General features: G+C 46.5%; 2 protein-coding genes across 2 annotated transcripts; one reads left to right on the forward strand and one right to left on the reverse strand.

The window, feature by feature from the left end:
* Nucleotides 1-7,843: 7,843 nt before the first annotated feature.
* On the reverse strand, nucleotides 7,844-32,194 carry LOC144764058 (uncharacterized). The gene is made up of 2 exons (XM_078650210.1): nucleotides 32,090-32,194; nucleotides 7,844-11,386 (listed from the first exon to the last, which is right to left on the reverse strand). The coding sequence occupies exon 2, from the start codon at nucleotides 10,958-10,960 to the stop codon at nucleotides 10,193-10,195; it is 768 nt and encodes a 255-aa protein (XP_078506336.1). The 5' UTR covers nucleotides 10,961-11,386; nucleotides 32,090-32,194; the 3' UTR covers nucleotides 7,844-10,192.
* Nucleotides 32,195-45,549: 13,355 nt separating this feature from the next.
* On the forward strand, nucleotides 45,550-56,951 carry LOC144763059 (uncharacterized). Its single transcript, XM_078648364.1, has 3 exons — nucleotides 45,550-45,570; nucleotides 55,912-56,049; nucleotides 56,211-56,951. Exons 1-3 carry the CDS (start codon nucleotides 45,550-45,552, stop codon nucleotides 56,949-56,951), a joined length of 900 nt encoding a protein of 299 aa, XP_078504490.1.
* Nucleotides 56,952-72,089: the final 15,138 nt, after the last annotated feature.

A 72,089-nucleotide genomic window follows, 5' to 3' on the forward strand; every position in this document is an offset into this window, starting at 1 on the left:
CTCAAAGCACATCGTAGGACACATGCTTGACTCCATCTTCATCTCCAGTGAATCAATCAAGTACCACCATGACACAGAACTCACCTGGACCGACCACTCCATTGTCCACTTCACCATCACAGGGCACAACGCTACAGAAACCAAAGCCAAACCACCCAGCACACCTCAGAGCAACTTGAAAACCATCTCAGACGAGAACTGGAACAGTACTCTCCATGCCAACTGACCGGACACAGCTCCAGACCTTAAACAGGCCATCAAGAGCTTCACAAACTGGATCACTGACTAGGTCACCCCACCCCACCGAACAAGATCAGAGAATCCACAAAGTGTGTCAACTTCTTTACCCCAAAACATTAGACCCCTCAATGAGACTGTTGTTGGCTAGACAGAAGATGGAGTAACAGCAAGGATCCAGTGCACTACACCACCTTCAGGACATCGATGAACCACTACCACCTCCTCCTTAAAGAGGAGAAGAAGAGTGCCGTCACATGCTGCATAGAGCTCAGCTCAAACCACAGCAATGAGCTCTTCGCCATCGTTAGTGAATTCCGCAAACCTGCGTCCACTCAGAATATCATAACTCCCTTCTGGGATCTGTGCGACATGCTTGCTGATTACTTCCATTAGAAGATCGCCATCATCTACAGGGACTTTGAATCTCAGCTCTCCGCAAGTGACAGCCTCGACCTCCTCACACCCACTGACACTAACTCCGACCTCCGGCCACTTCCTGGGACCTCCTCATCGCACAAGACACCACCTCCACAATGAAGTCAATACACTCTGGTGTACCCACTGATTCATGCCCCCACGTTATCTTTAACCTCCGGAGCAAGGCGATAAGCTTAGAGCTCACAAATCCACTGAACAGATCCATCACAATGGCCTCCTTCCCGGGAGATTGGTAACACGCAGAAGTGAAACCCCTCCTGAAAAAAACCTTCAGCAGACCTAGAGCAGCTGAAGATTTCCGGACTGATGCCCCTGCTCTCGTTCCCAGCCAAAGTCTTCGAGAGGTCGATCAAGAGGCAGCTGAACAGACACCTGGAGCACAACAACCTACTGAACTCCTCCCAGTTCGCCTTCCGAGCCAATCAAAGCACAGAGACTGCCCTGATAGCAGCCATAGATGACATCAGAGCCCTCCTGGGCCTCAGTGAGACTGCAGCCCTCATCTTCCTTGACCTCTCAGCTGCTTTCAACATGGTCTCCCACCAAATCCTGATCGACAAGCTCTACCACATCGGAATCCAAGAAAATGCCCTCAAATGGATCACCTCCTACCTCACTAGAAGAACTCAGACTCCCGCCCAACTCCTGAACCCAAGGACATCATCAGCAGCTCGTCACAAGGATCCTCTGTTAAGCCCCCTTCTCCTACACTTACATGACACCCCTAGCCAACATATCAGGTCGCATGGGCTGAAGGTCATCTACACATACTAGACCCACCTCACTACCTCCAGAGACAACTTTCATAGGTGCACGGCCAACATCACTGACTGGATGAAGCACAACTGCCTCAAACTGAACATGGACAAGACAGAAGTCCTCATCTTCAGTAACCACGCATCTCCTTGAAGCAACGCATGGTGGTCAGCAGAACCTGGCTTCTTCCCCTCCCCTACTGACCATCCCTGTGAGTCCAGCATTGTCCTGGACAACAAGCTCTCTATGAAGAAGCAAATCAACATGATCTCCGCCACCTCAAATTCTTTTTTTTTTATTGTTTGATTAATTAAAATCATTACAATACCCCCCCTGGAGTAATTAAAAGTTACTTAACAAAAATCATTACAATCCCATTTTAAAATTCACCTGGTTTAACGCAATACCATGGTTCATGTACTTCCATACAAAATGATTAACAACAAAATTCATTATTAAGAATTCCTACTTTAACGGCGTTCTCCTGACATAAAACCAGTATAGCTCTAGGACTATATTCCAATGTAGTCCTTCCTCGGCTCCTGGCTAGAGCATAGAAAAACGGGCAGTAAAATAGGCGGCATAAGACAGCACCAAAAGGGCTACGATTTAACCTCAGAACGTCAGGATTCACACTGTACGAACCCCTTAGGGAGAACAATGATATTAGTAAGACCCGATTGTTCAATGGTGATTTCCCGACCTGTCCTTTTATTTTGGCCAATGGGAGTTCTGCTTTTACAAAGTTGCATGGGTCCACTTGTTGTACATGTTCTCCATCAGCTTGCTGTAAAAGTCTTCTAACCTCTGCCATGAATTTAGCCCCCCGGCAAGTGAGAATAATGGATGTGCCCTCCAGCCATCATATCACCGCTTGCCTGCTTGAACGGATAATCAGATCCTTGAAGATGTGTTTTAGGTACTGTCTCCTCTAGACGAGAACTGCTGGACAGGCACATAATATGTGAGTTAGAGATTCTTGTTTGAAGCCGCATAATCGACACGTCTCTGATTGAAAGGTCTTTTTCCAAGATGGATACAGGTCCTTTGAGAGTTTAATGAAACCGCTCATTCCCCGGAATTTCTGGTGGTGAAGGCCGAATTCCAATCTGACCTGGGAAGGGGAGGCAGAGCTTGGCAGGTCAAAGACGGCTTTATGATCTGCGCCATCTGTTTCCTCACAATGCGCATGCGCCGCAAGATCTTTGGATGGCTCCCTGCCAGATACCTGCATTCCGCCTCCCTCTTCCTAGCTTAAACTCCTAGAGTCTAAGGCACAAGGAACGGAGTTCGCTCTTACTCCCGCCTGGCTGCAAAGACCTGGAATGAACTCCCCCTGCACCGGCGATCTGCCTCATCACTGAATCTGGAAAGGACTCAAGACCTGGCTGTTCAACTGATCGGTCCCTCCGGACAACAACTCCTCACCCAGCGCCTTGAGAACCTCACTGATGATTTACAGCGCTTAATACCCATTGATTGATTGAGTCTGTAGATTCATAGATTTTTCTCAGTGGGGACTTGCTGATGCGGTTTTAACTCTCCTTTGCCAATAATTGCCTTGCTGAATTCAGTGAGGTCTTCAGGGTTGACTTTTAATGCCGAGTTAGCTCTCCATTGATGAATGCATGGTCACATTCAATACATTTATTGAGTTTCTCTCCTGTCTGAACATTCTGCTGTATTACATTTTGTTTTGTAATCGATCCCTTGTCACATTCTATTCATTAATAGGGTTTCTCCCTAGTGTGGATTTGTATATGCTGCATTAGCGTATTCTTCCTGTGGAAGATTTGATTAAACTTTGTACATACATTGGATTTCCTGCCATGTAGATTTTCAGATGTTGCTTCAGTTTTCCCTTTATTATGAATGTTTTGTGGTATTCAGAACATACAAATGTTTTCACTCCTGTGTGAACTTCCTGATCTTGTATTACATTTTGCTTTGTAATAAATCCCTTGTTACATTCTGTAAATTCATGCGGGTTCTCTCCAGTGTGGACGCGGATATTCCTTTAACTCTCCCTTTATAATAAATACCTTGACACGTGCGGTGCAGTTGAATGGTCACCCTCCATTTGGAATAAATGCTATGTCACATTTCGTACAATTATATGGTTTCTTTCATATGTGAACATTCTGATGTATTTTTAAACATTGCGTTGTAATAACTGCTAAGTCACATTCAGTACAGCCATATCGTTTCTAACCAGTGTGGACATCAGGAGACAATAGAACAAAGTACATAGTTTAGAAGTACATGTTGATATAAACATATATATATATATATATATATATATATATACACATAACCAAATAAGTACACAACGCAGTTAAATATAGAATGAAGCCGTTACTGAGAGAGCCAATCTGCAAGAGGAGCCCAGTTCTTAAATGCCAATAAACGCCTTCTCCTCCCCCCAACAACAGCACCGATGACTCTAATTTGTACCATGCAAGCATCCTAGCTTTCCAATGGATAAAGGTAGGAGTTTCAGGATTTAACCATTGCGATGTTATACACAGTCTAATCATAGCCATTGCAATGAACAAAAACGCTGATGAATGATGTGTTCTTTGAGAACCAGTTGAATATTCATATCCAATTATTATTAGTTCCGCTGAGATCTTAACCGGAGTTAGAAGTGATTGAGAAAAACTTCCTCTTCATTTAAAAAGGAACTTAAATTGGGACATGAGTAGAACATATGTATGGCATCAGCAGAGCCCATTTTACACCTAGGACAAGGGCCCCCGCTAATGTCTAGGAGTCCCCCAACTAGCTATCTTTGCAGGGGTATGATACAAGTTAAACATGGCCATATGACTTTGAGTGCGCAGTGAGCCAGAGACAAGAACAGATCTAGCTAGTTCAAGCGGAAATTCCAGGTCTAATATTGGAACACCAAATTTAGCAGCCCTCTTTGCATTCTGAGCAGATAGGTCATCCGGAAGTTCAGACAAAAGACTTTGGTACAGAGAGCTAATTCTAGACTCCTTCCGAATTAGTTCAATGAAATTGATCTTAACATACAGATAGGGGTTTCTGGAGAGGTTTGTGTCGAAAAAGCTTCTAATCTGTAAATATAAAAAAAAAATAGCTAGATTGTAAGTGAAATTTCCCCTTCAAAAAAGAAAAAGGGGCCAATTGATCGGACTGGACTAAATCACCAATTCCCTTCAACCCTAAAGACCTCCCTTTCATCATCAAACCATCATAAAATATTGGAGGAAGCAAGGCAGAGGCGTCTAATGGGGTATAATAATTAAGTTTTGGAATAGCCAGACCAGAGCGAATTTTCTGCCATACAGAGAATAAGGCCCAGCAGTTCTTAAATTAGTTTTTTTTAAATAACTGATTTGCAGTACACGTGTTATAACCCCCTTAGCAGCATCCCCAAGTGCTATTTCATAAATGGATGGGGACATACAGATTGAAATCTCAACATTATCCCCAAGAAGGGGGAGGCCAAAGTGCTGAATCAAGGAGGCCCAATAATAATATAACAGATAATAATATAACCGGCCGAGCCACCTGGCTCCCGGGGGAGACATGTCTATTTAGCGGGCCTTCTCGGCCTGCGATACCCCCACAGACACCGTTGACATATTCTATCAGCTCTCACTAATGTTGAATTAAGGATTAAGAGTGGGGTGAACCTAAAAAGAACTGTGGGAGAGCAAGCATTTTCAGGATATTGCAACGTCCATATAAATAAAGATGCAGATGGTCCATTCTCTCAAGTTTCCTATGAAGCGAATCAATTACAGGGAGGTAATTTAGGTCTGGAATCTGATCAACATCGGCGGAAATTTGAACCCCATGGTATGAGGCCTCTTTGATTATAGAAACATGCGAGAGGGGCATAGCTGAGGATTGAATTATTTGGGTCTTTGAGATGTTGAGCTTATACCCAGACATAGCACCAAATTGAGCCGCGAGACTCTCTAACGCTGAAAAAGAAGAGCCAACACTGTCAGTTAGTACAACAATATCATCGGCAAACGCCAATGCCTTGTAGTCCACCCCGCGAACCCTGACTGGAGCAATCCCATGGCAATTTTCGATCATACTCAGGAAGGGATCGATGAACAGGGCAAATAGTAGGGGGGAACAGGGACAGCCCTGTCTAGTTCCCCTACTGATAGACAAATAGGCAGATTCTTTCCCTGAGATACGAATTGCGGCGGTTGGAGCCTGATAAAGCACCTGGAGGGCCTGGATGAACTCGGGAGGAATCCCTTCCAACGCATTACCGCCCAAAGATACCCCCAGGAGACCCTGTCGAACACCTTCTCGGCGTCCAACAGGATTACCCCGAGGGGAGAGCTCGTAGCCTGAGCCCAATCAAGAAGGGCAATGACGCGCCAAATGTGATCTGTTGTGTCCCTTCTGGGAATAAAACCATGCTGCCGGATTGAGACCAAGGGGACTATAACTTGAGCTGGTCTAAAAGCTAGAATTCTAGAATTGATCTTACTGTCTGTGTTAAGGAGTGCAATCGGCCGATATGAGGCAGGGTTTAGCTCATCTTTGCCCTTCTTTTTAAACAGCACAATGGTGGCCCGGCGCCAAGAATCAGGAACAACCCCAAGTTGGGCAGCCCTAAAAACCGCTAACATTTCTTGTCTGAACAGTGGTGAGAAGGTCTTATAAAACTCGAGATGGATAAGGTCGGGCCAGAAGCCTTACCGTTAGAAAGAGATTTAATAGCGGTTTCTACCTCATCCCAGCTAATGGGTGCTGAAAGGACTTCATTCTGTTCCATTGTTACCCGCAAGGTGTTGAAGGGGTGAAAGAAGTCATCCAGACCAACTTGGTTTTGAGCCATGCTAGGATCTTCTGTATATAATTTAGTATAGAAGCTCACAAAAACATCAAGGACCCCCGCCGGGGTCTCTTGCAGACTGCCCTGTTGGTCTGTAATTTGGACAATTCGGTTCGCCATAGCCCTCTGCTGCAGTCTCTTTGCAAGAACCTTGCCTGAGTTCTCCCCAAACTCATACATTAGCGTACGAAATTGAAAATATTTGGCTGCTAAATTTTAATACAAAGGTTCTAACAGATTAGACTTAGCTATAGTGACCGCTTTCTGACTATTGGATACATCGTGGCCCAGGCGGATATTATTACACAATTCAAGTTCAGCTTGTTGCAACTCTTCGAGTCTATCTTTAGTGTGTTGCTGTGCTGGTTTCCAACGGTGGGAGGTAAAGTTTTTAGTTTACCCACGTAAAGCCACTTTAAATGTATCCCAGGCGATAGAATCAGAAGAGGTACCCCTATTAATATTAAAGAATTCTGGAATCCAAATAGCCATACGCTCCTGATATTGCTGATCTATAAGGAGCTTGCTCTCGAAAGTCCATGGCCTAATTTGGTTAGTAGGACGGTCCCATGAGAGATCAATAATTATGGGATTATGAGCGGATATGGTCCTGGGGGCAACTTCAATGTGTGCCGAAGAGGCATTTTGATCCGAAAGAAAAGCATAGTCAAGGCGTACAATTTTATTACGTGGGGCAGAATAGAATGTATATCCACCCATATCCTGATGGTGATAGTGCCATAGATCTATAAGACCATGGTCCAACAAAAGAATTTGGAGAGCCTTGAATACCTGAGGCTTTCGGCCCACATAGTTACGACAAGTTAGGAGATTGATTAGAAAGATTAATATTAAAGTCGCCAGTAAATAATATTGGATGGGGCCATCCCACTAATTCCAAATTTAGGCTCCTGAGAACTTGCGGATCATCTAAATTGGAAGCGTATATTGAGCAGACTGATAATGGAGATCTGTTAAGCAAGAGTTCAATAATTGCCCATATTCCAAAATTATCCACCTTCATCCTTTTAATAGATCCAACCCCATTCTTCAGGAGAATAGCTACACCCCTGATTGTAGATGTTTGTCTAGAACAGGCAACCAACTCATATCAGGAAATCTTAACCAGCTACGTTTAGTCCATGGGATATGAGTCTTCTGTAAGCAAATTAGATCAGACCAGTAGAATTTGGAGAATCTTGTAAACCATCCTACACTTCTTGGGATCAGTCCAACCACAGATATTCCATGTGACACAGCGTAGCCTACCCCACCCCATTCAAACAGTAGAAAAACCAACAACCAACAAGACTCGATTTACTAATAGTACTGTACAGAAAAATTACTGGACCTCTGAACAAGAATATACATAGTGTCGACAATATTTGAGTCATTAGCGCGTCAATCATGTTTCCTAAACACAAAAAAGATACTAGAAACAGAAACAGCCTCTTGAGCCCCCGCCACCAAAACACCACCCCCGAACCCCCCTAAACCCTCCCCCGAAACCACCCCCCACCTTCCCAACACCCCTCGCCCCCACCCCCCATGTAGAGCAACAGGACCATGGTCCTTTTGATGGTCAGGTTGGTGAGACCCACTTTCTCCCGGAACCGGAGACCCCCCCCTCCATTAAAGCACTACGGAAGACCTGACCGCCAGATAAACAAAAAAGCCAAAGAGAGAAAATCTAGCAAACTATCTGTCAGGTCATCTAAAGTCACTAATCTTCAAAGTGAGCACACATCCCATCCCGAGTCAATCCGAATTTAGTGCAACAAGTTAAATTAAATAAGGCAGTTCAACCTAGATAGTCCCAAGAAACTCCTTGGCCAATATCTCTGATGTAAAGTATTTAGTCTGACCTTTACAGATCACTTTCAACATAGAAGGAAAGAGTAGAAAGGCTTGAGCACCCTTAGCCTGGAACAAGGGCATCAGCTGACGAAGGTGCCACCACCTCTCAACTGTAGCTGGACAGAAATCAGGCTGCACAAAAAATTGACATCCCTTCGCAGTCCGCTTTTTATCAGGTCTGGCGAGATCAAATATTTTCTCACGTGCGAGAAAATTGTTGAAGCATATCAGGATGGCGCGTGGGAAGGTTTTATTGGTACCAGAAGCTGAGGTTTGCCGCTGCTAAAATGGAAACCGGTGTGCCCGCTATATTGCTAAATTCCAGTCCCATTGTGTAACTTCTGGATACGCCTCCAAAAAGAGCTCGACTATGAACTGCCTAACATCTTCGCTTTCTATATTTTCTTCGATTCCTAAGACTCTTAAGTTGTTTCTTCTTGCTGATTTTCTAAGTCCGTGAGCTTCCATAGGATATCCTTATGTTGTTCCTTAATCTCTGTTGTGAGTTCTTTCTGGGCCACCACTGCATCCTCTAACGCCAAAATCCGCTCCTCAGCTTCCCAAACCCTGGAGGCAATGTCAGTACATGTTTTCACCACTCGGCGCAAGGAGTTCTGCATTCTACGGCACGCCCCCTGTGTACGAATGTTCTCCTGTCTTGTAGCCTCGCTGTGGGTGATGATAGTTTGGTAAATTGTTGAGAGGGTAACTTCCTCAGAGGTTTCTGTTGACGAGCCATAGGGATTGTCAGGTGTAGCTCCACTGTTCGTTACAGCTTGGTCTAATACTATATTCTGTAGGCAGGCGGTATTTATCAATCCCTTGTGGCAGGGGGCTTTTTGAACTGTATTAACAGCGCTCGCAGCATTCACATCCTTAGAAGCCTCACTAAGGCGCTAATCCCCTGATTCACTGTCGTAGTCGGACCATTCAAGTTCAGCATCAAACTCCGGATCCTCCTCCGCTGATGAATGATCCGAAACTGAATAAAATGTATCTGTGGCCTCAGTGCTCTCTGGCCCCCTTGAATCGAGACCAGACTCTGGAGTAATGACTGTACCAATCGCAAACAACAGATTAGAGCTTTGCTCCAGGAGAGAGACCGAATGGGCATCAAATTGAATACATGGCTAAACTACAGTTCCCAGCATACATTGAGAAGGAGGTATGGGTGCAATATTAGACATATCACTTGAATTTTGTATAAGAGTAGCACCTGAGTTGATATCGTGTGGAATTTCTGATGTAGTATTTATCTTTGCCTAGTAATAAATATCTTGTTGCATTATGCACATTCATGGGTTTCTCTCCTACGTGGACTATCTGATGTTGCATAAGATGCTACTTTCTAATAAATGCCTTCTCACATTCAGTGCAGTTGAATGTTCTCTCTCCGGTGGAGATTTTCTAATGTTGCTTCAGCTCTCAATTGATTAAAAAAGATTTTTCACATTCTGTACATTGGTATGGTTTCTCCCCAGTTTGGACCTTTTGATTTTACTTTAGCTGTCGATTTGTTATACATGCTTTGCCACATTCTGTGCATTGATATGGTTTCTACCCAGTGTGGAATTTCTGATGTAACATTAGATGTGCCTTTCTAATGAATGCCTTCTCACATTTATATGGTTTCTCCCCAGTGTGGACTATGTGATGTCGTTTTAGATCTTTATTTGTTATAAATGCTTTATCACATTCTGTACATTTATATGGTCTCTGCCCAGTGTGGATTTTCTGATGTTGTTGTAGGTTTCCATTTGTTATAAATGCTTTGTCACATTCTGTACATTTATATGGTCTCTCCCCAGTGTGGAATTTCTGATGTAACATTAGTTGTTCCTTTCTAATGAATGTCTTCTCACATTCTGCACATGTATATGGTTTCTCCCCAGTGTGGATTTTCTGATGTAACATTAGACGTGCCTTTTTAATGAATGCTTTGTCACACTCTGTACATTGATATGGTTTCCACCCAGTGTGGAATTTCTGATGGTCCAGTAGATATGACTTTCTAGGAAATGCTTTGTCACACTCTGTACATTGAAATGGCATCTCCCCAGTGTGGATTTTCTAATGTTCCATTAGACGTGACTTTCTAATGAATGCTTTGTCACACTCTGTACATTGATATGGTTTCTCCCCAGTGTGGAGTTTCTGATGTAACATTAGACGTGACTTTCTAATGAATGCTTTGTCACACTCTGTACATTGATATGGTTTCTCCCCAGTGTGGCCTTTCTGATGTTCCTTTAGATGTGACTTTCTAATGAATGCTTTGTCACACTCTGTACATTGATGTGGTTTCTTCCCAGTGTGGATTTTCTGATGTCGCTTTAGCTCTCCATTTATTACAAAAGCTTTGTCACATTCTGTACATTTATACGGTTTCTCCCCAGTGTGGAATTTCAGATGTTGCTTTAGCAATCCATTTGTTTTAAACGCCTTATCACATTCTGTACATTTATATGGTTTCTCCCCAGTGTGGATCATGTGATGTAGTTTTAGATCTTTATTTGTTATAAATGATTTGTCACATTCTGTACATTTATATGGTTTCTCCCCAGTGTGGATCATGTGATGTCGCTTTAGCTCTCCATTTGTTATAAATGCTTTGTCACATTCTGTACATTTATATGGTCTCTCCCCAGTGTGGGTTTTCAGATGTTGCTTTAGCTCTCCATTTGTTACAAATGTTTTGTCACATTCTGTACATTTATATGGTTTCTCCCCAGTGTGGATTTTCTGATGTCGCTTTAGCTGTCCAATTGTTATAAATGCTTTGTCACATTCTGTATATTTATATGATTTCTCCTCTACGTGGACATTCTGATGCTGCATTATGGCTTTCACGGCAGAGAAAACTTTTCCACAGTCAGTCGATCAATATGGTTCTTCTCCAGTATAACTTTCTGATGTCGCACTTGCTTTGTCTCCCTAATAAATGCGTTGCCACTTTCTAGATATTCAAACGGTTTCTCTTCTGTGTGTTCTTTCTGATCCAGGTTATCTCTTCCTTCGTAGTGAGAACCTTATCAGACTTGCTTCAGTATGTCAGTGTGTTAGTTTGTCAATGTTTATCAGGTGATCCCTAAGAGCCAAGTACAGACCACATTGGGCAGTTTGGATTTTCTGCTGTAGAAAGACTTTGGCGAGGCATTAGCCTTCAATGGAAGAAATTTTAAGGTGCACTGTTTTTACATCACTTCCTACACAACTGATGATTAATTCCTTCACTTTTTTTGTTCATTACTGCATTTATTTCACCTGTTGGAGAAAAAAAAACACTGGATAAGCTTAAATGGTGGGTCCATCACGAAATTCTATTGGCATTTAATGAGACATTTAATTCACCACATAGACAAGTGTGCTGAAGAAATTCTAGATTACACTTTCAATGTAAAGATGCCATAGGCAGAGCAAGGGCATATGATCCTTTCTTGACGCCCTCCTATCGTGGATTGTGGACTCAAGGAGTAACCAAGACTCCAGTTGAGTCTTTTGTGTAGCACCACAGTTCTTCTGACAGCGGTTCTATGTAGATCCAAAAGAGTCGGATGTGATGGGGCCAGAGACTCAGCACTTACGTCCAAATGGGCCTTATTTGTGAGGGAAACTTCAAAGAGTAGTTTTGAAGTACACCAGTATCGCTTTCAATCCTGGCACTCACTCCAGACTACCAAAGGGAGTAATCATTCCTTTATATGGGGACAGTCTACTACCCTGTGAAGGGTAAGAGTGGGCCCCTTCCTCCCATCTGCCCAGAAAGACCCATTGGGATGCAGATGGATGCTAAATCACACCCAACCCTTGCAGTGTCTGTGGCTCTCTAGAAGGAATACACAAAGGGGTCGGTCACCTAGCCCAGACGTGTACTAGAGACAGGGTATAAGGCACAAAGAGCAGTACAAGCAGAGAAAAGTCCACTTTCTAAAAGTAGCTTTTCTAAAATAGTAATGTTAAATCTGACTTTACCAGTAAGGAAAATGCTACTTACCAGTATGCATCTGTTCTTGGCATGTAGAGCTGCAGAGATGTACACTTAGCATTAGATCGTCACCTGGTGGTGGGCTTGGATGATCGCATGTTGTAGTCATCTTGGAAGAAGTCTTTGTAGTCACGAGATAGGTGACTCCTCCCTTGGACGATAGGGACTGTGGGCATCGGCTCCATCCTTAGATTGTTTTCACCATGATGGGAAATGACGGAGTTAGTAGAAGTAAAGAAAAAAGATGTCCATGCGTGTGCATCTAGGTAAGATAAAACTGGAACAGATACAGGTCCCGGGGAGGCGGGAGGGCGTGTACAACTCTGCAGCTCTACATGCCAAGAACAGATGCATACTGGTAAGTAGCATTTTCTGTTTGAGGCATATGAGCTACAGATTGTACACTTAGCATCGATTGTGCAGCAGTGTCTCCCCTAGCGGCGGTCACCTGTATCTGTTGCAGTAGTTTGAAAGAGAGTTTTAAGGACAGCTTGGCCTACTGCAGCTTTCTGGTTGGCTTGCACATCAACACAGTAGTGTTTAGTGAAGGTGTGTGTTGTAGACCATGTTGCAGCCTTGCATATGTCCTCTAGGGGGATGTTTCCTAAGAAAGCCATAGAGGTTCCTAGTTTGCTTGTTGAGTGCGCTCTAGGAGGAACTGTTAATGTACGTTTTGTGTTTTGATAGCATATTTTTATACATTTTACAATCCACCTGGCAATCCCACCTTTAGAGATGGGGTTGCCTTTATGAGGTGGAGAGAAAGACAAACACAGTTGTTTTGTTTTTCGAAAAGACTTAGTCCTATCTATATAGTAGAGAAGAGCTCTTTTAACATCTAATGTGTGTAGAGCCCTTTCTGCTACAGAGTTTGGGTTTTGGAAAAACACAGGTAATCTACAGATTGGTTTAAATGAAAAGGAGTTCTGACTTTTGGAAGGAATTTTGGATTAGTTCTTAAAACCACTTTGTTACGATGTAGTTTTAAAAATGGTTCTTGTATTGTAAATGCTTGTATTTCACTTACTCTTCTAAGAGAGGTGATAGCAATAAGAAAAGCTGTTTTCCACGTGAGGAATTGCAGTTCACATTTATGTAAAGGCTCGAAAGGGGGTCCCATGAGTCTTGCAAGAACAACGTTTAGGTTCCATACTGGAGAAGGTGGCAACCTGGAAGGGATGATTCTTTTTAATCCTTCCATAATGCTTTAATTGCAGGCACTCTGAAAAGAGACAGATGTCTGTTTTGTAAATATGCTGCAATTGCTGCAAGGTGCAGGCGTATGGATGAATATACTAAGTTACACCTTTGTAAATGTAAAAGGTAACACATAATATTCTGGATGGAGACATCCAGGGGATCAATGTGGTTATTGTTGAATAAATGGTGAATCTCTTCCATTTAGCAGCATAACAAGCTCTGGTAGTAGGTCTCCCGTCCTCTTTAATAATGTTCATACAGTCTGGTGGTAGGTTAAGATAACCAAACTCTAAGACTTCAGGAGCCAGATTGCCAGATTCAGTTGATTTGGGTCTGGATGTCGGATGTCTCCATGGTTCTGCGTTAGCAGGGATGGAGTTAGTCGTAGCTTTTGGTGTGGAACTACAGATAGTTCTAGCAGTGTGGTAAACCATGGTTGGGTGCCCATGTGGGAGCTACTAGGATTAGTTTGAGAGACTGTTGTCTGAGCTTGCGTACTACAAATGGTATTAGTGGTATTGGCAGAAAAGCGTATGCAAATCTTCCTGACCAGTTCATCCATATTGCATTGCCCTTGGACAGCGGGTGTAGAAACCTGGCGGCGAAGGTTAGGCATTTTGCGTTTTCGTGTGTGGCGAACAGATCTATGTCTGGATGACCCTGCTTGTGAAAGAATGGTTGAAGAACCTGCGGATGTAGTTCCCATTCATGAATTTGTTGTGTCTGCCGACTCAACAGATCTGCTATCTGATTGTGAACTCCTGGAAGGTGCTCTGCCAACAGATATATGTTCTGTGGAATGGCCCATCTCCAAATGTTCTGTGCGAGCTGGGACAGTTGTAGCATGTGAACAGCAGCTATATACAATGATATGTGCTGGGAAAATGGTTCGCTTCTGTTTGTCGACGACGTTTCGACCTTAAAAACAATGTGGAGGGGGCGTGGCCAAGATGGAGACGGAGTAAGACGTGGTGGTGACTCAGTGGTGGCGGCTGGGGATTTGGTGTGATTGCAGTGTGTTTGGTTTGATTCTGGCGTTATGGGGGGCACTGTTTGGAGCGGTGGGGGGCGTTGACTAAATGTTGCCTGTTACAATAGGCTCCTGGAATGTTAAAGGCCTTAATTCTCCTCAAAAGCGTCAGAAAGTATGGAAGTATATTCTTGATCATCATTTAGATGTGGTGGGCCTGCAGGAGACTCATTTGGCCCGTAAAGATGAATCTAGACTTAAGCACAGGCAATACCCCCTGATCTACAAATCCTCTGCCACTACTAAGCACCGGGGGGTGGCGCTTTTGTTCCGCTCTAAACTTCAATTTCAACCCATGGGGGTGCGGGGTGACAAGGAGGGGCGGTGGCTGATGGTGAAGGGGATGCTCCTGGGTAAGCTTTGCACGTGGGTGGTTGTCTATGCACCGAATGCGGGCCAGAATGGGTTCCTTGAGGCCTGAGGGTGGTGGGGGACTTTGGGGAGGGAGCGTTGATAGTGATGGGGGATTTTAATTTGGTTTGGGACAAAAGTCTTGATTGCTCACATCAGCAGAGGACGGAGGCGGGTCTCTTCTCCCCTGAACTGCGCGACACTTTGATCAGTCTGGGCCTTGTTGATAGCTGGCGCTCCCTACACCCCCGCACTAGGGATTACAGGTTCTATTCCCATGTCCACCACACATATTCACGTCTCGACCACATTTTTCTACATCAGTCTTTGCAGGGCGACTTGCGGGACAGCAAGATATTTCCGCTTTCGGTGTCTGATCATAGCCTTTTGGCGACGTGCTTGGTCTGGGCCCCGGAGTCATCCCCTCACCGCAAATGGTACTTCCCTATCTCTCTTACGCGGGATGAGGAATCCTGCAAAAATTGGTGAGTTTTTTTAGCTTAACAAAGATGGAGACACCTCGGTCTTCACCCAATGGGACGCCTTTAAGGCGACGACACGGGGCACGTGCATTGCGCTGAACTCCGCCCTGAACAGGCTTCGGCGCGAGGAGAGGGAGGCGCTGGAGGCGGAACTGGCGACACTGGAAACTGCCCATAAGCAGAATCCTTCTTGAAAGACCCTTCGCCCTCTTGCTACGGTGCAGGGGAAACTCAGGGCCCACTATAATATTCGGGCCGAGTATACCCTCTTGTGAGGGTGTCGTCGGAGTTGGTCGTGATGCGGTTTGGTGTTTCTGTGGACGATGGCGATGCCTCCTCCGGTTTGGTTGACGCAGTCCCTCAGGGTGATCTTGTAGCCATCCGGGATGGCTATGGCGATGTAGGGGGCTGAGGAGGCGTTCATCCATGTTTCCGTGAGGAAGGCGACGTCTGGTGATGTTGTGTCGAGGAGGTTCCAGAGTTCCACGGCGTGCCTGTGGACGGAGCGGGTGTTGAGGAGGATGCACTTGAGGTGGTTGTTGCTGGTGCTCGGCTTGGCGGGTGCGGTGCAGGTCCGGAGGCAGGTGAATTGGCAGGCTTATATGAATAAATGTGGTTGGGTGTCGCACACTTTCAACTAATTGCTCAAGTTTTACCGATATGTGTGCTGCTCTGTATTAATGCCTGCCAAGCATTGGTGAATGAACTCTAAATTAAGGCCTAACCCCACGTGGGCTGCTAGGACTACAGTGCGCACTACTAAAATAACGTATAAACATTCAAAGAACTTTTCAAATTAATCCACAGTGTATTCGATACGTTTCATTTAGGTACAGAGGATTCTTCGTAATAGACAGACTGCATAGGTTCGCTTATAGAGAGAGTTTTCATCGTTCTTGATTTTGCACGGATCATTTAGCCACGACGTTCGTCTTTCTATTAAGTTGACAATTGGAACCCCTGACGAAGGGACAAGAACGTCCCGAAATGCATTGGGTGGTGGTTCATGAAACATTCTAAAAACAATGCATATTGTAAATGTTATATGATTTGATCCTATGAACAGTCTTTTGGATTCTACTGATGATTTAAATAAATGAAACGTATCGAATACACTGTGGATTAATTTGAAAAGTTCTTTGAATGTTTATACGTTATTTTAGTAGTGCGCACTGTAGTCCTAGTAGCCCACGTGGGGTTAGGCCTTAATTTAGAATTGGCAGGCTTGGCAGGTGAAGGGTCCGTGTGTGTGCCTCGAGGTGGCTTGGTAGCAGGCGGTGTTTCGGCCGGCGTTGAGTGCGTGGAGGGTGGCGGTGTCATAAGTTTGTCGGGTGCGTTGGCATCGTCGAGGACCAGGGGTCCTGGCGCTGGGCGTGGTCTCTGCGCACAATCAGCACGCCCGCTGCGTGTGACCGCAGCGCGTACGCGCGGGCTCCATTTGAGGCGAAGTGGGAGGGAGGAGCAGCTGGGAGATGGGAGCGGGCGGCCAATGGGGTCACAGAATACAAAGGGGGTGGGGCCGCGAGGGAGCAGCGGCGGGGAGCGGTCACACCGGCGGTACAATATTGACAAAAAACGCAAAAACTACTGTCAGCAGAAAACACTAAATACAATACAATTATGAAATGGCAAAGATGAGGGCAACAGCGGGAGGAAAAAATGAGCAGCAGCAAGGGGGCACCGAGGTCAGGGACGAACCTGTGGCGCTGGGGCCGAGACGCGCCTACAGCTGGTGGCCCGTGCGGCGTGGGGGTGTCCTAGGGTCAGGTCACACTCGCCTACGCCGCGCCGGCTCCATTTGAGGCTAAGGGGGAGGGAGGAGCAGCTGGGAGGCGGGAGCGGGTGGCCAATGGGGTCACAGAATACAAAGGGGGCGGGGTTATTAATGTAAGCAGGGGCAATTGCAGATGTGCCTGGTGGTCTATACACCCAAGTAACCCACTGAGCTATCCCTGTAAAATACAGTCTTGTAATATGCTGGCAGACTCTCTGCAGGAGGCGTGTAAACCCACTGAGCTATCCATATAAAATACAGTCCTCTAATATGCCGGCAGACTCTCTGCAGTAGAAGCATCAACTCACTGAATTATCCCTATAAAATACAGTCCTGTACTATGCTGATAGACTCTTTACAGGAAGCATTAACCCACTGAGCTATCCGTTTAAAATACAGTTCTGTAATATGCTGACAGACTCTCTGCAGGAGGCGCATTAACCCACTGAGCTAGCCATATAAAATACAGTCCTGTAATATGCTGACAGACTCTCTGCAGGAGGCGCATTAACCCACTGAGCTATCCGTATAAAATACAGTTTGATTCTGTAATATGCTGACAAACTCTCTGCAGGAGGCACATTAACCCACTGAACTATCTATATAAAATACAGTCCTGTAATATGCTGACAGACTCTCTGCAGGAGGCGCATTAACCCACTGAGCTCTCCATATAAAATACAGTCCTGTAATATGCTGACAAACTCTCCGCAGGAAGCACATTAACCTACTGAACTATCTATATAAAATACAGTCCTGTAATATGCTGACAGACTCTCTGCAGGAGGCGCATTAACCCACTGAGCTCTCCATATAAAATACAGTCCTGTAATATACTGACAAACTCTCTGCAGGAGGCACATTAACCCACTGAACTAACTATATAAATTACAGTCCTGTAATATGCTGACAGACTCTCTGTGCAGGAGGCGCATTAACCCACTGAGCTCCCCATATAAAATACAGTTCTGTAATATGCTGACAGACTCTCTGCAGGAGGCGCATTAACCCACTGAGCTCTCCATATAAAATACAGTCATGTAATATGCTGACAAACTCTCTGCAGGAGGCACAATAACCTACTGAACTATCTATAAAAATACAGTCCTGTAATATGCTGACAAACTCTCTGCAGGAGGCACATTAACCTACTGAACTATCTATATAAAATACAGTCCTGTAATATGCTGACAGACTCTCTGCAGGAGGCGCATTAACCCACTGAGCTCTCCATATAAAATACAGTCCTGTAATATGCTGACAAACTCTCTCCAGGAGGCACATTAACCCACTGAGCTATCCATATGAAAAACAGTCCTGTAATATGCTGAGAGACTCTCTGCAGCAGGCACATTAACCCACTGAGACATCTGTATAAAATACAGTCCTGTAATATGTAGCACACTCTCTGCAGCAGGCACATTAACCCACTGAGACATCCGTATTAAATACAGTCCTGTAATATGTAGCACACTCTCTGCAGGAGGCGCATTACCAACTGAGCTATCCATATATAATACAGTCTTATAGTATGCTGGAGATTCTCTGCAGGGGGTGCATTAACCCACTGAGCTATCCATATAAAATACAGTCCTGTAATATGCTGGCAGACTCTAGGCAGGAGGCGCATTAACCCACTGAGCTCTCCATATAAAATACAGTCCTGTAATATGCTGGCAGATCCTAGTCAGGAGACGCATTAACACACTGAACTATCCATATAAAATACAGTCCTGTAATATGCTGACAGGCTCTTTGCAGGAGGCACATTAACCCACTGAACTATCCATATAAAATACAGTCTTGTAATATGCTGGCAGACTCTCAGCAGGAGGCACATTAACCAACTAAGCTATCCATATAAAATACAGTCCTGTAATATGCTGACAGACTCTCAGCAGGAGGCACAATAACCCACTGAGCTAGCCATATAAAATACAGTTCTGTAATATGCTGACAGACTCTCTGCAGGAGGCGCATTAACCCACTGAGCTAGCCATATAAATACAGTCCTGTAATATGCTGACAGACTCTCTGCAGGAGGCGCATTAACCCACTGAGCTATCCGTATAAAATACAGTTTGATTCTGTAATATGCTGACAAACTCTCTGCAGGAGGCACATTAACCCACTGAACTATCTATATAAAATACAGTCCTGTAATATGCTGACAGACTCTCTGCAGCAGGCACATTAACCCACTGAGATATCCGTATAAAATACAGTCCTGTAATATGTAGCCGACTGTCTGCAGGAGGTGCAATAACCTACTGAGCTATCAATATAAAATACAGTCCTGTACTATGCTGATAGACTCTTTACAGGAAGCATTAACCCACTGAGCTATCCGTTTAAAATACAGTTCTGTAATATGCTGACAGACTCTCTGCAGGAGGCGCATTAACCCACTGAGCTAGCCATATAAAATACAGTCCTGTAATATGCTGACAGACTCTCTGCAGGAGGCGCATTAACCCACTGAGCTATCCGTATAAAATACAGTTTGATTCTGTAATATGCTGACAAACTCTCTGCAGGAGGCACATTAACCCACTGAACTATCTATATAAAATACAGTCCTGTAATATGCTGACAGACTCTCTGTGCAGGAGGTGCATTAACCCACTGAGCTCTCCATATAAAATACAGTCCTGTAATATGCTGACAAACTCTCTGCAGGAGGCACATTAACCCACTGAGCTATCCATATGAAAAACAGTCCTGTAATATGCTGAGAGACTCTCTGCAGCAGGCACATTAACCCACTAAGACATCTGTATAAAATACAGTCCTGTAATATGTAGCACACTCTCTGCAGCAGGCACATTAACCCACTGAGACATCCGTATAAAATACAGTCCTGTAATATGTAGCACACTCTCTGCAGCAGGCACATTAACCCACTGAGACATCCGTATAAAATACAGTCCTGTAATATGTAGCACACTCTCTGCAGGAGGCGCATTAACCCACTGAGCTATCCATATATAATACAGTCTTATAGTATGCTGGAGATTCTCTGCAGGGGGTGCATTAACCCACTGAGCTATCCATATAAAATACAGTCCTGTAATATGCTGGCAGATCCTAGTCAGGAGACGCATTAATACACTGAACTATCCATATAAAATACAGTCCTGTAATATGCTGGCAGACTCTCTGCAGGAGGCGCATTAACCCACTGAACTATCCATATAAAATACAGTCTTGTAATATGCTGGCAGACTCTCAGCAGGAGGCACATTAACCAACTGAGCTATCCATTTAAAATACAGTCCTGTAATATGCTGACAGACTCTCTGCAGGAGGCGCATTAACCCACTGAGCTATCCGTATAAAATACAGTTTGATTCTGTAATATGCTGACAAACTCTCTGCAGGAGGCACATTAACCCACTGAACTATCTATATAAAATACAGTCCTGTAATATGCTGACAGACTCTCTGCAGCAGGCACATTAACCCACTGAGATATCCGTATAAAATACAGTCCTGTAATATGTAGCCGACTGTCTGCAGGAGGTGCAATAACCTACTGAGCTATCAATATAAAATACAGTCCTGTACTATGCTGATAGACTCGTTACAGGAAGCATTAACCCACTGAGCTGTAATATGCTGACAGGCTCTTTGCAGCAGGCACATTAACCCACTGAGATATCCGTATAAAATACAGTCCTGTAATATGTAGCCGACTGTCTGCAGGAGGTGCAATAACCCACTGCGCTATCCATATAAAATACAGTTCTGTAATATGCTGACAGACTCTCTGCAGGAGGCGCATTAACCCACTGAGCTAGCCATATATAATACAGTCCTGTAATATGCTGACAGACTCTCTGCAGGAGGCGCATTAACCCACTGAGCTATCCGTATAAAATACAGTTTGATTCTGTAATATGCTGACAAACTCTCTGCAGGAGGCACATTAACCCACTGAACTATCTATATAAAATACAGTCCTGTAAGATATAGCCGACTGTCTGCAGGAGGTGCAATAACCTACTGAGCTATCAATATAAAATACAGTCCTGTACTATGCTGATAGACTCTTTACAGGAAGCATTAACCCACTGAGCTATCCGTTTAAAATACAGTTCTGTAATATGCTGACAGACTCTCTGCAGGAGGCGCATTAACCCACTGAGCTAGCCATATAAAATACAGTCCTGTAATATGCTGACAGACTCTCTGCAGGAGGCGCATTAACCCACTGAGCTATCCGTATAAAATACAGTTTGATTCTGTAATATGCTGACAAACTCTCTGCAGGAGGCACATTAACCCACTGAACTATCTATATAAAATACAGTCCTGTAATATGCTGACAGACTCTCTGTGCAGGAGGTGCATTAACCCACTGAGCTCTCCATAAAAAATACAGTTCTGTAATATGTAGACAGACTCTCTGCAGGAGGCGCATTAACCCACTGAGCTCTCCATATAAAATACAGTCCTGTAATATGCTGACAAACTCTCTGCAGGAGGCACATTAACCTACTGAACTATCTACATAAAATACAGTCCTGTAATATGCTGACAGACTCTCTGCAGGAGGCGCATTAACCCACTGAGCTCTCCATATAAAATACAGTCCTGTAATATGCTGACAAACTCTCTGCAGGAGGCACATTAACCCACTGAACTATCTATATAAATTACAGTCCTGTAATATGCTGACAGACTCTCTGTGCAGGAGGCGCATTAACCCACTGAGCTCCCCATATAAAATACAGTTCTGTAATATGCTGACAGACTCTCTGCAGGAGGCGCATTAACCCACTGAGCTCTCCATATAAAATACAGTCATGTAATATGCTGACAAACTCTCTGCAGGAGGCACAATAACCTACTGAACTATCTATAAAAATACAGTCCTGTAATATGCTGACAAACTCTCTGCAGGAGGCACATTAACCTACTGAACTATCTATATAAAATACAGTCCTGTAATATGCTGACAGACTCTCTGCAGGAGGCGCATTAACCCACTGAGCTCTCCATATAAAATACAGTCCTGTAATATGCTGACAAACTCTCTGCAGGAGGCACATTAACCCACTGAGCTATCCATATGAAAAACAGTCCTGTAATATGCTGAGAGACTCTCTGCAGCAGGCACATTAACCCACTGAGACATCTGTATAAAATACAGTCCTTTAATATGTAGCACACTCTCTGCAGTAGGCACATTAACCCACTGAGACATCCGTATAAAATACAGTCCTGTAATATGCAGCACACTCTCTGCAGGAGGCGCATTAACCCACTGAGCTATCCATATATAATACAGTCTTATAGTATGCTGGAGATTCTCTGCAGGGGGTGCATTAACCCACTGAGCTATCCATATAAAATACAGTCCTGTAATATGCTGGCAGACTCTAGGCAGGAGGCGCGTTAACCCACTGAACTATCCATGTAAAATACAGTCTTGTAATATGCTGGCAGACTCTCTGCAGGAGGCGCATTAACCCACTGAGCTCTCCATATAAAATACAGTCCTGTAATATGCTGGCAGATCCTAGTCAGGAGACGCATTAATACACAGAACTATCCATATAAAATACAGTCCTGTAATATGCTGACAGGCTCTTGCAGGAGGCACATTAACCCACTGAACTATCCATATAAAATACAATCTTGTAATATGCTGGCAGACTCTCTGCAGGAGGCGCATTAACCCACTGAGCTCTCCATATAAAATACAGTCCTGTAATATGCTGGCAGATCCTAGTCAGGAGACGCATTAATACACAGAACTATCCATATAAAATACAGTCCTGTAATATGCTGACATGCTCTTGCAGGAGGCGCATTAACTCACTGAACTATCTATATAAAATACAGTCCTGTAATATGCTGACAGACTCTCTGCAGCAGGCACATTAACCCACTGAGATATCCGTATAAAATACAGTCCTGTAATATGTAGCCGACTGTCTGCAGGAGGTGCAATAACCTACTGAGCTATCAATATAAAATACAGTCCTGTACTATGCTGATAGACTCTTTACAGGAAGCATTAACCCACTGAGCTATCCGTTTAAAATACAGTTCTGTAATATGCTGACAGACTCTCTACAGGAGGCGCATTAACCCACTGAGCTAGCCATATAAAATACAGTCCTGTAATATGCTGACAGACTCTCTGCAGGAGGCACATTAACCCACTGAGACATCTGTATAAAATACAGTCCTGTAATATGCTGACAGACTCTCTGTGCAGGAGGTGCATTAACCCACTGAGCTCTCCATAAAAAATACAGTTCTGTAATATGTTGACAGACTCTCTGCAGGAGGCGCATTAACCCACTGAGCTCTCCATATAAAATACAGTCCTGTAATATGCTGACAAACTCTCTGCAGGAGGCACATTAACCTACTGAACTATCTATATAAAATACAGTCCTGTAATATGCTGACAGACTCTCTGCAGGAGGCGCATTAACCCACTGAGCTATCCATATGAAAAACAGTCCTGTAATATGCTGAGAGACTCTCTGCAGGAGGTGCATTAACCCACTGGGGTATCCATATAAAATACAGTCCTGTAATATGCTGACAAACTCTCTGCAGGAGGCACATTAACCTACTGAACTATCTATATAAAATACAGTCCTGTAATATGCTGATAGACTCTCTGCAGGAGGCGCATTAACCCACTGAGCTCTCTATATAAAATACAGTCCTGTAATATGCTGACAAACTCTCTGCAGGAGGCACATTAACCCACTGAACTATCTATATAAATTACAGTCCTGTAATATGCTGACAGACTCTCTGTGCAGGAGGCGCATTAACCCACTGAGCTCCCCATATAAAATATAGTTCTGTAATATGCTGACAGACTCTCTGCAGGAGGCACATTAACCCACTGAGCTATCCATATGAAAAACAGTCCTGTAATATGCTGAGAGACTCTCTGCAGCAGGCACATTAACCCACTGAGCTCTCCATATAAAATACAGTCATGTAATATGCTGACAAACTCTCTGCAGGAGGCACAATAACCTACTGAACTATCTATAAAAATACAGTCCTGTAATATGCTGACAAACTCTCTGCAGGAGGCACATTAACCTACTGAACTATCTATATAAAATACAGTCCTGTAATATGCTGACAGACTCTCTGCAGGAGGCGCATTAACCCACTGAGCTCTCCATATAAAATACAGTCCTGTAATATGCTGACAAACTCTCTGCAGGAGGCACATTAACCCACTGAGCTATCCATATGAAAAACAGTCCTGTAATATGCTGAGAGACTCTCTGCAGCAGGCACATTAACCCACTGAGACATCTGTATAAAATACAGTCCTGTAATATGTAGCACACTCTCTGCAGCAGGCACATTAACCCACTGAGACATCCGTATAAAATACAGTCCTGTAATATGTAGCACACTCTCTGCAGGAGGCGCATTAACCCACTGAGCTATCCATATATAATACAGTCTTATAGTATGCTGGAGATTCTCTGCAGGGGGTGCATTAACCCACTGAGCTATCCATATAAAATACAGTCCTGTAATATGCTGGCAGACTCTAGGCAGGAGGCGCGTTAACCCACTGAACTATCCATATAAAATACAGTCTTGTAATATGCTGGCAGACTCTGCAGGAGGCGCATTAACCCACTGAGCTCTCCATATAAAATACAGTCCTGTAATATGCTGACAGACTCTCTGCAGGAGGCACATTAATACACAGAACTATCCATATAAAATACAGTCCTGTAATATGCTGACAGACTCTCTGCAGGAGGCACATTAACCCACTGAGCTATCCATATAAAATACAGTCCTGTAATATGCTGGCAGATCCTAGTCAGGAGACGCATTAATACACTGAACTATCCATATAAAATACAGTCCTGTAATATGCTGACAGACTCTCTGCAGGAGGCGCATTAACCCACTGAGCTATCCGTATAAAATACAGTTTGATTCTGTAATATGCTGACAAACTCTCTGAAGGAGGCACATTAACCCACTGAACTATCTATATAAAATACAGTCCTGTAATATGCTGACAGACTCTCTGCAGCAGGCACATTAACCCACTGAGATATCCGTATAAAATACAGTCCTGTAATATGTAGCCGACTGTCTGCAGGAGGTGCAATAACCAACTGAGCTATCCATATAAAATACAGTCCTGTAATATGCTGACAGACTCTCAGCAGGAGGCACAATAACCCACTGAGCTATCCATATAAAATACAGTTCTGTAATATGCTGACAGACTCTGCAGGAGGCGCATTAACCCACTGAGCTATCCGTATAAAATACAGTTTGATTCTGTAATATGCTGACAAACTCTCTGCAGGAGGCACATTAACCCACTGAGACATCCGTATAAAATACAGTCCTGTAATATGTAGCACACTCTCTGCAGGAGGCGCATTAACCCACTGAGCTCTCCATATAAAATACAGTCCTGTAATATGCTGACAAACTCTCTGCAGGAGGCACATTAACCCACTGAGCTATCCATATGAAAAACAGTCCTGTAATATGCTGAGAGACTCTCTGCAGCAGGCACATTAACCCACTGAGACATCTGTATAAAATACAGTCCTGTAATATGTAGCACACTCTCTGCAGCAGGCACATTAACCCACTGAGACATCCGTATAAAATACAGTCCTGTAATATGTAGCACACTCTCTGCAGGAGGCGCATTAACCCACTGAGCTATCCATATATAATACAGTCCTGTAATATGCTGGCAGACTCTAGGCAGGAGGCGCGTTAACCCACTGAACTATCCATGTAAAATACAGTCTTGTAATATGCTGACAAACTCTCTGCAGGAGGCACATTAACCTACTGAACTATCTATATAAAATACAGTCCTGTAATATGCTGACAGACTCTCTGCAGGAGGCGCATTAACCCACTGAGCTCTCCATATAAAATACAGTCCTGTAATATGCTGACAAACTCTCTGCAGGAGGCACATTAACCCACTGAACTATCTATATAAATTACAGTCCTGTAATATGCTGACAGACTCTCTGTGCAGGAGGCGCATTAACCCACTGAGCTCCCCATATAAAATACAGTTCTGTAATATGCTGACAGACTCTCTGCAGGAGGCGCATTAACCCACTGAGCTCTCCATATAAAATACAGTCATGTAATATGCTGACAAACTCTCTGCAGGAGGCACAATAACCTACTGAACTATCTATAAAAATACAGTCCTGTAATATGCTGACAAACTCTCTGCAGGAGGCACATTAACCTACTGAACTATCTATATAAAATACAGTCCTGTAATATGCTGACAGACTCTCTGCAGGAGGCGCATTAACCCACTGAGCTCTCCATATAAAATACAGTCCTGTAATATGCTGACAAACTCTCTGCAGGAGGCACATTAACCCACTGAGCTATCCATATGAAAAACAGTCCTGTAATATGCTGAGAGACTCTCTGCAGCAGGCACATTAACCCACTGAGACATCTGTATAAAATACAGTCCTTTAATATGTAGCACACTCTCTGCAGCAGGCACATTAACCCACTGAGACATCCGTATAAAATACAGTCCTGTAATATGTAGCACACTCTCTGCAGGAGGCGCATTAACCCACTGAGCTATCCATATAAAATACAGTCCTGTAATATGCTGGCAGACTCTAGGCAGGAGGCGCGTTAACCCACTGAACTATCCATGTAAAATACAGTCCTGTAATATGCTGACAGGCTCTTTGCAGGAGGCACATTAACCCACTGAACTATCCATATAAAATACAGTCTTGTAATATGCTGGCAGACTCTCAGCAGGAGGCACATTAACCAACTGAGCTATCCATATAAAATACAGTCCTGTAATATGCTGACAGACTCTCTGCAGGAGGCGCATTAACCCACTGAGCTATCCGTATAAAATACAGTCCTGTAATATGTAGCCGACTGTCTGCAGGAGGTGCAATAACCTACTGAGCTATCAATATAAAATACAGTCCTGTACTATGCTGATAGACTCTTTACAGGAAGCATTAACCCACTGAGCTGTAATATGCTGACAGGCTCTTTGCAGGAGGCACATTAACCCACTGAACTATCCATATAAAATACAGTCTTGTAATATGCTGGCAGACTCTTAGCAGGAGGCACATTAACCAACTGAGCTATCCATATAAAATACAGTCCTGTAATATGCTGACAGACTCTCAGCAGGAGGCACAATAACCCACTGAGCTATCCATATAAAATACAGTTCTGTAATATGCTGACAGACTCTCTGCAGGAGGCGCATTAACCCACTGAGCTAGCCATATAAAATACAGTCCTGTAATATGCTGACAGACTCTCTGCAGGAGGCGCATTAACCCACTGAGCTATCCGTATAAAATACAGTTTGATTCTGTAATATGCTGACAAACTCTCTGCAGGAGGCACATTAACCCACTGAACTATCTATATAAAATACAGTCCTGTAATATGCTGACAGACTCTCTGCAGGAGGCGCATTAACCCACTGAGCTCTCCATATAAAATACAGTCCTGTAATATGCTGAGAGACTCTCTGCAGCAGGCACATTAACCCACTGAGACATCTGTATAAAATACAGTCCTGTAATATGTAGCACACTCTCTGCAGCAGGCACATTAACCCACTGAGACATCCGTATAAAATACAGTCCTGTAATATGTAGCACACTCTCTGCAGGAGGCGCATTAACCCACTGAGCTATCCATATATAATACAGTCTTATAGTATGCTGGAGATTCTCTGCAGGGGGTGCATTAACCCACTGAGCTATCCATATAAAATACAGTCCTGTAATATGCTGGCAGACTCTAGGCAGGAGGCGCGTTAACCCACTGAACTATCCATGTAAAATACAGTCCTGTAAGATGCTGACAGACTCTCTGCAGGAGGCTCATTAACCCACTGAGCTTTCCGTATAAAATACAGTCCTGTAATATGCAGCAGACTCTCTGCAGGAGGCGCATTACCCACTGAGCTATCCATATAAAATACAGTCCTGTAATATGCTGGCAGACTCTCTGCAGGAGGCGCATTAACCCACTGAGCTCTCCATATAAAATACAGTCCTGTAATATGCTGACAGACTCCTTACAGGAGGTGCAATAACCTACTGAGCTATCCATATAAAATACAGTCATGTAATATGCTGACAGACTCTCTGCAGCAGGCACATTAACCCACTGAGATATCCGTATAAAATACAGTCCTGTAATATGTAGCAGACTGTCTGCAGGAGGTGCAATAACCTACTGAGCTATCAATATAAAATACAGTCCTGTAATATGCTGGCAGACTCTAGGCAGGAGGCGCGTTAACCCACTGAACTATCCATATAAAATACAGTCCTGTAATATGCAGCCGACTCTGTGCAGGAGGTGCATTAACCTACTGAGCTACCCATATAAAATACAGTCTGGTAGTATGCTGGCAGACTGTCTGCAGGAGGCGCATTAACCCACTGCGCTATCCATATAAAATACAGTCCTGTAGTATGCTGACAGACTCTCTGCAGGAGGCACATTAACCCACTGCGCTATCTATATAAAATACAGTCCTGTAGTATGCTGACAGACTCTCTGCAGGAGGCACATTAACCCACTGAGCCATCCATATAAAATACAGTCCTGTAATATTCTGGCAGACTCTAGGCAGGAGGCGCGTTAACCCACTGAACTATCCATATAAAATACAGTCTTGTAATATGCTGGCGGACTCTGCAGCAGGCACATTAACCCACTGAGACATCCGTATAAAATACAGTCCTATAATATGTAGCACACTCTCTGCAGGAGGCGCATTAACCCACTGAGCTATCCATATATAATACAGTCTTATAGTATGCTGGAAATTCTCTGCAGGGGGTGCATTAACCCACTGAGCTATCCTTATAAAATACAGTCCTGTAATATGCTGGCAGACTCTAGGCAGGAGGCACGTTAACCCACTGAACTATCCATGTAAAATACAGTCTTTTAATATGCTGGCAGACTCTCTGCAGGAGGCGCATTAACCCACTGAGCTCTCCATATAAAATACAGTCCTGTAATATGCTGGCAGATCCTAGTCAGGAGGCGCATTAACACACTGAACTATCCATATAAAATACAGTCCTGTAATATGCTGACAGACTCCTTACAGGAGGTGCAATAACCTACTGAGCTATCCATATAAAATACAGTCCTGTAATATGCTGACAGACTCTCTGCAGCAGGCACATTAACCCACTGAGATATCCGTATAAAATACAGTCCTGTAATATGTAGCAGACTTTCTGCAGGAGGTGCAATAACCTACTGAGCTATCCATATAAAATACAGTCCTGTAATATGCTGACAGACTCTTTGCAGGAGGCACATTAACCCACTGAACTATCCATATAAAATACAGTCTTGTAATATGCTGGCAGACTCTCAGCAGGAGGCACATTAACCAACTGAGCTACCCATATAAAATACAGTCCTGTAATATGCTGGTAGACTCTCTGCAGGAGGTACATTAACCCACTGACTGAGCTAACCATATAAAATACAGTCGTGTAATATGCTGCCAGACTTTCTGCAGGAGGTACATTAACCCACTGAGCTCTCCATATAAAATACAGTCCTGTAATATGATGGCAGACTCTTTGCCGGAGGCGCATTAACCTACTGAGCTATCCATATACAATACAGTCCTGTAATATGCTGACACTGTGGTACTTCCATTGTCGTGGTCCGATCACAGTGCCATTTTATTTGACCTGAAGGATTCAAAAGGCCTTCAACCCAGACCTGAACCCATAAGGAAGATTGCAAAAAGAGCCTGGAAAAATGCAGATTGTTTAGCATTAGAAGGAGCACTAAAGAGAACCATGTGCCCTCTCCCCTCTCGGGTGGACGAGGCTACGTCGGCCTATACAGATTAGATAGACACAGCATGCAATAAAGTAGTTCCGGTTAAACATTGAACCCATAAACGGGCCCAACCCTCAGACCCCTGGTACTCAGATGATTTTTAAAAACCTGAAACAGCCTGTAAAATATTAGAATGGGCATGGAGGAAAGGGTATAAGAGTAAGGATATAGAAATTTATAAGCAAAGTCTCAGAATCTATAAGGAACTATTGCTGGAAACAAAAAAGAAGTTTTTACAGAACAAATTTCTCAAGCTAATTCCAATTTCAAAGAACTCTTTAAAACGATTACTAAACTTGCCGCACCAGCCCCTAAGAGCTTAAGTAGTCCTGAATTGTGCGAAAAATTGGCTCCTATTTTCTAACAAAATGTAGAATGTATTTTTTCTACATTCACTTTAGCCCAAAAAGGTGAAAAAGTGCAGCCACCTAAAATAGAACCTAATAGACCCACCCTACACCAGTTTTAGATAAATTCTCATTGCTAGAAATATAAGAGTCAATCAATCTTTTGAACTCTATGCGATCAGGGTCTTCCCTGGACCCATGTCCGGCGTTTGTATTGAAATTAATTCCGGAAGTCAAAGGGTCAGCTCTTACCCCTTTGCTCAACACCATATTCACCACCGGCATATTTCCCAGGGACTGAAAGAAGGCCTCTATACTCCCCCCATTAAAAAAAACAACTCTGGTTCCTAAGGACCCAAGTAGTTATAGGCCAATTTCATGGCTTCCGCTTCTTGCAAAAAATGCTGAAAAAGCTATGAATTCCCAGCTCAGTGTATTTATCCAAATCAATAATCTACTCGACCAATCTCAATACAGGTTTAGAGGTGAACACAGCACGGAGCTGGCTTTAATTAAATCTACGGAGGAAGTGAGGGAGGCCTTGGACTGTGGAGGCAAGGCAATACTGATTATGCTAGATTTGTCAGCGGCCTTTGACACGGTCCATCATGAAGTTCCGATGGACCGGCTGTCTGAAGCAGGGGTACAGGTTGATGCTTGGAACCTCCTGCAGTCCTTTCTATCTGAAAGAACACAAACAGTTGATCTGGACAACAAGTCAAAGCCGTTTCCTGATTCTTGTGGGGTGCCTCACGGCTCACCGTTAAGCCCAACACTTTTTAATATTTACATGATAACTCTGGCATGTTTGATAAGATCCTTTGGCTTCCAACTCACCTCATATGCAGACGACACTTAAATTGTGTTAATGTGGAGGAAAAGGAAACTGGGGCACGTTTTCATGATTGTATGAAAGCCATCTCAGGATTGGATGTCGACCAACTGCTTGAAACTAAATTCAAGCAAAAGAGAGGTCATCATATTCAGGAATAACCCACACCCATGGACACCAGACTGGTGACCCGAAGATTTTGGTATTTGCCCTGATTCCAGCAAGCTACAAATCTGTGGGTGTTCGTGCATAACAAACTTACGTTTAGTGACCACATAAGCACGGTGGTGTCAGCTTGTTTTCTGATACTCAGAATCATAAGAAAAATAAAGCTTTATCTTCCAGAAGAAAGTCTCAGGACGGTGGCCACGGCACTTGTTATGGCCCGTCTGGATTATTGCAACAGCCTCTGTCTGAACGCCCAAAAACAGCACATTAACAGGCTTCAGATCGTGCAAAACTCGGCGGCCAGGTTGTTAACAGGGACACCTACATTTTGTCAAAAAAGAACTAATACAACTACACTGGCTCCCTGTGAAAGAAAGGGTACGCTTTATGGGCCTCTGTATGGCATTTAAAGCCCTCAATGGAATAGGCCCGACCAACTGAGGCAAAGATTCAAATGGTATGTTCCAGGAAGGACTCTTCGGTCCACAGGAGCAAGACAAGTCCTAGTTCCTATATTTAAAAGAGCCCGTTGGGGAGCTAGGAGTTTCATCGCCTGCGCATCTAAGGCCTGGAATGATCTGCCGTTCCATTTGAGAAATTCAGCAGATCTCCTCTCTTTTACAAGCATTAAACAAACAAACAAACAAACATTGGCAAAGCCAGGAGATTGTGCATGGGTGACAGCTATTGGTTTTGTCAATGCTTGTTCAGGGCCTGTGCTCTGAGGACAGAGATACAGAATTCACGAATGGCTGATGAACTCTTTCTTGCAAAAGCCTCGAGGCGCCTCCAGGAGTCAACACAGGGTCTGAGGGGTCAATGCTGAGGGGTGAGGGTCGATGACAGAGATGAGCCCCCCCCTCTGCCCCTCTCCTCAGCCCCCCCTCTGACTCACCAGCCTCACAGCGCCTGCAGATGAAGCCTCCGCTTCGAGGCGCCCCCGGGGCTGCAGCTCCGCTGTCTGCGAGTGCACTTCTTGGCTGCAGCTACGGAGGACGTCACTTCCGGAGGTCGTGAAAGCGGATCTGCGCATGCGCCACCCACTGGCTACGTATTTATGGGGAAGTGAGCGCACTGCAGGTCGTGAGTGTAGATCTGCGCATGCGCAACGGCGGCTACGCGTTTGTGAAAAGATCGACTGTTAATAACTGCGCATGCGCGCACCTTCCGTTACAAGTTGAGAGGGAAACCGCTGTTCAAGGGCCTGCGCATGCGCAGCACGGCCTGTATGATACCTTGAAAGAGGCCCGCCGGGGTCTCCGCATGCGCAGTGCGACCAGTATGATACCCTGACTGCTTCCTGTAGGGGTCTGCACATGCGCTCAGGGACCAGTGTGTTGTCCTGACAGCTGACCCCTGACCCCATGTTTGCCGCAGTCAGAGCAGGATCCCCGGGTCAGGGGTGAGGGCAGCGTCATCACTGTCTGTGTTTATGGGATTTCACGAGCACCAGAGAGAGGTGAACCAGACCCTGACTGGACACCCGGGGAGAGGGGGGGGCAGGTGAAGGGTTCTATGTGGCCCTCTGTGGGGGGGGGGCAGAGGTGAAGGACTCTATGGGCCCCCTGGGGGGGGGGCAGAGGTAAAGGATTCTATGGGGCCCCCTGGGGGGAGGGGCAGAGGTGAAGGACTCTCTGGGCCCCCCTGGGGGGGGCAGAGGTGTGAAGGATTCTATGGGGCCCCCGGGGGGAGGGGCAGGAGGGGAAGGGTTCTATGGGGCCCCCTGGGGGGAGGGGCAGAAGGTGAACGATTCTATGGGGCCCCCTGGGGGGGAGGGGCAGAAGGTGAACGATTCTATGGGGCCCCCTGGGGGGGGAGGGGCAGGAGGTGAAGGGTTCTATGGGGCCCCCGGGCGGAGGGGCAGGAGGTGAAGGGTTCTATGGGGCCCCCTGGGGTGGGGGCAGGGGTGAAGGATTCTCTGGGGCCCCCTGGGGGGGGGAGGGGCAGGGGTAAAGGATTCTATGGGGCCCCCTGGGGTGGGGGCAGGGGTAAAAGATTCTATGGGCCCCCTGGGGGGGGAGGGGCAGGAGGTGAAGGGTTCTATGGGGCCCCCGGGGGGAGGGGCAGGAGGTGAAGGGTTCTATGGGGCCCCCTGGGGGGGGGCAGAGGTGAAGGACTCTCTGGGCCCCCCTGGGGGGGGGCAGAGGTGAAGGATTCTATGGGCCCCCCTGGGGGGGAGGCAGACGTGAATGATTCTATGGGGCCCCCTGGGGTGGGGAGGGACAGGGGGACAGAGGTGAAGGATTCTATGGGCCCCCTGGGTGGGAGGGGCAGAGGTGAAGGATTCTATTGGGCCCCCTGGGGGGGGGCAGAGGTGAAGGATTCTATTGGGCCCCCTGGGGGGGGAGGGGCAGAGGTAAAGGATTCTATGGGGCCCCCTGGGGTGGGGGCAGGGGTAAAGGATTCTATGGGACCCCTGGGGGGGGAGGGGCAGGAGGTGATCAGGGAGCAGGCAATCAATCAATCAGAGGTTGGTGAAGCTGATTGAGCGCGCAGGTCACCCGACTAGTCTTACCATCCTCACCTGGGCCCATACGCATGACTAAGCCTAATAACCACCAGGTGACCTTGGCGCCAACTCTAATCAGTGATTTATGAATTTCGTTTTAGGACCTATACCATTGTCTTACTAATCCTTATCATCGGTACCTAAAGTCCTAAGGGATCAAGGGAGTTAGCAAGAAAATAGGTAGAACAATAATACTTAATTTACCTTAAATAACCACAAACTCAGGGAAGATTTCAAATCTTTATCTATGAAAATTATTAAATGTCACAGTCCAAATATGCAAGATCAAAGCTCTTTCAATTAGGAAGATAATGATGAAAGCAATAATATGCAAAGAAGTTGTGAAACTTAATTTTGCCATTTAAACAAAGGTAGGGAAGAGAAAAGGGATGACAGATGATAACATACCCACATTTATTTATATTTACCTAAAATAGTGTGAAGACCAACCCTGGCAACGGGCTGGAATAAAGGACAGAACCCCGAATATACAGGTGCCACCAGGATAAAACAGGTGCAGACCAGAATCAGGTCAGGTAAAGCCAAATTGGATCAGGACAAGACCACCATAGGTTAAGACCGACACCCACAGCTAAAGTTGCTCCGCCAGCGTTACAACCCTCTCTACAGCTAACAGTCGAACCCCAATTGGTTCATCAAATATTCTCCCTTAGAAACACCGAAATTGCTATCGATTTTTCTGACAGAGTGCTCGGCCAGCACCTCTGCTCTCGATCGCCTATTGAGTGCGTTGGGCAGGGGCGGCTGGTGACATTTGAAAGTGGTTGGCGTAAATACTGCACTGTGGCGAGCGCGCGCAGCGTGCGAGGCCCAAACACCTATGGGGGATTCAGGGGTTCTCCCACGAGAACATTTTGAAAAAAGAGTGGGCAAATGGTGCATTCTCAAGCACATTTGAGAAAGAGATATCTTGGCCAATACATCTCTGGGAGTAGCCAGAGAAGTCTCTTTGCACTTGCACAGATACATCTCTCTCCCTGCATTCGCATAGGCACAGTCACCCTACACTCATAGACCGATTACTCACCCTTCCCTGACACATCACTAAGCCAGCATTCACCCATCCACATCACTCACTCTGGACTCACAGGCACACTGCTCAACCTGCACTCACACAGACATCACTCACCCTGGACTCACACAGGCACACTGCTCACCCTGCGCTTACACAGACATCACCAACCCTGCACTGTCACAGACATCACTCACCCTGGACTCACACAGGCACACTGCTCACCCTGCACTCACACAGACATCACCGACCCTGCACTGTCACAGACATCACTCACACAGGCACACTGCTGACCCTGCGCTCACACAGACATCACTCACCCAGGACTCACACAGGCACACTGCTCACCCTATACTCACACAGATATCACTCACCTTGGACTCACACAGGCGCACTGCTCACCCTGCACTCACACAGACATCACTCACCCTTCAATGCACTACACTCAATAGGTTTCATGTCTTTCAGCCTGTGTAGGCCCGACATTGCCTGGTGCAGACTCTTGTACATAACACCACGTCAGCTGGGGCCTCTGAGCAGCTGGGGGTGCTCAGCACAAACCCAAGAATGCAAGCAGCCCCCCCACAGACACTGGTGTTGTTATTGTAGGAGGTTTGTCACTGCAACAGCCTGCACTGCAAAGGAAAGTGGGTTTAGATGCAGCAGCCAGAATAGAACCATGGGTCAATGCGCCTGCTCGCGCTCTGCCCAAATTAAATTTCGTTCGTTTGCAAGCTTTATTCTCATATCAGACCCGCCACATGCTCTATTGTCAGTGATGCTTTTTATGGGTCTTGGCTGAAATCGCTGCCCCAGGGATTTATTATCCGCTTTCTAGTAATAAGGGATTTGCTGTCTGGCAGGTTTGTACCCAAGTGGAACAAAGAAGTGACGTGAGCTGTTCGTGCCCAGGGGTAGAAGCTCATCCCCGGGAGGTATTTGGGGTTTGTGTCACTATTTCTGTTAGGATCCTTCCTAGCGCTGCCTGAACACGCTCCCAACCCAGACATCTCTGCCACATTAAGGCTTGAGCATTGAATTCTGCCATAAATACAGTCTGCCTCACCGGGGACTGGCGCCAGAACACCAGTACGAGCAAGCGATTATAGAGTCCACGCGCTGCAGCTACCAGTGCACACATCATGCACAGCGAGTGAAGCGCATTGTCCCGCGGTTAAAGGGCTGGCCAGTAATCTAAATGTGCAATCACTGCCAGCGGTAGTGCAGTAATAAACGAATACGTGCAGTCCGGTGACAGCAGTCGACGCCTACTGCTTTATGAGTAGAGTACACGCGCTGCCCAGTAACTAAAGTGTGCCCCCAAGACCCAGTGCAAGGGGTACAGAGGAATTATCAATGATTGTAGTGTGCGTGCAGTGCTCTGTGAGTGTATCATTCGCTCACTGCCCAGTGCTAATTTATTCACAGTTAATTAAAACCATTCAAATAGTCACGGCTCGCAGTACTCGCGAGGGTGGGATGCGGAGGGGTTGCGGGGGGAGGGGGTCACGGTGGGGGGTGCGCCAAGGGAGAATAACATTGAGAAAACTTACCTGACCGCCTCTGCTCCGCGTTGGCGCCTCATCTTCAAACAGGGACCAGAACAGGAGCAGCAGCACTGAGTGGCAACCCCTATGCCAATCTGCAGCGCCAGGGCACAGTTACTCCTCGCCCGCAGCACGCCCATTAGGAGACTGAGGGGCTCCTAATGGGCATGCGCTAACAAGTAATAACACAAGTGCGCATGAGTGGGCACGGTGCGAAAATTCACCCTCCGTCCCCACTCATGCACACTTGTGTTGTGCTGCTGCCTGCTGCCCCCATGTCTGACAATGCATGTCAGTCAACATGACGCCAGACTGCCCACCCCCTTCAGTCTCTGAAGGGGGTGGGCGATCTGACATCATGCTGACTGGCATGCATTGTCAGTTCTCCCTCGGCGTCGGTGTTTGAACTTGTAAACTATTCAGTTTACTTAAGTTCAGAAACGGCGGGGCGGCGGGGCTATGCCCCCACGCCCCAATGGACGCACCGCGCCTGGGGTTGGGTCAGTGACAGGTCAGCTATTCAGACAAGTCAGACAAAACTAACTAGCTAAGCCTACTCTAGTTATACTATTTTTCAGGGCAGTGTACCACCCCCCAATGTTGCAAGTGTAAGGATCCCTAATTTTGATTGGACAAAAGACGAGGAGAGGTCATCACACCATATCAAAATGAAACTTTTCTTTAGAATATTGAAATTAGCGTTCCCGCCCATAACTTTATTTTCCCATGCACGTTTATTCCACCCAACAATGGATGTTCTAATAGTCAATACAATGTTATAATATAACTTCCTTTTGAGAGTTCGGCAGGTCATCTTCCCAGGCGCATCTCAGTCAAGACTGTCCCTGGCACTCCTTCAATGCCATGACTTGGGCTTTCTTGGTTTCTTCTGCGCATGTCCAAAATGGGTACAGTGGGATTTCATCAGGCCCGAAATGTGATACATGCAAAAATAGAAAACAAACAGTTTTAGAACAAAGAATAAATGAATGTTCTGTATACCACTTATCTCTACTCTATTCCCATTACTTTATTTTAACTATAGCGTTAGGGGTTAAGCAGAATGAACAATTTAGTGAAAGCAGCAAAGCAAGCATTATCACGTTATGACATAGAGAACCCATTTTAAGTTCTAGTGCGCAGAAGCAAAGTTTTCCCCTCAAGCGAAAGGTACATCATGTCACATGAGTATGACTGACGCATGCGCAGAACAGATCCTGCGTTGTGGCGGCCATAATATTGCAAAAGGATTACGGTTAGTAAAAGCACATAGGCAAGCTTCCCCTAGATACTAAAAATGTCACGTGGTGCAATATTAATAAGACAAAACATGTAGTTTAGTAGGTTTACAAGTTATTTAGAGAGGGCTGAGTCCGAGCAAGTTGTTTTTCATGCGCAACCTTGCTCCATCAAAGCGCAGCTACTCCACCACAAGGGTCTCAATGTGCTGGGGGAGGGGGGATGGCTCCGCTGAGTGCTGGGGTCATCCAAAGACCCGGATCTTGAGGTCCTTGCTGAACAGAAGCATTGTAGGGATGGGCCGCAGGTGGAGTGGGAAGGTGTTCCAGGTCTTGCTTGACTGCGAGGTAGGAGAAGGCCTTTCCTCCAGTCCTGGTCTTGTAGATGCGTGGGACGGTGGCCAGAGAGAGGTCAGGTGATCGGAAGTGTTTCTTGGGTGCGTGGAAAACGAGGCGGTTGTTTAAGTATGATTGTCCGAAGTTCTGGAGGGCCTTGTATGGGTGGGTGAGGAGCTTGAAGGTTATTCTTCATTGAATGGGGAGCGAGTGGCGATCTCGGAGGTGTTGGGTGATGTGGTTGCGATGGGTGATGTCTAGGATCAGTCTGACTGTGGCTTTCTGAACGTTCTGGATTTAATGTAGTCGTTTCTTGTAGATTCTGGCATAGAGAGCATTGCCGTAGTCCAGTCTGCTACTGATGAGGGCGCGCATGACCGTTTTTCTGGATTCGGACGGGATCTATCTGAAAGCTTGTCAGAGTATACGAAGGGTGTTGAAGCAGGCCGAAGATACGATGTTAATCTGGCCTTTGATTGTGAGCGATGAGTCTAGCATTATGCCAAGGTTTCTTGCATAGTGCTATGCAAATAAATGATGGACGGAATGCTGAATAAATCATACATTCACCCCCAGTCAAGAGATCTGGGTTAAATCCATTGTTCTTTTGCTCGCCATGCTACCCCAGTTTCGACCCATTCATATGTAAATCAGTCTTGACCCTGTTCCTCATGGGAACAGTCCAGACCGACCTGCCATGCCAGGTCCTCCCTGGACCGGAAACAAGCATCCTGGGACCTGTTTCTGGGTATTACCCTTTATCAGCCAGGCTAGCTTGAATCCAGTGGCACAGTGAGCAAGGGACCCACGTCTGGGCATACCCATCACACTTAGGGTGAAAAGTGATACGCAAACAAATGATGGGCGGAATGCTGAATAAATCATACATTCACCCCAGTCAAGAGATCTGGGTTAAATCCATCCTTCTTTTGATCACCATGCCACCCAGTTTAGACCCAACCAGGGAGGACCTGGCTTGGCAGTTAGGTCTGGACTGTTCCCATGAGGCACAGGGTCAAGACTGATTTGCATTTATTTTCTACTAGGTGGCGAACCCCCACATACTCAGCCGTCAATTTAGTTACACCATTAATCACTGGGATTTTGCAGTGCTTGAATATCTGTGCCTTTCGTTTTATATACCATTGCAGAGTCTTATATCTGACTTTTTTAAGGTGTTTTAGCAAGATGTAAACAATCTGCAGTATCATAATCCCATAAAAAACTTTTTTTAAATCTTTAATTCCATAGCATCCTGAGGATCTAGTGAATCTAAAAGTGCTGTGTGCAAAATTCGTAAAATATTAAATTCTTAAATTATGAAGGGCTAGTCCACCTTCTTTCAGTGGCCTACATAAAGTGGCTAGTGCTGAGCAAGGGGATTTATTTGCCCAAATAAAAGCTATAAACATGCTCTCTATTTCCTTAAAAAACTTCATCTGTAGAGCCACAGGATCAGCAGCGAACATAAAATTATATAGTGGTAAAACTGACATCCGAATTAACCCAATTCGACCCCATAATGGAGAGAGGCAACTTATTCCATTTAGTGAATAGTGCCTTAATCTTACTGGAAAGGGGGGTTTAATTTAGTTCAAATTAGTTATTAATATTTTGTGTGGAATACACCCCCAGATATCGCTTGGTTCTGGAATTAATTAATGGATAAAATGTGTGCATTAAAGTGTCTTGTGTACAATTACATAATAAAATCTCAGTTTTTGATTTATTAATCTTATAACCTCCCAGGTCTTAATACATTTGAAAGATTGACAAAACTCTTTTCTGATTTTCAATATCTGGTTTTAAAAACAACAGTATATCATCTGTGTAAAATGTAATGGGAGTCATACCATCTACAGGTGGATTTACATTTGGTGCATCACGAACAGCGATAGCTAAAGGTTCAATGAAGAGGTCAAAAAGAATGCGTGATAAAGTGCAGTCCTGTCTTTTTCCCCTATTTATCATGCATGTTCCGCTATTTCTAGCATTTATAACTATTTGGGCTTTTGCTCTCTTGTACATACCAGATATTAACTGAATCAATCTAATAGGAAATCTTTTAAAAGAATTATTAAAAAGGCTCTCCCAGCTTACCAAATAATCACCTGTGCAGGCATGTTTTTCCGCGCAAAATAATCTAAAGCTTCAGTTAGAAAGATTGTATTAAAAGATAACTGTCTTAAAGACACTAAAGCGCACTGGTCGGAGTGGATAAAAGTTCCCATGACCGAATTGATTTGGTTAGCTAAAAGCTTCATAATTTATAATCCACATTTAAAAGGCGAATGGCTTATATGAATTGATGTATTCATTATCTTATCCTTTTTTTATAAAGCTGACTACCGTTGCTAAACAAAATGAATCCGGAATCTCCCCACCCTCCAGAACATGATTGGCTAATTTGAGTAGTTCTGGGTTTAAAACTGCCGCAAAACTTTTATACGACTCTGCCGGAATGCCATCTTCCCCGCAGGCTTTACCATTGCTCAGGGCTTTACTACTGTCTCAATCTCACTAAGGGTACATTTTGCTACCAAGGGTTGTATTTGGATTTCTTTCAGCCTTGGGATTTCTAGCTTAACTAAAAAATCAGTTAGTGCTCTTACATCCGCTTGATGTTGGGTACCATATATTGCTTTATAATGCTTAAAAGATTACTTCTGAATCTCTTCAGGGTCCTTGATACTTGTCTTTGTCTGTGAATCTATTATTGATATTATCTTATTTTTCTCTGGGCGATCTCTTGTCTGCCAAGCCAGTTGCTTACCCCCATACTCGCTCTTTTCAAATACAGTTTGTAAAGATATGTTTTTAGCTGTGTATCCTTCTTCATCATAATACTCCTGCATGCATATTCTGGCTTTCCTAAGTAAGTCTTTGTTAGCTTTTGTTGCTGAGCATTGTACTTTTAAACATGCCTGATTTAATTCTGTTTCAAGCTCGGCCCTTAATATCAACTTTTTCCTCTTCTTTACAATCTCTTTCGATGTAATATAGCCACGTATCATGGCCTTATAAGCCTCCCATACAATTTCAATATTAGTTGAGTTATTATTTATTTTAAAATAATTAACTGTCTATATCTCCATATCTTTGCACCATTCCTTTTTTTTTTTTTTTTAAACCTTTATTGTGCACGAAGAAAAGAACAAATACGGGCCCACAACCGTCAGGCCGGCCACGACACTTTGAAGCACAAGTGCAAGCAATGCAGTTCCTCAGCGGCAGCGGATGACATATCAACAATTAATAAACGTTACACTGAATAGAATCATGTCACCGAGGAAAAGGAGCGTTGAAGGTTAATTTAAGTTTTGTTCCCGATCTAAATATAAATCAGTAAAGAATAAGAGATAAGGAGAACTGAGTCCACTCATTAGTATCACAACATAGGCAGGTGGCATCATCACTGACAACAACAACGGAAGTTAAGACCTCGAACAATATGGCGGTACAAAGTAAAACAACAAGATAATTAGCCAGCATTTACGCACTACCTACAGCGCCACCCCCTCCCCACTAACCCCTATCGCGGACCCAGAACAGAAATAGACTAAGAAAGCGCAGAAACATAGAAAAATAAGGCCCATAGAAACTAAATGAAAAATAAATCCCTCCCCCCACCCTACACCAATGCGGAGGCTACGGCCTACCCCCCCCCCCCCCGGCAGAGTGTCTGTCGCCCATTAAAGAACCCGAAATACAGACCAAGAAAAAAGGAAGAAAAAGAAAAACGGAAAGAAAAAGGAAGAAAAACCCCTCACACTTGAAATATAGGGAGTAAGAAAGGAATAAACCAATCCACTACTCCCAGAAAAAGGAAGGTGGGGAGGAGCCCACCCAATATCAGATCTCCCGGACTCCCCAGCCATATATAACCGCTACGCCGTGCAGAACAGTAGATGCGGAAGACATAGATCCAAAAGAGTGGCAGAATCAGTCACACCCAGATCCCAGGCCAGCACACAATCCGCCCCCCCATCAGCAAGAGTAAAGAACATGACATAGCAATTACAATCTGAAGTGGGGAAAATCAGCACATTCAACGCAATCAACATAGCAAAATGCGGTGCAGTCCGGGTCCCCCACAGCCGAGCTAGCAAAACAAACGGGGAAAACACCCACAGCCCTGGCCCGAACGACAAAACCCCCCCAGGCATGGCATCACTGAGAAGAGGGCCAAGTCTATATGCTCTCGGTCACCCCGGCCACAAGTAAATCGTCCACCCCGAACACAACAGGACAGCATTAAGCACAGGAGAGATTGGGGAAAGTCATCTCACAGAACAGCAACACACAATGAAGAAGCGCCCCAGCTCGAATCCCAACCCGCCAATCAAGCACATGTCCATAGAGAAAAACGCCCCCAAGCCCTGGCCCGTCCACAAACGTATCCCAGAACATGGTTCCCTCAGAGGGCCCGCCCCAACTGAAAACAAAGAGACAAAATGGCCGCACTCGACAAAAAGGAGATGTTCCTAGACAAAATGGACGCCGCCATTCCCAAACAGCGCCATCAAGCAAAAGGAGCTGCGTATGCAAAGCGTCAGTGCGTTGCAAAGTACAATTTATCGATGTCATCACGGAATAGGCGCAGTCAGCCAGGATAACCAGTTATTGTAGCAGCGGCTCCATGAATGCTGAGGGCGAGGCTGTTGGCTGCCTTAGGGCGAAAGACATCGTAGCAGAGCTGGGGTAGTAAGATCGCAGTCCACAAAACCTGCCACCCTGAACACCCAGTACAGTAGCAAATAGCAACGCTAATACAGGCGGAGAAAGTCATCACGCAGTGTGCGCTCGAAGCATGTACAAAACAGTCCCAATCCCGTTCCCGCCAGCCAGGTAGTCGATGGCAAAGAAAAGCAGCCTAGCCCTGTCCCAATCGTGGATGCAACCCTGAATACAGTCCCCCAGGGAAACCCATCCCCTCGGACACAAAGAGACAATATGGCCGGCGAGAAAAAGGAGATTGCTCAGGAGCGCAAAATGGCCGTCGACAATTACCACAAAGTCCTTTGTCCACCATGCCAAGTTCCACCGGGGCACCTGGAGAGCACAGGCTCCGCAGGGGAGAGGTCGAAGGCCACAAGGAAAGAGCCATCGAGGGGGCCAGAGGCTGCGGTGCCGGCTCCCGAGTCAATAGCAATTTTGAAGGCAACAATGAGGCAGACTCCGGAGGAGGGGGAAACAAAGTATCACAGGCGGGTCTGGCAGACGGCCGGTCGCGGGCGCCGGTAGAGTCAGGAACAGGCACATCCTCAATGTAGGCAGGAAGAAACACTGTATCCCCAGAGAGCGGCAAAGGAGAGTCCAAGCCGTGCTGGGAACCGACATTGCGCTTCCGTCCCAGATCGGACACCATTTTGTCGAGTTGCTCACCCAATATGTGGAAACCATTGCGCATCGCCAATCGAAATTCACTCAGGGCGGCCAGAATAGAGCCACATGACGGCAATGGCTGCAGCCCCCCCGTCTCAGCACCCCAAGAAGGTGCATGTGAGCGGGTCCACAGCGCAGGCAGGGTGCCACAGTCCACGGGCAGGGATGGGCGATCTCCCCCAGGCCACGAGTCTTCAGACAAAGCCATGGCGCCGACAATCATGTGGGGTAGCCGGGGCAGGAGGCGGCACAAACAAGCGCAAGTCCAGGTCTCCAAAGCCACCAGGATCGACTTCAATCGAGCGCCCGTCACTTAGAGCCGCCGCGCTAAAGGCTGAACGCTGGGACAAAGAAACAGGCAGTGCACGCCGAACAGGGAGGGTCGAGTTACTCATGCCGCGCACATCCAGCTCCAAACAGAGACCCCGCACCTTCGGAGCGTCTCATCCCAGCAAGCACGTTTCAGGCTCAGCTTGCGATAGATCGCGGCAGACAGTGTAGTCAGGACCGCGTCCCGTGAGAACGGCACCCCTTCCAAGTCCTCGGCGCAACGCCACCAAACCTCCGAGGTCCGTTGATGAGCGGCAGTGTAGGCGAGGGTCCAGGGCTGCGGACAACCCCGCAATTATCTCCGGCCACCGGGCAGGCTGAGATCTCGGGGAAACACGGAAAGAGTCAGCACAGCATAACAAACGTTCCGCCGCCAAAATCCACCAGGATAGAAAGCAGGATGTCGGAGCGGGGCTCAATGGCTGGTGGAGCCGGGAGCCTACACGTCTGCTCCGGTCGCCATCTTGGCTCCTCCCCCTTTGCACCATTCCTGATCTTCGAGATTCACTTTGTTAAATGTCCAACTTAAATTAGTCTTTTTACCTTAATTCCTGCTTCCTCCATTTTTACTAAGGCATGATCTGACAAAGCATTTCACACGTGAGAGTATGTTTTTAGCTGCGATTTTGTGTAGAGAGTCTGGCCCCTGACATATGCCTGCCTGAGTAACATGAGTATTCCCGTTTATACGGGAACTTTTCCCTCCATAAACCTAGCCCTTGCTTACCTTCTGAACTGGCTACTGCCATTGAGGGTTTAATGTGTCTATGCTTCCCTGTGGATGAATCCACCTCCGGCTATCAAAGAAAAGGAAAATCCCCCCCTACAATAAAAAAATGGGATATTAGGTAGGACCTCATCTAAATCTATAATTGGGGTTGGATTACCAGTTATTGGGGCGTATATTGTAGCCATCATAATCCTGTTGTTATTAGGAAATCCACTAAAATATAAGCCCATCTGCTTTCCGTATCTGCTTGGTAAATGTAACTTGTAGGGGGAAATGCTTTCTCACATACATTGACACCCCCGTCTGTCATGTTGCACTTGCACATGATAAACACTTGATATCCGGCCCATTGCGTGAACATCTTGAAATCTGGTTCCTTTTTCTCAATGTAGTGTGTTTCCTGAATCAATACTGCATCCGGGGAGGGTCCTCTTAGCCATATATCTATTGCGCTAGCCTTACATTTGTTATTTAACCCACTAGCACTCAGCATCACAATCTAATTATTTCTCTAAATTGCGCTGTCATTTCATATTATTGATTACATATCTGAAAGGTTTGTCAAAGTATCGTTGCCTTAGACAATAGCACACTGTGCAAATCATAATAACCAAAATGACCATAATATTTTCTCCCTTAACCCTGTGCACATTTACTTTCTGTGTAGGCTCCCCGCATCTACCATTCGTCATCCTGTCATATTTACTCATTGTGCAGGATATTCCTTCAGATTGTTTAATAAAGGGCTGCGTATGACTTGAAAGTGTGTCATGCTTATGTGCTGTAACAGACTTGGCATTCACTTGTCTAATCTCATCGTAAGACATCTTGTCATGTAGTTCCTAGGAATCCCCCAGGACCTGCGTCTTTTGGACGACCTAAACTGAGGGCTTGGTGTCCCTACTGCTTCCGAAACCCCCACAGGATATGTCAGCCTTTAAATAGCTACGTCTACAGTGCCACTACCAACCGCCTCTATCCTACAGTGGTGTAGGTAGGTTCTGGCAACCACTGAAAATGACAACCGGATTGCTCAGGGATCGTGGAAAACTGATCTACTGCACTGACCTACACAAATGACTTCTTACCAAATTCAGTATTCTAGCTACTTTTAGAGCAGCCTACGTTTCTGGGTTATGTGTATTTATTTTGTTATGTTTCAGCATAAATGATCTTTCATGTAGAATCTGAGGCTTAAAACCTAGAACTAAGTAAGTCTCTGTGGCCGAACCCAGTGTCGGTCAGCGATGACTGGCCTAAAACAAACCGTAAGCACCATGAGCTCAAAAGATTAACAAGGGATTGAGTTGCACACTAGTTCTGGCAAGACTGTCCTAGCCATTTCCAATGCATGATGCTACATGTAAGCAAACACATCTTTTACTCACTGTAGAGTGCTTTCTTGCATGACAAGTTGCAGCCCAGTGCTTGGTCACCTTTGATATGTTTCATACTTTGTTGTCTTCAGAAGGGCAGGTCTTGGTGAGGGTTTGGTCATGCGCTGCTCCGGGCATGTACTGTACTAGTGAGTGAATCTCCTTCTTTCCCCTTTGGTCAGAGGTGGTCCTGGGCAAATGTAATACAAGTGAAGGGTATTGTTCTGTGGAATACCCACAGCATGGGGGACCTCATATACACTATGTTTATCCTACGATGTCCGTGCACAAAGCAAACAGTATTTAAAGGAAAAGTCTCTAAAACAGGCTTCTCCAACTAGTAGCTTGTGAGCTACTGGTAGCTCTTTTAATAGATAGAAGTAGCTCTCTAATGTGCATCCCAGTCTACTAAATTGGAATGTTTTGCTTTGTTGAATTAATATCTACAGACCAAATGAGTGTATTCAAGACAATAAAGTTTGTGTTTTCAGAACTCATAAGTTAATGTTTGGAGACAAAAATGTCAGTCTGTCCAAAATATATGTAAAGCTACTTTCTGAGTGATAAATCATACATTATTACTGATATTACTACCTTAGTGCTAGGGGCATTGCAGCTATGGATGTCATATTAACCATATAGAGGCATTCCAATCTAAAAAGGCTTTTTTACTTTACTGCTGGCAGTCCTGCCGGATGTACTGAAGTGATCACTGTGAGTAATCTTGCATGGGGGGGGCCACTAATGTGATCTTGCCTGATGTGGTTACTATTTCAACACAATTAATAGGAGCTCACAATGATTTTAATTGAACATGAGTAGCTCTAAGTACACAAAAGGTTGGTGATCTCTACTCTTAAAGGACTAGATAGAAACTGTGGAACTAAATTTGCACTGCTTAAAAACACCTAAACGTTAATAACCACTGATTTTATACTGACAACCCCCCTCTGCAGTTCACATCAAAAACTGAAAACAGGAAAGACTAAATGTATTGCAGAGTTTCTTTCACTTTGTTTTAAATGTGCAGTATAAGTCTTTCTAGATAGCATTAGGTCATAATTATAGTTTCTTTATATTGACTTGCTTTTTTTTGTTACAGGTGAAAGGAATGCTTTAGGAATGGAAGATGGAAAGGACATTAGGATATTTTTTTTAAAGCAAAAGTCTGCAAGGCTGGGCATTGAAAATTCATCCCATGAAGATCCGTTCAAAAACAAAAATATATCTTAATTTATTCACTGAAGTAGCATGAAAACAAATACTCTGCTTGAAAAGACAAACGTGAGAGACACTAGGGAATAGAGAACTTTCTAAATGTACTAAAACACTCAAAGCTGTTTCTTAAACCATATGAATGCACGGAATGTGACAAGGCTTTCAGTACAAGTGCATCCCTAATACGACATCAGAGAGTGCACACTGGGGAGAAACCATACATATGCACTGTGAGAAGTTGGCCTGATAGGTGATGTTTCCAATTCTGGAACCACCTGTTATCAGACCAAACAATCCCTTATGGTGTCTGGTTGTAAGTCAACCTTATTAGACAAGCTATCCTAGGGGTAGCATGGACTAAGCAGCCTAAAGGCTTAACTTAAGAGGTCGTGTTAAGCGAGCTGTTTTACCACATACAATCCTGTAATATCAAATAAAAGGACACCACACAACTATATATTATAAAAATATATGTGTTTATTACTAAAAACAATCCCCAGTATTCTTTATGAATAAAGGGGCACAAGCGTTAAATCAAAAGCACAGTTTAAGCATACAAAGTTGCACAATTATGGATGAGGGCAGGGGCCACTCAAACCATATACTAAACAAGTGGTATAAGAGATACTAATCGAACAGTGGTTAGGCCTAGGGCCTAGGGAATCGCTGGGAGCAGTCAGGACAAGCAGTGCTGAAGTCGGGAAAAGCCCGCGGGATTCGGGTGCAGTGCGGAAAGCGCACGCATGCACCAATGTTAACCAATGGTGCGTAAAAGTTGTAAAGTTAAAGTTTAAGGACACTTCCGCTGAACCTAGAGGAACAAAACTTAAGACACAGACCCTAGGGATGTGTACCAGTGTGGGAACACCGGCGGAGCAAAGTTACCTCACCCACAGGAAGCGGGTGCACAGGGTCGAAGTTGAGTCAGGTTTCGTCACGCAGGCTCTTGGTGCTTGAAGCTGAAAGGGCTGCAGGCGGGGTGAAAGAGAAGTGTCCGGTGGAGTCCAAGGGTGGACTCAAGTCGAAAAGTACCTGAAAGCAGAGGGGACAAAGTCTGGGTCACTCAGCAGTGACCAGGGTGGAACCAGGACGGAACCAGGCAATGTCGGGCGCAATCAGGTGGTCGTCGAGGAGCTTCTCTCTGCTGTCACGTGGGCTCTGGGGCATCTGCGACGTCCAGGAGCAGGTCACGATCTGTCCCATGAGGGCTCTCACCGTCGGCGCAGTCGGCTTCAAGTTTGGAGCAAACAACACTTGGCAAGAGCAATCCACGCGGAACCGGGAGATTGCTTCTCACTCGAACCAGGAGGGTCAGAGTGGGGGCTCCTTTTCAGGGGAGCTGATGCAAGTCTGGGGTAACCAGAATCACAAGTCGTCTTCGTAGTTTCGTCGGCACAGGGACCACTAGCCAGCTGGCAAGTGACTGGGCCAACGCGTTGAGCCAAATGGAGCAGAAGGGCCCCACGCAGCACTCGTCGAGTGTGGAGGGCTGAACTTCGGTGCAAGAGTGGCTCAGGGTGGGGGCTTCTCAAACCCCGGTGTACAGCTTCGAGGGTCACTCGTGGGCTGCACGGTCAGCATCTCGTGGTCAATTCAAGATGGCGTGCCCCACGCATCCGGTCGCCTCCACGGGTCTCAGCTCTGCAGGGACTGTGGATCGTGCTGTTGGAAGGCAGGCAAGCTTGATCTCGTCGATCTCTGTCGCTCGAGTTCCGGCGGGAACTGCCACAAAGCAGACGTCGATGGCTGGATGGTGCCTGTTTGCACAGGGTGGTCACTCCTTGACCACAAGGGAGATTCTTCGGGCTTCCACGTTGAGTAGGAGGTCCAAGGGTGCAGAGTTTCGTTTCTTATGTTTCGTCAGGAAATCTCAAGTGCATTGGCACTGCTCCCACTCTTATTCGAATCTGGGGGGCGTGATTACCTGCTAGGTCCCCTCCTATGGGTGGGACCCAGGAAGTGGGTGGATACACCCCCTTCCTTTGATCCAGGTCGCCCTGGCACGAGGGCTGGAGTGCCCCAGAACCGGTTTGGCCGGATTATGCAAGGGGCAGCCTTGAGCGCCCCAAGCAGTGTCTGGTTTCTTTCAAACCTCCCTGCTACAATCCACTATCTCCTGTCTGGTGGGTGATAACACCCCCCTGCGACAGGAAACCCTTTGTCCAGGCCCCATTTGGCTGAGTTTCGGTCAGCTGCAGGGGGTCAGACCCGTGTCTGTGGCAGAGGCATCCATTTTGTGGATCTAAGGCCTTTTTAGAAATTAACCGCATTTAAGTAAAGTAACATGTCTTACCCCTCTAGAGGGGTGGAATGCTATACCCGTCGCCAGAACTGGCGAGGAGATAGTATTCCAAAACGTATGACACCTTACACAACATGTTTTGATAAAGCCAAACCAAAGTTGCTATATAACCGCGAGGATTATAAGGCACTTAAGAGTATATGGTATGGCATTATCCTGAAACAGCTTAGGGAGTTGTTCCCGACAGCTGCAGACAGGCTCAGCTCATGCTAGAGCTCCATCTCACATGAAACCACGCACTCTGCCTCCAGGATTGATGAGGCCTTCCATAGGAGTGGCTCACAGGTTAATATGTGTCCAGATATAGGTTTAGATATAGGTATACTATATCTAAGCAAGGGGTGATTACACCACCTTACCCCAGCTGAGTGATCAGCCAGTTGTGTCAATTTAAGAACCAGCCAGGGGTGGCAAAAGATATGCTGCAGCCCCTGGTAGGCCTTGGTGGCCCCTATGCCCAGGGCACCTATAATGCATTATACAGGGGCTGCCAAGGAGTCCATTTCCAATTGTGGTATGTACCTAGGGTACATGGAATCCATTTTACAGAGAGAGCAGATGGCCTGGGGCCCTGATTAGCAGGGAACCAGGTCAACTAAGTCAAAAACCAGCTAAACACAAGGCAAAAAATCGGGGGTAACTATAGTCAGGTAGCCACCTTCCTACACAACCCCCCCCCAAACGAAAGGAGATAAGGCTATCCTTGGCCAGGTAAGCCTATATTGCCTGAGTGGCCATATAAGGAAGTACCTGCACTAGCATGGGTACCCCCTGTCTCATGGTCCACTAAGCAGTCCCTCACCCTTGGGCTATTAGAGGGTCTCCACCATAGGGAATCACTACCTTGGGTGTGTTTATGCAAAGTCAAAGGCTGGTTTGGATATGGAGTATTGAAGTGAGGCTCTACTAAATTAGGGCTTAGCTTCCTCCAATTATCTTCCACCATGTGTGCCTTTCTTTCTTGAACTGAGTTGCACTGTGCTCTCAGGGTCAACCTCTGGCTACCTAAAGCTGGAGGCTGGGTCCCTCTGTTTGGCTTGCTGGAGGGACAGTTCAGGTTTGGGCCCTTGGGGTCCCAGGTTTGGCTGTGCCCAACAGAATCCATCTGTGGGAGGTCCCTAACTGTTTTTAAGGGGGCTCCCTCAGGGGTTTTTTAAGTTTTCACCTTACTAGGGCTACTAGTTTTGGTGCACCTAATCTTTTGATGGGGGTGCTTTATTTGACAGGGGGCCCTCTGGGTCTCACTGTCCTTCTTGTCTTCTGCAGCCCTGGGCTGGCTAACGCAAGGGAGAGAGGGGCAGGTTACCTGCTCCAGACTGGGTCCCACCTGAGAAGGGTCCACTGACATCAGAGGTTCTGTCGGGCTAGGCCCAACTACCTCTGGGGCAGTTCCTTCATCAGGGGTAAGATCAGTTCCCTGAGGAGGCTGATCCTGTCCTAAAGTCTGGTGAGGGGGAGATTTCTCTTCCTCCTCCATGCTCTCAGTTTGTGTGGAGTTATCCATCATTTCAGGCTTCACAACACACATATCAGTTTGAGTTTGGGCTGTGGCCATCACAGCCCCACCAACCTTTTCAGGAGGAGACTCAGTTTGGGTTTCTGCTGTTATCATAACAGCTTTGCTATTCTGTTCAGGAAGGCTTTTGCTAAAGAGGGGGCAGAGAGTTTCTCAGCCCTACCAACCTTTTCAGGAAGGACATCTTGAATTGGGGCTGTAGCCATTACAGCCCCACTAACCTTTCCATTGGAATTTACCATTCTAGAATGGATTTCCTGTTCAACCTCAGCCCAGGCTGAGATTTCCAAATCATTACCAAGAAGGCAGTCTACAGGCAAGTTTGATGACACTGCCACTCTCTTTGGGCCAATGACACCTCCCCAGCTGAGACTTACTACTGCCAAGGGATGATTGGTTTTGACGCCATCAATGTTTGTTACCTGGTATGTGGCACCTGGTAAAAGTTGCTTAGAGGGGACTATACAGTCAGCCACCATGGTGATGCTAGCCCCTGTGTCTCTAAAAGCTTCAACTTTCAAACCATTGATGATGGGTTCTTGTCTATATTTGCTCAAAGTATTTGGGCAATCGGAGAAGTTGGCAAACCCCATGCCAGTCTCATAAACAAGATTATTTGGGGAGGGGGACCTGGATAGACCAGGGTCCTCCTGGGCTCCAAAAGTAAACCCACCCAGATTCCTGGGTGTGCTCCCACTTCCTGGGGGATTACTGCTGACAGTAACAGGAGGTGTTGGAGCTGGCTTTGGAGGTATATTCTCTTTATTGTTATTCTTGGGACAACAGTTGTCTGTTTTGTAATGCCCCACCTGTTTACAGGCATAACAATAAGGCTTTTTCTCTGTTGAAGAAGTGTCTTGGGACCCACCCCCATTCTTGGAGTTTTGGGGCCCTGGGGAAGTCTTTTCTTTATTTTTATCCCCACCCTTATCTTGAGGCTTGGTAGACTCCTTCTTCTGGTTACTGTCCTGATTCTTAGGCCTAATCCTGGTTCTGACCCACTTGTCTGCCTTCTTTCCCAATTCTTGGGGAGAGGTCAGATCAGAGTCCACCAGGTGCTGGTGTAAGAGCTGGTTCTGACAATTACTTAGGATCTGCTCCCTCATAATCAAATTATACAATCCTGTAAAGTCATGTACTTTGCTGCCATGTAGCCAATCCTCCAGAGCCTTAGTTGCACAATCAACAAAATCAGTCCAGTCCTGAGTCTGTGTCTTCTGGGTGTCTCTGAACTTCAACCTGTACTGTTCAGTGGTTAAGCCAAACCCATCTATTAGGACAATCTTCAGGTCTTTGTAATTGTTTGCATCCTCATGTCTAACAGTGAGGAGCTTATCTCTCCCTTTCTCTGAAAAGGAGTACCATAAGATTGCTGCCCACTGTTCCTCAGGAACCTGCTGTACCATGCAGGCTCTCTCAAGAGCAGTTATCCACTTGTGGATGTCATCCCCTTCCTTGTAGGGGGGCACAATCTTTGTCAGGTTTCTACTATCATAGGACCTGGGTTTCTCTTTAGGAATATTGCTGCCACCAGTGGCATCTAAGCCACACAATTTGTGCTCTCTTGCCAAGGCAAGTCTAGCTTGAGCCAAGGCTACCTCCTCCCTCTCTATTTGGAGTTTGCCAGCCCTCATTCTGGCCCTATGCTCTAGCTTTTGAGAAGCAGTCACGCCTCTCTGAGATTCTCTTGAGGCACTAGAAATATGAGAGTCCCCTGAGGGAGATCTCACTCTTCTGTTGCCTGGGAGATTGTTATAGGGTCTGGGGAGGTGCTGGCCCTCTCCATTCCCCAGTAGGTCTAAGTTGGCCTGGTTAAGCCTGGCAACTAGGACCTGGCTACCCCTCTGATCCTGATCTTCTGGGTCCTCTACATTTGAGTCCTCCTCCCCCTCCTCTCCTTCTTCCTCCTGAGGGGCATCAGTTACAGGGGGGTTCACTCCATCTCCTGACTCTAAGGGAACTTCATTCGCCTTCTCTACGTCATCCTGTTCTAGAATGGCTATCAGGATAGGACAGGTGGGACTTCTGCCCCTTTTTAACCCTCTTGAGATGCACAAGGCAATCAAGTCCTTTCTGGTTAATTTGTCATAGCTGGAAGTTGCCTTGGTAAGGTCAACTGTCACAGGAGTGGACCCTGAGGCTACTCCTGTGTCAGACATGACTCTAGTGTGGTGTAAGTGATGCACCTACCTACACTAAGTGTTTTCCTACTGTACCTTGCTAGTGAGTTGTAGTCAGGGTGTGCTAATCCCTTTAATCTACAACTACTAAGTTCAGTAGAACTTAATATGCTAAGCTTTTGATTTATATGTACCTAGAGGTACTTGATGTGATCTTTCAATTTGATAAAAGATTGCAATGGTAAAACAACAGCAAGCTCAAATCCGCACCGCTGCTCACCAATGTGAGAAGTTGGCCTGATAGGTGATGTTTCCAATTCTGGAACCACCTGTTATCAGACCAAACAATCCCTTATGGTGTCTGGTTGTAAGTCAACCTTATTAGACAAGCTATCCTAGGGGTAGCATGGACTAAGCAGCCTAAAGGCTTAACTTAAGAGGTCGTGTTAAGCGAGCTGTTTTACCACATACAATCCTGTAATATCAAATGAAAGGACACCACACAAGTATATATTATAAAAATATATGTGTTTATTACTAAAAACAATCCCCAGTATTCTTTATGAATAAAGGGGCACAAGCGTTAAATCAAAAGCACAGTTTAAGCATACATAGTTGCACAATTATGGATGAGGGCAGGGGCCATTCAAACCATATACTAAACAAGTGGTATAAGAGATACCAATCGAACAGTGGTTAGGCCTAGGGCCTAGGGAATCACTGGGAGCAGTCAGGACAAGCAGTGCTGAAGTCGGGAAAAGCCCGCGGGATTCGGGTGCAGTGCGGAAAGCGCACGCATGCACCAATGTTAACCAATGGTGCGTAAAAGTTGTAAAGTTAAAGTTTAAGGACACTTCCGCTGAACCTAGAGGAACAAAACTTAAGACACAGACCCTAGAGATGTGTACCAGTGTGGGAACACCGGCGGAGCAAAGTTACCTCACCCACAGGAAGCGGGTGCACAGGGTCGAAGTTGAGTCGGGTTTCGTCACGCAGGCTCTTGGTGCTTGAAGCTGAAAGGGCTGCAGGCGGGGTGAAAGAGAAGTGTCCGGTGGAGTCCAAGGGTGGACTCAAGTCGAAAAGTACCTGAAAGCAGAGGGGACAGAGTCTGGGTCACTCAGCAGTGACCAGGGTGGAACCAGGACGGAACCAGGCAATGTCGGGCGCAATCAGGTGGTCGTCGAGGAGCTTCTCTCCGCTGTCACGTGGGCTCTGGGGCATCTGCGACGTCCAGGAGCAGGTCACGATCTGTCCCACGAGGGCTCTCACCGTCGGCGCAGTCGGCTTCAAGTTTGGAGCAAACAACACTTGGCAAGAGCAATCCACGCGGAACCGGGAGATTGCTTCTCACTCGAACCAGGAGGGTCAGAGTGGGGGCTCCTTTTCAGGGGAGCTGATGCAAGTCTGGGGTAACCAGAATCACAAGTCGTCTTCGTAGTTTCGTTGGCACAGGGACCACTAGCCAGCTGGCAAGTGACCGGGCCAACGCGTTGAGCCAAATGGAGCAGAAGGGCCCCACGCAGCACTCGTCGAGTGTGGAGGGCTGAACTTCGATGCAAGAGTGGCTCAGGGTGGGGGCTTCTCAAACCCCGGTGTACAGCTTCGAGGGTCACTCGTGGGCTGCACGGTCAGCGTCTCGTGGTCAATTCAAGATGGCGTGCCCCACGCATCCGGTCGCCTCCACGGGTCTCAGCTCTGCAGGGACTGTGGATCGGGCTGTTGGAAGGCAGGCAAGCTTGATCTCGTCGATCTCTGTCGCTCGAGTTCCGGCGGGAACTGCCACAAAGCAGACGTCGATGGCTGGATGGTGCCTGTTTGCACAGGGTGGTCACTCCTTGACCACAAGGGAGATTCTTCGGGCTTCCACGTTGAGTAGGAGGTCCAAGGGTCCAGAGTTTCGTTTCTTATGTTTCGTCAGGAAATCTCAAGTGCATTGGCACTGCTCCCACTCTTATTCGAATCTGGGGGGCGTGATTACCTGCTAGGTCCCCTCCTATGGGTGGGACCCAGGAAGTGGGTGGATACACCCCCTTCCTTTGATCCAGGCCGCCCTGGCACGAGGGCTGGAGTGCCCCAGAACCGGTTTGGCCGGATTATGCAAGGGGCAGCCTTGTGCGCCCCAAGCAGTGTCTGGTTTCTTTCAAACCTCCCTGCTACAATCCACTATCTCCTGTCTGGTGGGTGATAACACCCCCCTGCGGCAGGAAACCCTTTGTCCAGGCCCCATTTGGCTGAGTTTCGGTCAGCTGCAGGGGGTCAGACCCGTGTCTGTGGCAGAGGCATCCATTTTGTGGATCTAAGGCCTTTTTAGAAATTAACCGCATTTAAGTAAAGTAACATGTCTTACCCCTCTAGAGGGGTGGAATGCTATCCCCGTCGCCAGAACTGGCGAGGGGATAGTATTCCAAATCGTATGACACCTTACACGACATGTTTTGATAAAGCCAAACCAAAGTTGCTATATAACCGCGAGGATTATAAGGCACTTAAGAGTATATGGTATGGCATTATCCTGAAACAGCTTAGGGAGTTGTTCCCGACAGCTGCAGACATGCTCAGCTCATGCTAGAGCTCCATCTCACATGAAACCACGCACTCTGCCTCCAGGATTGATGAGGCCTTCCATAGGAGTGGCTCACAGGTTAATATGTGTCGAGATATAGGTTTAGATATAGGTATACTATATCTAAGCAAGGGGTGATTACACCACCTTACCCCAGCTGAGTGATCAGCCAGTTGTGTCAATTTAAGAACCAGCCAGGGGTGGCAAAAGATATGCTGCAGCCCCTGGTAGGCCTTGGTGGCCCCTATGCCCAGGGCACCTATAGTGCATTATACAGGGGCTGACAAGGAGTCCATTTCCAATTGTGGTATGTACCTAGGGTACATGGAATCCATTTTACAGAGAGAGCAGATGGCCTGGGGCCCTGATTAGCAGGGAACCAGGTCAACTAAGTCAAAAACCAGCTAAACACAAGGCAAAAAATCGGGGGTAACTATAGTCAGGTAGCCACCTTCCTACATGCACTGAATGTGACAAGGCTTTCAGTACTAAAGGAGCCCTTATTCTACATCAGAGATGCCATACTGGAGACAAACCATATGGTTGCAGTGAATGTGAGAAGGCATTCTTTACAAAAACCTATCTCTTGCGACATCAGAAAATCCACACCGGAGAGAAACCATTTGCTTGTAGAGAATGTGAAAAGTCATTTGTTACAAAATTGCAATTAAACCAACATCAGAAATTCCACTTTGGGGAGAAACCATACCGTTGTGGTGAATGTTAGAAGGCATTTTTTTTACAAAATTGCAATTAAAACAGCACCAAAAATTCCACTCTGGAGAAAAACCATATGGTTGTAGTGAATGTGAGAAGGCATTTGTTACAAAAGGGGAATTAAAGCAACATCAGAAAACTCACACTGGAGAGAAACCATATGATTGCTCTGACTGTGGCAAGGCATTCACTGCAAAGCACACCCTTATAATACATCAGAAAAGACACACTGGAAAGAAACCATTTGGCTGTAGTGAATGTGAGAAGGCGTTTATTACAAAACAGCGGTTAATGCAACATCAAGAAACCCACATTAGGAAGAAGTATCAATGCAATGAATGTGACAAGGCATTTTTTGCAAAGGGAAGCCTAACGCGACATCAGAAAGTTCACACTGGAGAGACACCGTATAAATGTACTGAATGTGACAAAGCATACACGCTAAAGCACCAACTAGAACAACATCAGGAAATCCATACCGGAACGAAACGCTATTGTTGTAGTGAGTGTGACAAAGCATTCTTCAGAAAACAACACTTAATGGTACATCAGAATACCCACACTGGAGAGAAACCATATGAATGCACTGAATGTGACAAGGCATACAGTAGAAAACACCACTTACTGGAACATCAGAAAACCCACACAGGAGAGCGACCATATCAATGTATTGAATTTGGCAAGGCATTTAGGAGAAAGGCACACCTAATGCAACATCTGAACGTCCACACAGGAGAGAAACTATATAAATGTACGGAATGTGAAAAGGCATTCACTTTAAAGCACAAGCTAGTGCAACATCAGAAAATCCCCACTGGCGAGAAACAATACGATTGAAGTGAATGTGAGAAGGCTTTTCCAAGGGACTGCCTAATGCTACTTCTGAAAGTCCACACTGGGGAGAAACTTTATGAATGTACAGAATGTTACAAGACATTTGTTGCAAAGAACATCCTAATGCAGCATCAGAAATTCCACACTAGGGAAAGACCCTATGGATTTACTGAATAGGACAAGGCATTTGATTTAAAGCTACTATTAGAATCATCTCAGAAAATCCACACCGGGAAGTAACCATTTGCTTGTAATCGGTGTGACAGGGCATTCATTAGAAACAACACTGCAATATCATAGAAACCAAACAGAAGAGAAACCATGTGAATTCATACCAGGGCGAAATTCTATCAATGTACTCAATCTGACAAAGCATTTGTTGAAAGGTGAGGACTATTTTTAGATTGGTAGGTTCATACGGGGTGGAAACCACTCCGCTGATCGGAATGAGCCCTAATGTGACAAGTCATTTATTCACCAAAAGGAAGACTGTTTTCTGATTTGACATTTTCCACAGGGCGAAGCCACATCAGTGTACTAAATGTGACGCTGCATACATTACATAGACTGGGCGATAATATCATTTGAAATCTAACACTGGTGAGAACTCTAATAAATTTACTGAATGTGAAAATACTTTCATCATAAGCTCATCACTAAATAAACATCTGAATCTCCACAAGGGGAAGAAATCATATGAACTTGCTGAATGTGACAATGTGATTTAGAAATTATAAGCTAATGCAATAGCAGGACACCAGCACTGGGGAGAAACCATACGAATGTACCCAATGTGATCAAGATTTAATTATAAAAGGAAACATACTAGGTCATTAGAATGTCCAAGCCAGAGTGAACCCTTATGAATGTGTTTGAATGTGACGAGGCTCAGTGTGCCCACCAGGCACAAAACAGGAGTTTTCTGACTCGGACAAGACATTCATTAGAAAGGAATATATAAAGTAACATGAAAGTTCACACCAGACAGAAACCACTAGAATGAAATGAATGTGAGAAAGTATTTACTATAAAGTGCACTCTAGTGGGTTATCTCATATCACACAATGGATGAAGGGTAGGATGACCAAATTATTAAAAACCAAACTCTGGGAAATTTGGCAAATATATAAGTAGAACTAAAAGTTTTAGAGCGAATAAAGAGCACAGAACAGCTCAATTGAGAGCACCCATCAATTGACAGCACTCGTCAGCATAGAAATCACAGAAATGAGGGTATATGGTGAATTCAATGCAGCCTTTATACTCCATATTATATGTAATGCAGATTGCTATCTGTTTGAGCCTTCTAACTGATTCTGCACTGGGACAGAAAAACACATTCATTTAGGGGCGTGGCCTGATGAGATGGCAGACTAGATGTGCCTCTGTGGAGCTCCCGGACCAAGCACGATAATCCTGCACTATCCTTATACACAGACAGTAATCTAGCAGCATAACTCCTGCTAACAGCACCAACGAGGGGTGCGTGTGCCCAACTGAAGGCTGAAGACCATGGCAAAGCCTAAACACGCCACAGGGAGTGGAGTCGGTGGACGAATGTGGCTGAGGGCTGCTGAAGTCAGTAGGCGGGCTCGACCTGTGTCAGTATTGGAGGGGCCCGGAGTGGGTCCTCTCTGTTGAGCATCATCCTGTCCTGATAATATACAAGTGCCGGACACAGAAGCCCTGCCGGCGATTGGGGGCTGAGGCAGGACCAGAGCCTACCGCTAGTGACTGGATGGCAGCCAGCCATTGTAGAGGCCTGCTGGAGCCCGTGGATGGACTCAGCCCACAGTTTAGTCGGAGTGGCCTGGCGGGTGTTAGGCTGTGCATGCGCCATCCCGACTTGACCTCTGCCTCTAACCTGCACTGGGGTGGGGGTGAGTCCTTGCCGGAGCAGCAGCTGTGGATGGTGAGAGTAAGACCCCTGAGTTCTTTTTTGGCTCCAGGGTGCCCTGTGAAACTGTTGCTGGATTTGAGCCTGGGGTTGGCATGACATTCTGCATCGGAGCGGGCCTCTGGTGATCCTTCTGAGCTAGATTGGCTGAAAGGCAACATAAGACATGAGAGCAGGGTGCCAGGCAGGGACTCCGAGTGATGCTGCTGACACTGAGGAGAGGCACACCATAAAGGCTCTCTGTCTTGTTGCGAATGTATCTAGGACCCTAATTAAATATTTCCGATTCATGCCCTTGCGTGGTTATAACAAAACATATCCTTATAAAGGCATAAGAATCATGTCCATATTTAGTCATAGCCCATGCAGTCCAAATACGGCAAGGCTACTCCCATAGACTCCTAGAAAGTACAACGCGTTCTTTAAACAAACCAAGGCCTCCAGCAGCACGGGAATTCCCCCTGCTTTTATTTTGATTTGCACAAAAACTCCTGGAGTCCAGAAAGAACTGTTAGTTCTTAGTGACGTCTTATGTCCAACCTTACATCAAACTCGGCACCTTTCAGGTATAAATATACCAACGTTGCCTTAAGCAAACACACGGTGGTTTGGAGCAGAGCGGCTATCTACTTTCCTGACGCCCAGCTGATGCGAGTGCTGAAGGAAGCCGACCCTCCCATTTGACGCACTGAGAGAGACGCTGTCTTTCCTCCTGCCGAGAAATTCCAGCTCCGGTGTTTCCAGTCACCCTTGCGGGTTGCTGGGAGATCGAGTCCTGAGAGAGAGATACACAACCTCCTTCATTCTAAAAACCAAGGTACAGAGCTGATTAGATCTTAAGAGAATTCTTGATTCAGATTCTTGGCAAAAAAACAACTTAACTTAAACTGCAACTTACTTACTCCTTCCCACGTATTAGGCTTAGGTCAGGTACACCGGGGTAGGCGTATCTTAGAAGCACCAGTTGAGTACGTTAGTCAATGTTTTTATGTATGTATATATTTTATCCATTTTAAAGTATCATATGGCTCAGAAACCATATCAATGCTTTTACAGCATTATTTCATAATACTACTTTTACTGTACGCACTTTACTTCATGATAAGTATTGCAATTGCGGCAACTCACTTCTCTTGCATGAGAAAGAGGACTGCTCAATAAATAACAACTTTTATTGAAAACGCCTGTCTCTCTATTTTTCTGCACTCTGGTGAAACTAAGCATGCACGATTGACTGAGTGAAATAGCTATCTATTGTTTTCACACGACTCTGGAGATACACTCCTTATTCTGGGGGAGCAAAGTTGTCATGTTTATGCGGTTGTCAGAAACGAATCCCTTCTTGTCTAGTCAGGAAAGTTAACTCCTTCCTGAACATTCGAGAAAGTTTCTAGTGACCTCTGAGCTAGCTGGCAAAACTAATTAAGTCTAGCATATCCAGTAGAGACCTAGATGACCTCAGTCCTACGTCTAAACTGCTGTTTGTGTTATTCCAATGCGCAGAGCCTATTGGGAATATAGGAACTACACTACAGTCTGGAGGGCCTTTCAGAGCTGGCATGGCACAGTGGCGTAGTGGCTGCTCGACCCAGGTGGTGATGCGAAGTGGAGAGAGAGGACTGTTGTTTGGGACTCTCTTGGACTCCTGTTGGTTCTACCTGGCTCTGGTGGAGGAGAAAGGAAGCCGGGCTGAAAGCAGATAGTACCTGGGCCCGAAGTGAGGGCCGGTGATGTGCTGAGGCCAGCAGGAGTTCGAGGCCATTGGAAGCCATTGAGTGACACCAGAGGTCAAGTGCAGGGGACCACGTGGCAACCCATTCCTAGATGAATAGTCTGGTCCCTGGCAGTAAGCAGCTGGAGCTACTTATACCTGCCTGGTTGCCCTAGACGCTGTTGCTGCTGCAGTCGGTTCATTTAAAGTTGCCTGAAAGTGTTACTTGCCCGGCCATGATGCCTGCATTGGTTGGATGTCTATAGCGAGGGCCGCACATTCCTCGCTACCGAGAGTATAGTGGATGTTGAGTGTGACCTGACTGTTGTGGAGGCTGAGTTGGAGACCAAGGCACTAGAGGTAGCTGGCAGAGAGTGATCTGGTATTGGTGGACTGGTTTGGGCGCCTGGGTGGAGGACTCGAATGAGACCTATGAATTGGGGCTTTCCCTCCTCCCCATGTTTGGGGAGCCTCCTGTGCCTGCCTGCACAACAGTATGGTGAAAGGTAAACCCACGGGGAGAGGTGCTAACAAAATTTGACGGTACATGATCCCTGGGGTGGGTCCCACAGGGACCGATCAGGTGATGCCACCCCAGACAGAGGAAGAGCGGGGCCCCACAGGGAACAGCAGCAATATTGGAGGCTATCCAAGGGTCAGGGTCAGGGTCGCCAGGAAGACCAAAATTGACTTGATGGCCATTGATATTCATTTTTTACAGAGTGAACTCCGCAGGGTGGTGGAGTGTGTCACGACTATGGAGTCCTGAAAAGCACAGTTCAGGACTTGCAATGGGCTCAAATACAGTACAATGCAAATTTATTGGTGCCAGGAGGATGCAGAGGGAGGCCTCAGCACAATAATTAGCATTTTCTTGTTTCCCGGAGGGAGCAAAGGGACCCTCGGCCAAATTGTTCCTGGAGGTCTGGCTCCCCTCAGCACTTCGACAATTGAAATTATCCAGAATTTTCACCATTGAGGTTGCTCACAGAACGTTGGGCTTTGGGCCCATTGCCATGCCCCGGGGCACTGCCCCGGGCTATTGTCACCTGTTTGTTTGATTATCAGAAGAGAGACATAATTTGCAGCATGTCCTAGCCCATGGCCTGCCTTGTTATGAGGATAGCCCAATCCAAATGTATCCAGTTTCCACCCAGAAGGCCAGATTCACAAAGGCAATCTGAGACAAAAGTCTAACTTTACAACTTTTGGTATTCACAGAGATCATTTACGAGTAGTATCTTTACATCTGCAGTCGGCCCGGAATCTCTGCATCCGGACCATACTCTCTGCACCTGGGCCTTTATACTTTTGTCTCAGATTGCCTTTGTGAATCGGGCCCAGAAAGTCCAGGAACTGCTCAAGAATTTCTTGATGGTCGAGCAACGTCTGTGAGAATAGGATATCAAGTACATTTTGCTATTCCTGGGCCAACTGTGAGTTCAACATGGGAGTAAAGTGCTCTTCTACAAGACTCCCCAGGAGGCCCTCGACTGGATGGACTTGATTGGCCTCCCACACCAGGACCAGAACCTTGAATGGACGGAACTGAGACGCAGGGGAATGAGGCGATGGCAACACCAATGCGAGCCCTCTGCACAAAAGAATGGATCAACTTCGGACTGTGCAGGGAGACAGATCCTAATCAATCAGGATGGTACATTGAGATCTGAACGCCAGCCCCTGAGACGCAGAACTCCTACTCACCTTTGGACAAGGTCCCGGAGACTCCGAGTGATGGTATGTCCTTGGGGAGGAGCATGATAAAACGGATTACCCTTGCTAAGGTCCTGCTTGCTGCTACCGGCTGGAGACAGGTGTAGGGAAAAGTGATGTTTAAATTAACCCTTTTCCTTTCTAGGTTGCCATGAGGGGGCATGCAATTTGATGTACTAGTTGCTGAAACTGTTGATGTGGGTTTTTTTTTCCTCCCGGGCTGGGGAGTTTGGGGACCCAGACAGCTGTGAGTTGCCGAGCTCTGTCTTGGGGCTTGTGGCCAGCAGAGCTATGGTGCTCCCAATCAGTGTATACACACACTGTTGACTTCTAATACTTACTGATGTTGACTGAGAGGGGTGGGCGATTGGGGCAGGAGTTGCGACCCCCTTGACTGCAGGTTGTGCCAGGAGGGGTGGTGGCTAAAGCCCCGATGGAGGTGGGGTACATTGTAAGTTTTTTGTCACTAAGGTTTGTTGACATGCCTCAAGAGTTTGTGTGGGGATGTGTTTTGCAGTTGGGGGAGGTAGGTTTCCACAGATGTGCAACGTACTGAGCTAGGAGGGAGGTCTGTGCTCGAGGGACATGGCCAGGGTCAGACTTGTAGTGTGTATGAATGGTTCTTATGGATTCCAAGTATAAGTTCATGACGTGGGTGTCCAGGGGCTTAATAGTCCATAGAAGTGCAACAGAGTGCTGCAATTCCTTAAGAGATATGGGGTATTGATAGCACTCTTGCACGAGACTCATACATAGGGGGATTGTGTCACCACTTTGAAGAAGCCGTGAAAGGGCCAGTTCTTTACCACCTCCTCTGAAAAAGCTAGAGGGGCCTTGATCTGCCACCGCACCCTAATAGCCCACCTCCAAAACACTGGGATCCAAGGAAGAGCCCTGGACTGGATCACCTCGTTCCTCTCCAACAGAACCCAGAGAGTCCGCCTCCCTCCCTTCCTCTCCGCGGCCACCGACATCATCTGCGGCGTACCCCAAGGCTCCTCGCTCAGCCCAACCCTCTTCAATATCTACATGAGCCCCCTCGCCACCATCGCACGCAAAAACAACCTCAACATCATCTCCTACGCAGACGACACCCAGCTGATACTCTCCCTCACGAGGACCCAGCCACCGCCAAAACTAACCTCCAGGAAGCAATGAAAGACGTCTCGGAATGGAGGAAGCTCAGTCGTCTGAAACTGAACTCAGACAAGACGGAGGTCCTCATCCTCGGACAATCCCCATCCGCCTGGGACGACTCCTGGTGGCCCACAGCGTTGGGCACCGCACCGACACCCATGGACCACGCACGCAACCTAGGATTCATCTTGGACTCCTCACTCTCGATGACCAAACAAGTCAACGGCATCCCACCTCTTGCTTGAACACCCTGTGCATGCTCCGAAAAATCTTCCGGTGGATCCCCACTGAAACCAGAAAGACGGTCACCCAGGCCCTCGTCACCAGCTGACTGGACTACGGGAACGCCCTATAAGCAGGAACCACAGCTAAACTTCAGAAACGACTTCAGCGCATACAGAACGCCTCCGCACGACTCATCCTCGACATCCCTCGCCACAGCCACATATCTACCCACCTGAGAAACCTGCACTGGCTCCCCGTCAGCAAAAGGATCACGTTCAGGCTCCTCACCCACGCACACAAAGCGCTCCACAACATGGGCCCGAATAGCTCAACAACCACCTCACCTTCTAAACTCCGACCCGCCCGCTCCGCTCTGCCAGCTTCGTCCTCACCACCATCCCACGGATTAGCAGAACCACCACCGGAGGAAGATCGTTCTCCTACCTGGCCGCCAAGACATGGAACTCCCTCCCCGCCCACCTACGCATGACCCAGGACCACCTCACCTTCAGGAAACACCTCAAAACCTGGCTATTCGAGCAGTAACAGCACCCTCCCTCCCTTCAGCGCCTTGGGACCCTCACGGGTGAGTAGCGCGCTCTATAAATGCATTGATTGGATGATTGATTGATTGATATGGTTGGCTCCAGGGGTCCCATTTAAACCCACCTGAGTTCTCCGAGATAAAGAGGGGCGATATGTTAACCTTGAGGGGATGCTGGATGCTCAAGACTTCTGTCTGGTAAATGTGTACACACCCAACACTAATGATGAGGGGTTTCTGAGATTGGCAGGAAAACCATGCAGCTGTTCCCAGATGCTGGGGTACTATTTGCGGGTGATACTAATTATGCGGTGGACCGGACCCTGGACAGGACTCTGCCTTGCTTGACATTTCGAGCGTGGACTTCTATACTCAACAGGCCATTAATAATGCCTTTGTGGAACATTTTCATGGGCGATGCTCCCACAAGAATTATTTGGATGCACTTCCGCTGCAGTCCTTGGACCCTGGAGATAGTAAGGATCTGGAGACTCCAGACTCCAAGCAGGAACTTCTGGGAGACTTGTTTGCCTTGAAGCCTGCAATGATGTTGGGCAGCCACTGTTTGCTGGTGGAATTACATAAATGTTTCCTCCAGACACTGCTGGATGAGCTACTTGAGGTGTTTGCGAAGGCTCTTGACCTGGGTGTTCTTCTGGGTCCAATGAGCGAGGGGTTCAATCAATCAAGTGACTTACAAAGCACAGTTACTCACCGTAAGGGTCTCGAGGTGTTGAAGTCCTTGAATTGAGGCAGTGAAGGTGATTGCCTTAGGTCGAGAGGCAGGGTGTTCCAGGTCTTGAGGTCCTTCCTGAATTGAGGCAGTGACGGTGATTGCCTGAGGTGGAGAGGCAGGGTGTTCCAGGTCTTGAGGTCCTTCCTGTATTGTGGCAGTGAAGCTGATTGCCTTAGGTGGAGAGGCAGGGTATTCCAGGTCTTGAGGTCCTTCCTGAATTGAGCAAGGGACGGTGATTGCCTGAGGTGGAGAGGTAGGGTGTTCCAGGTCTTGAGGTCCTTCTTGAATTGAGGCAGTGAAGGTGATTGCCTGAGGTGGAGAGGCAGGGTGTTCCAGGTCTTGAGATCCTTCCTGAATTGAGGCAGTGAAGGTGATTGCCTGAGGTGGAGGGGCAGAGTGTTCTAGGTCTTGAGGTCCTTCCTGAATTGAGGCAGTGAAGGTGATCGGCTGAGGTGGAGAGGCAGGGTGTTCCAGGTCTTGAGGTCCTTCCTGAATTGAGGCAGTGAAGGTGATTGCCTGAGGTGGAGAGGCAGGGTGTTTCAGGTCTTGAGGTCCTTCCTGTATTGAGGCAGTGAAGGTGATTGCCTGAGGTGGAGAGGCAGGGTGTTCCAGGTCTTGAGGTCCTTCCTGAATTGAGGCAGTGAAGGTGATTGCCTGAGGTGGAGAGGCAGGGTGTTCCAGGTCTTGAGGTCCTTGAATTGAGGCAGTGACGGTGATTGCTTGAGGTGGAGAGGCAGGGTGTTCCAGGTCTTGAGGTCCTTGAATTGAGGCAGTGAAGGTGATTGCCTTAGGTGGAGAGGCAGGGTGATCCAGGTCTTGAGGTCCTTCCTGAATTGAGGCAGTGAAGGTGATTGCCTGAGGTGGAGAGGCAGGGTGTTCCAGGTCTTGAGCTCCTTGAATTGAGGCAGTGAAGGTGGTTGCCTGAGGTGGAGAGGCAGGGTGTTCCAGGTCTTGAGGTCCTTCCTGAATTGAGGCAGTGAAGATGATTGCTTTAGGTGGAGAGGCAGGGTGTTTCAGGTCCTTGCTGCGAGGTAGAAGGATCTTCCTTCGGCTGTGGTCTTGTGGATACGTGGGCTAGTAGCCAGGGCCAATTGGGGGGAGTAGAGATCCCTGGTGGGTTCATGGAACGGGAGGCAGTGGTTGAGGTACTCTGGTCCTATGTCGTGTGTGGCTCTGTAGGTGTGTGTGAGGAGCTTGAAGGTGATTCTTTTGTTGATTGGGAGCAAGTGAAGGTCTCTCAGGTGGCTGGTGATGTAGCTACAGCGGATGATGTTGAGGTTGAGTCTGGCGGAGGCGTTCTGAATGTTCTGCAGTTTCTTGAGGAGTTTCTGGGTGGTGCCATCATAGAGTGTGTTGCCATAGTCCATTCTGCTACGGATGAGTGCGTGGGTGACTATTTTTCTGGACTCGGTGGGGAGTCACTTGAAGATCTTTCAGAGCAGGCGTAGTGTGTGGAAGCAGGATGATGAGCCTGCATTGATCTGGCGGATCATGGTGAGTGAGGAGTCCAGGATGAGGCTGAGGTTCTGTGCGTACGGTGTGGGTGTGGGGGTGTTCCAATGCTGCAGGCCCCCAGGAGTCGTCCCAGGCAGAGGGGGTGGAGCCCATGATGAGGTCTTCGGTCTTGTCCAGATTAGGCTTAAAGCAGCTGTTTTTCATCAAGGTGGTGATAGCCTTCATCCCATTGTGAAATGTGTTTTTGGCGACTGTGGGTTGGTGAGGGAGAGAATCAGCTGGGTGTCATCGGCGTAGGAGATACTGTTGAGTCTGTGGTTCCTTACGCTGGCTGCGAGGAGGGCCATGTAGATGTTGAAAAGAGTGGGACGTAGGGAGGAGCCCTGAGGCACTCCGCAGCTGATCTCTGTGGGTTTAGAGAGGAACGGAGGTAGTCAAACTCTGTGTACGGCCGGTGAGGAAGGAGTGGATCAATTCCAGGGCTTTGTCACCGATGCAGCCATCATCAAATCTTGTGCATAGGGTGCGGTGAGGAACTGTATTGAAGGTGACACAGAAGTCCAGTAGGATGAGGGCTGCAGTTTTTCCTCAGTCGAGGAGGGCTCGGACATCATATGTGACAGCAAGGAGGGCTGTCTCAGTGCTGTGGTTGCTTCGGAAGTTGGATTGGGAAAGGCCCAGGATGTGGTTCGCTTCAATGAACTCAGAAAGTTGAGTGTTGATTGCCTTCTCCATGTGTTTGGCTTGGAAGGGGAGAAGAGAGATGGGTATGAAGTTTTTGAGGTCTGTCGGGTCAGCAGAGGGTTTCTTCAGCAAGGAATTGATCTCTGTGTGTTTCCAGTTGCTGCAAAGTCATCCTGTGCCCTGGGCACCCCCCAACTTTTTACTGACTGGAACAGGTGTTAACTGACTCTGACTGACCCTGGGCTCTGTTTAACCAGGCCCAGGGCCAGTGCCAAGCTAAAAGGAACACATTAGAATGCAGTTAAGACACCCAACATACACTATGGTATGGTGGGGTACCCCTGTAACTGGCATGACCTACCCTATAAGCCCCTAGTATGTAAGAGGGCAGGGTATTGAAACTACCTAGAAGTCTCCAGTATCCGGGGGCATTGCAGTTTAGAGGCCAGCAGATTTTCTGCACTAGCATGTGTGCAGTGCTGAAGCCTGAGGTAAGTTTAAAAGCATCCCTGGTGGCCAGGACAGCTTTTAAACCTTAAATTGTGCCCAAATTCGACTTTGGTGGTAGGGGTCCTTAAAAATGAAAAACCTACCATGTTTTTGCATATTACGGACCCCCAGGTTCACCCCTAGGTATCCCAGGGGTGGGGGGAGGGGGGTCAGTTATCTATAAGGTACGTCCTTATAAAATGAGGTTTTATATGCCTGGGTAAAGTGAAATTTTACATTTCACTCCCCATATTGTGTTTGTGTTAAAGAGCTGCTCAAATTCGACTTTGATGCTATAAGAATTGGGTAAGGATAATCTGCATGATTTCTGCAGATTCAGAACCCCTGAAGTATCCCCTAGTTGCACAGGAGGTGGGGGTCCTGTAGAAATTAGGGAAATACTTATTAAATATGGTTTTATAAGCCCTGGTTCTTTAAGCCCTTCGACACTCATGACGAGCTCAGCTCGTCGTGAGTTACGGCGCTCGTACGCTCATGACGAGCTGAGCTCGTCATATAACGCGGCTTTTAGAAAAACGCAGCGCACAGCGGGAAAACGCTTAGCGCGCATGCGGTTAAAAGTGGCCCAAGTCATTTCCCCATTGCAAACCCCAAGGCCCATAGCTTAATATGTTAGGAAGTGATTGATTAATAAATATTGATAGGAGAGGACTAGCCGGACCATTCAAAGACTTCCCAGAAGGGTAGTAGTAAATCTAACATTGTTATATTGTTGAATTTCTCCTTAAGTGTGCATGCAAGAAGTTATGAGACTTTCTTGTTTGTAAGTCCAAATTCAGCCTTTCAGTGGTCTGCCCTGATTGGTCAGAGTTAAGTGGATTAGCCAGGCTGCTGGGAGGGCAGTGTGCTGGTCTATAGGAATGCCAGGCCAGGAGATGGTGTTGTAAACTATGCTCTTCAAAGGCAGAGGGGAGGCCTGGGTTTCAGTCCACTCTGACATTCTTGACCCAGAGTCAGGGCTAGGCTTAAGGAAGGTATGTGCAGATGGTAGGGGAGAGTCCATGGAAATAGGCCATCCCAGGGGGCGTGTTTAGCCAGCTCTTACCTCCTTGCTGGAAAATCAGCCATTAGGGTTTTGGAAGAATGTTATGTTATGTTATGTAAACTTGTATAGCGCATGGCTACCCCAGCAACGGGGCGTCCCAGCGGATATGTCGAAGGCTAGTGCGTTGGAGGATGTACTAGATGGACGCAAACAGCCAAGTTTTTATCAGTTTTCGGATTTGCAGGTGATTTGAAGTGGCCCGGGCTTTTGGGGGGATGGAATTCCAAAGCTTGGGGGCCAAATACCTGAAGGAGCGGCCACCGGCTCTACTCCTCCGAATCCTGACAGTGCAAGCTAGAAAGAGGTCCGCTGAACGCAGTGCGCGCGTGGGGGTATAAAAGGAACAGAGTCCTTGCAGAGTTTGTGGGCCAGCGCTATGCAAGATTTTAAGGGTCAGGCAGAGGGTCTTAAAATGAATACGTTGCTGTATCGGCAGCCAGTGCAGTCTGTGCTCTTTGCATCCTATTAATCACCGTCATATTGGAGCCTAGCATGAGAGCATTACAATAATCCAGTAGGGTTCGGACTGATGCCTGGACTATAATCTGACGGGTAGGGGGCTCGAAGAAGCCCAAAATAGGTTTGAGAGAGCGGAGGCGCCCATAGCACGTACCCGCCACTTTCTTTGCATGAGACTCCAAATTGAGTAGGTTATCTAGTACCACCCCCAGATTTTTTACTGACTCCTTTGGTATGGGAGCTGGTCCCAGCGCAGAAGGCCACCAGTGCTCATCCCATGTTTGCGTGCCATTGCCAATTAGAAGTACCTCTGTTTTGGAGGAGTTTAGCTGGAGACAGTTGTTAGATAGCCACCTTGATATTGCCAGGATATCTTCTTGGAATTTGTTTTGGTCTACCAAATTGTTGTTTGAAAAGTTGAAAATGAGCTGCGTATCGTCCGCATATGATATTAACTGGATCTTACGTTCCCGGGCCATCAAGGCCAGGGGCGGACGTACACATTGAACAATGTGGGACTGAGCGCAGACCCTTGGGGCACCCCACATTCAAGAGGGAACCTGCTGGATGAGTACGGCGGGGCATGCACCTGGAAGGAACGGTCAGATAGAAATGACGCGAACCAATCCAGGGCCGATTCCCTGACTCCGATCTCCCACAGCCTCTCATGTAGTATCTTGTGGGTGACCGTGTCAAAGGCCGCACTCAAGTCCAGCAAGACCAGGATAGAGGTTGCGCCCATGTCCAAAGAAGTCCTTAGATGTTCTGTGACTGTTAGCAAGGCAGACTCCGTACTATGGTTAGCTCGGAAGCCGTTCTGGGACTCTTCTAGGATCCCATTGGACTCCAAGTAGGCAGACAGAATGGAGTTGACATGTACTTCGGCCACTTTCGCAAGGTAGGGAAGCAGCGAAATAGGTCGATAACTATCTGTCCTAGAGGGATCCAATGATGGTTTCTTCAGGAGGGGCACTACTTTAGCATGTTTCCACGATTTAGGAATGGAGGCTTGCTGTAGGGATCGATTAACCAGCTCTCGGCCTTCCTGCAGGACAGAGTCGCTAAGTGATCTGAACAATTCCGGTTTGATGGGATCATCCGGAGATCCTGATTTTACTCTTAAAGCCAGGTGTTCCATCCCTGTCTGCTCTATAGATGGAAAAGTTAAGAGGAAGTGAGGGGGATCACAGTTGTCACTCGCAGGGTTGGGGGAAGCCAAGGGGTCATCCGGTTGTAATAGGTCGTATATCCCTGTGACTTTATTAATGAAAAAGCAGGATAGTTCTTCACACTGAGCGTCTGACACTATCAGATTGCCTGAGCCTTCCGGAGCCTTAGTCATATCATTCACCAAAGAAAAGATCGTTTTGGAACGGTTGGTGCTTGAGGTAATCAGGTCTGTATAGAAGGTGGCTTTAGTTTTTTTATGAGTTTGTGGTACGCTTTGGTGGTCAATCTGAACTTAATTTTGGCCAGGGGGTCATAGGATCGTCTCCATATACGCTCTAAAAGCTTGCATTGTTTTTTAGTTTCCGCGAGCATCTTCGTATACCAGGGGTGGGACTGATCTCGCTTAGGCCTTGAGCGTTTCATGGGGATAAAATGATCCAGTGAATCTTTTATCCACTCCCGATAGGCTAAGTTCGCCTCCTCCATATTGTTTGACCAGACAGGACGAGAACGGTTGAGCCTAGCTTCAAATAGGGCATTATCTAAACTATTCCAGGGGCGCCTCCACAGAAAGGGGGGGAAGTCTCCTTGCCGCTGGTTGGAATCTTTACCAATACAGAGATCAGGAAGTGATCCGTCCAGCTGAGGGGGCTAGGTGGTTTAGCTGTAGCCTCCTCTATATTTGTTAAGACCGGGTCCAGGAGGTGGCCTGCCTTATGCGAGGGCCCCACGATCAGCTGATGCAGCTGGCACGCCTCCAGATCGTCAAGAAACTTCTATTTACTGGGAGAGTCTTGTCGCTCAAGGTGTAGATTGAGGTCACCGAGAACACTGAAGTTGGCTGATTGAAGCGCCAGTGACAAGACAGTTGATACTAGTGATTCTTGAAATGCACTCATTGGCCCTGGAGGATGGTATACAAGGAGCCCTGTAAGGGTAAAAGTGTCAGAAACCCTTAACTTAAAGAGTGCACATTCGCACATGCACTCTGGGACAAACTAATGCCGCACTGTCAGGATGTGGTCATAACTATGAGGAGTTGCCCTGCTCTCATTGGTCAGCAGTGACCTGGTGCTTGACCCAGGGAATTTTGAATAAGTATCTGAGAGGGGCAGAGCCCTCCAGATCTGCTGCTTGAAACTGAATGAAGCAAAAGTGCCCTGCTGAAGATTTTGCTGTGCAAGGAACTCTAAGGCCTGACCTATGAAGACTGCACCATCTGAAACTACAGCCCTGTGGATTACCTTGCCGCCAAAAGACTCAATAGTGGAACTCCCTGCAAGCTACAGGTTAACAGAGCTCACCTGGACAGCCCCACAAAGAATTCAAAGCCTTGAGTACCAGTGGATTTGTAAGGGTTTTGTTCAAGTGGATTGCGGAATTGAAGTTTCACACTTTCAAGGACCCTCTTGGAGATTCAAGAACCTTGGATTGTGTGTTGGATACTTTGGGACCCGCAAGCACAACTTCAGGAAGGTGTTCTAACTGGACCCCGCTTGCTGAAGAAGGCGGCCCACTACAGTGGTGAGAATTATTCAGAACAATTTATATAGGTGTGTCCCTGACAGAGAAAGCAAAATGACTTAAAGGGGCACTGTTGGTTTCTAAGTACTAGAAAGTGACTAATCTTTAGAAAATCATATCTCTGGTTCCCTACAGTGGATTCCTTTTCTTTTGGTGTCATTTAAAAGATACAAATATTACCTATTTTTACAAATTGGTGTTGGATTTTTATTCTGTGTTGTGTCAAAATTATTTACTGAAATGGTGTTTTTGAATGCTTTACTTACCTGTCTTTGAAGTTAAGCCTGTCTGCTCCCAGCCACGTTACCAAGGGTTGAGCAAAGGAATA

The sequence above is a fragment of the Lissotriton helveticus genome, chromosome 6 (genome assembly GCF_964261635.1).
Source record: "Lissotriton helveticus chromosome 6, aLisHel1.1, whole genome shotgun sequence".
Taxonomy (NCBI): Eukaryota; Metazoa; Chordata; class Amphibia; order Caudata; family Salamandridae; genus Lissotriton; species Lissotriton helveticus.

Excerpts from the sequence above, each read along its gene's own strand:
- LOC144764058 (XM_078650210.1), bottom strand. The coding sequence starts at position 10,960 with ATGCAGCATCAGAATGTCCACGTAGAGGAGAAATCATATAAATATACA.
- LOC144763059 (XM_078648364.1), top strand. The coding sequence starts at position 45,550 with ATGACTGGCCTAAAACAAACC. Across the intron at positions 45,571-55,911 it reads TGACTGGCCTAAAACAAACC|AGATGCCATACTGGAGACAA; the intron begins GTAAGCACCATG and ends ATTCTACATCAG. Across the intron at positions 56,050-56,210 it reads GAGAATGTGAAAAGTCATTT|AAGGCATTTGTTACAAAAGG; the intron begins GTTACAAAATTG and ends AGTGAATGTGAG.